Raw genomic sequence first — 72089 nt, 5'->3', positions numbered from 1 at the left:
CCCCTAAAATGCCAGGGCAGTATAGGAACCCCAAAAATGACCCCAGTTTAGAAAGAATACACCCAAAGGTATTCCGTTAGGAGTATGGCGAGTTCATAGAAGATTTTATTTTTTGTCACAAGTTAGCGGAAAATGACACTTTGTGAAAAAAAACAATTAAAATCAATTTCCGCTAACTTGTGACAAAAAAAAAAAAAATCTTCTATGAACTCACCATACTCCTAACGGAATACCTTGGGATGTCTTCTTTCTAAAATGGGGTCATTTGTGGGGTTCCTATACTGCCCTGGCATTTTAGTGGCCCTAAACCGTGAGGAGTAGTCTAGAATCCAAATGCCTCAAAATGACCTGTGAATAGGACGTTAGGCCCCTTAGCGCACCTAGGTTGCAAAAAAGTGTCACACATGTGGTATCGCTGTACTCAGAAGAAGTAGTATAATGTGTTTTGGTATGTATTTTTATACATACCCATGCTGGGTGGGAGAAATCTCTCTGTAAATGGACAATTGTGTGTAAAAAAAATCAAATAATTGTCATTTACAGAGATATTTCTCCCACCAAGCATCTGTATGTGTAAAAATACACCACAAAACACATTATACTACTTCTCCTGAGTACGGCGGTACCACATGTGTGGCACTTTTTTGCACCCTAAGTGCGCTAAGGGGCCCAAAGTCCAATGAGTACCTTTAGGATTTCACAGGTCATTTTGCGACATTTGGTTTCAAGACTACTCCTCACGGTTTAGGGCCCCTAAAATGCCAGGGCAGTATAGGAACCCCACAAATGACCCCATTTTAGAAAGAAGACACCCAAAGGTATTCCGTTAGGAGTATGGCGAGTTCATTGAAGATTTTATTTTTTGTCACAAGTTAGCGGAAAATGACACTTTGTGAAAAAAACAATTAAAATCAATTTCTGCTAACTTGTGACAAAAAAAAAAATCTTTTATGAACTCACCATACTCCTAACGGAATACCTTGGGGTGTCTTCTTTCTAAAATGGGGCCATTTGTGGGGTTCCTATACTGCCCTGGCATTTTAGGGGCCCTAAACCATGAGGAGTAGTCTTGAAACCAAATGTCGCAAAATGACCTGTGAAATCCTAAAGGTACTCATTGGACTTTGGGCCCCTTAGCACAGTTAGGGTGCAAAAAAATGCCACACATGTGGTATCTCCGTACTCAGAAGAAGTAGTATAATTAGGGATGAGCGTAATGACCTAATTACGAATTTCCGAAATTTCGCGAAATTACTACAATTACGATTTTAACAGTAATCGGAATTTCGTAATTTTCGCAAATTTTCGTAATTACGAAATTTAGTATTTTAAAGTTTGTATCCCTCTAGATGCCTAAAATGAATCGGCCAGCCTCCTCCTCCTCCTCCTCCTCCTCTCTCTCTCTCTCTCTCTCTCTCTCTCTCTCTCTCTCTCTCTCTCTCTCTCTCTCTCTCTCTCTCTCCAGAGATCTGTAGTATTTCAAAACCATACTCACATTCATGACATGTCCAGGGATCAAACCCAGGCCAACCACATGGAAGACAGCTATGCTCACCACCATACCACCAAACACACACTAAATAGACTGCTAACCTAAATCTTACTTGTAGACAGTCATATGAGACACATGCTGGGTGCAGGGCTTTGTGATTGGACCATGGACCATGCGATAGAGTGAGGTGCAAAAATGAAATCATGCCTAGCAGAGGATGGTTTCACAATGCTAAATGCTAGGCTGGCTGTGGTGCAATTGGTTAGTGCATCTGGCTGGTAACAGCAAGGTTACAGGTTCGATTCCATCCAGGCATGTCTTTTCCTTTTGCGTGCGCGCGCTGCGCCATTGAACCCCATGGGGTATTTTGCGTGCGTAAAACTTTACGCATGCAAAACTTTGTGCTCGGTGTTTGGACAACTGTTGAACTCAAAAGGAAAAGACATGCCTGGATGGAATCGAACCTGTAACCTTGCTGTTACCAGCCAGACACACTAACCAATTGCACCACAGCCAGGCTAGCTGTGACCTAACTCTACATGGCTATCTGGGGCTCTGTTGGCTCTGTTTGGACAACTGTTGAACGCAAAAGGAAAAGACATGCCTGGATGGAATTGAACCTGTAACCTTGCTGTTACCAGCCAGATGCACTAACCAATTGCACCACAGCCAGCCTAGCATTTAGCATTGTGAAACCATCCTCTGCTAGGCATGATTTCATTTTTGCACCTCACTCTATCGCATGGTCCATGGTCCAATCACAAAGCCCTGCACCCAGCATGTGTCTCATATGACTGTCTACAAGTAAGATTTAGGTTAGCAGTCTATTTAGTGTGTGTTTGGTGGTATGGTGGTGAGCATAGCTGTCTTCCATGTGGTTGGCCTGGGTTTGATCCCTGGACATGTCATGAATGTGAGTATGGTTTTGAAATACTACAGATCTCTGGAGAGAGAGGGAGAGAGAGAGAGAGAGAGAGAGAGAGAGAGAGAGAGGGAGAGAGAGGGAGAGAGGGAGGGAGGAGGAGGAGGAGGAGGGTTGGTTGGTTGGTTTTTCATTTTAGGCATCTAGAGGGATACAAACCCTTACAAACGTGAAAAAGTAAAATTTCGGTTGGACACACGAAATTCGTAATTATGGGAGTGAAATTTCGATTACGAAATTATAAATTACGATTTGAAAATTAATTACGAAATTACGAATTTGGGTCGTAATGTTAAATTTCGCATTCGTAATAAAAGCAGTTCGAAATTTCGAAAATTTCAGCTCATCTCTAAGTATAATGTGTTTTGGGGTGTATTTTTACACATACCCATGCTGAGTGGGAGAAATATCTCTGTAAATAGACAATTGTGTGTAAAAAAAAATCAAAAAATTGTCATTTACAGAGATATTTCTCCCACTCAGCATCGGTATGTGTAAAAATACACCCCAAAACACATTATAATACTTCTCCTGAGTACGGCAATACCACATGTGTGGCACTTTTTTGCAGCCTAACTGCGCTAAGGGGCCCAAAGTCCATTGAGCATATTTAGGCTTTACAGGGGTGCTTACAATTAGGCACCCCCCAAAATGCCAGGACAGTGAACACACCCCACAAATGACCCCATTTTGGAAAGTAGACACTTCAAGGTATTCAGAGAGGAGCATAGTGAGTCCGTGGCAGATTTCATTTTTTTTTGTCGCAAGTTAGAAGACTTGTGACAAAAAATAAAATCTTCTATGAACTCACCATGCCTCTCAGGGAATACTTTGGGATGTCTTCTTTCCAAAATGGGGTCATTTGGGGGGCATTTACACTATCCTGGAATTTTAGCACCTCATGAAACATGACAGGTGGGCAGAAAGGTCGGAAATGCTTCAAAATGGGAAAATTCACTTTTGGCACCATAGTTTGTAAACGCTATAACTTTTACCCAATCCAATAAATATACACTGAATGGTTTTTGTTGTTATCAAAGACATGTAGCACAATAACTTTCGCGCTCAAATGTATAGGAAATTTTACTTTATTTGAAAAATGTCAGCACAGAAAGTTAAAAAAGTCATTTTTTTGACAAAATTCATGTCTTTTTTGATAAATATAATAAAATCTAAAACTCGCAGCAGCAATCAAATAGCACCAAAAGAAAGCTGTATTAGTGACAAGAAAAGGAGGTAAAATTCATTTAGGTGGTAGGTTGTATGACCGAGCAATAAACCGTGAAAGCTGCAGTGGTCTGAATGGACAAAAAGGCTCTGGTCCTTAAGGGGCGAAAAGACTGTGGTCCTCAAGTGGTTAAATATGATCTGTTGACCACAACTCTTTGCTTTCTGTCATTTAACAAGTTCGTTACATGCATATACGCAGATTCTACCCTAGTCCTTACATCCTCAACTTCTGCACCAGACTGTAAGGAACAGTATCAAAGTCCTTTGCAAAGTCCAAATATATCATATCTACAGCATTCCCTATATCCTCATTAGCATTTACCACCTTATAAAAGCTTAGCATGTTAGTCAAACAAGACTGGTCCTTATTAAACCCATGTTAATGCTTAGAAATTAACCACTTCACCTCCAACAGTTTTTCCCCTTAAAAAACAGAGCAATTTTCACCTGTTACCGCTCCTTCCATTCATTCGCCACCAATTAGACTTTCTTTGGAGGGTACTTTTTCCTACGAATTATTTTATTCTAAAAGTGTTTTACCAGGAAAAAATTCATTATTTCTCAGTTTTCGGCCATTACAGTTTTAAAATAATACATGCAACCTTAATTAAAACTCATACATTTTATATCCCCATTTGTCCCGGAATTTTACAACATTTAAAATTTTTCCCTAGTACAATGAATGTCGACAATATTTTATTTGGAAATCAAAGCGCATTTTTTTCAGTTTTGCGTCCATCACTACTTACAAGCTCATAATTTATAAAGTAATAGTAATATACCTCCTTGACACGCATATTAAAGTTCAGTCCGTAAGGTAACTATTTATGTTTTGTTTTTTTATTGTACATGTTTTTAATTTTTTATTTTTTTCAAGAAAATGTGGTAACAGTGTGGAAGCTCAGGGTTTAATTTAAAATGTAAAAATAAGGTCTAAATAGGTCTTTTATTGAAAAAAAAGTAGATGTAATTTTACTATTTGGGAACAAAATTTCCTCACAGCTGACTTCCTTATGCATAGTATCACTACGCAAAGAGGAAGTCCCATTCATTGATCTAGCAGCTAACGATTGGCGGCGGTAATGAGCGCAGGCGGGGGGCGCGAGTCGGAACACACAACGGGGAAGAACATAGTAGCTACGCCCCTGCAAGCAGTTATGGCATTTTGCAGGGACATAGTTACTCATCTCGGGGGAGGGGAAGTGGTTAAAATATTCTCTGCTATGAAGTCTTGTATAGCATCTCTTAAGAAACCCTCAAATACATAACTGATGTAAATCTTACAGGTTTATAATTTCCCAGATCTGATTTATTTTCAGCCCATCTTAAAATATAGGAAAATGTGGGCTGTATGCAAGTCTATTATAAAGGGTTTATTGAAAACTGAACTTAAAGTGGTATGAAATTCGCCATATCTTCTTTGCCCTTAAAGATTCTTTACAGCATAAAACTTACTACTGAAAAAAAAGAAGAACGCACACAGAAAGTGTACACAAAAGACACATTCTCACTGGATATATTAGAATATATAAATACAGCAGCTATGCAGTAAATTGCAATGGCTGTTTTTAGAGCAGATAACCTGTACTTTGGGAACTTGTAATTTGTAAATGGATGATAATACTTGTGCACAAAAGCAAATATGATAACTGTATGGGTAATAAAAAGTAGGAAAACATGTTTTTATTGACTGTTATGTCAGAATTAATTCTGCTCTTATTCCTTTTACACCCAAGGATGTAAGCCATCTGGGCCAGGTGCCTTATCAGTTTTGATTTTGTTTAGTCTTGCCATCACTCCTTCCTGCTTTACATATTTAATATTAAGATTGGAAGTTTTGAACCCTTCTGCATCTTTAATATACAATAACGATGCTTACCTTATGAAGACAGAAGCAAAGCAAGCATTCAGTAGCTCTGCCCTACTTCGCTCATCCATCACTAAGTTTCCAATATCATCTTTTTCGAGTCCTATACAGTCCACCTTTCTTTTTTTAGAGTTGATATACGTTTCAAACTTCTTTGAATTTGGTTTGATATTCCTAGTGATTTGATGTACAGCTTTAATCTTTGCCAGCCTAATTTCTTTTCTCGAACTTTTATTGCACTCCTTATAATTGCTTAACCTCCTTGCCGGTCTAATTTCCCCGGCAAGGAGGCAGCGCAGCACTTTTTTTTTTTTTTTAAATCATGTAGCGAGCCCAGGGCAGCGGCAGCTCTGCAGCCACTCCGATCGCTTCCGGCGATCGGAGTAAGCAGGAAATCCCGTTCAGAACAGGATTTCCTGCTGGGCTTCCCCGGTCGCCATGGCGACGGGGCGGGATGACGTCACAGACCCTGATTGGCCAGGCTGCGCAGGGGTCTGGGGGGGGGGGCGGCTCGGCGCGGTGGATTGCGGCAGATCGGCGGCGAGTGACGGCGATCGGAAGTTACAAGCAGCTAGCAAAGTGCTAGCTGCTTGTAACAAAAAAAAAAAATTATGCAAATCGGCCCAGCGGGCCTGAGAAATCCTCCTGCGCAGGTTACCCCGAGCTGAGCTCGGGATAACCGGCAAGGAGGTTAATGCCGCATTGACCCCCCTCCTATTTTAAGGCCTTATAAGCATTCCTTTTAAACTTAATTTTATGTTTAAGTTTTCTATTCAATCATACAGACCCCTTTTTATTTCTAGAAGTTTAGTTTACGTATGGGATATATTTACTACAAAAATTATTAAGAATATTTTAAAAGTTTGACACTTTTGGTTCTACTATGTGCGGATTACGAAATAGGTACAACAGCATTGGCAATATGACCATTTTGAAGGCTGCTACTTTTTCCAAGTATGAGAATTCTAATTTGGAATTTCTGTTTTTATTTTAGATAGTCAAGGAGCATAGTTTTCTATATATAGCTGACTAGTAGGTGAGGTTTGTTTTATACCAAGGTATTTAATTGATCTTTTTAAAAATGAAAATTGGGCAACATTCTTAAGATTAAAAATTTGTTGTGCTGATAGGTCGATAAGGACAATGTATGACTTTGTTTCATTTAGTTTGTAATAGGTGATTTAGATAAAATCATGTCGTATGCAAAAAGTCCTACTTTGGGTTTGTGGTTGGCAATTTTGATCCCTGTAATTAGGTTATTTTCTCTTATTTTGATGGCTAGGAGTTGTAAAGGTGGCCATACATCAGGGGACCTGGCGGTTGATCGACCATCCAATTCGATTATTATAATCGAATTGGATGAAAGTTGGTGCCGCCAAGTGCATTGCCGACCAACAAAGCGACCAATTTCGGTACGGAAATTGGATAGCGCATGCTGCGAGTTGTCGGGCCAAAGTTGATTGATCAGGCGCGTGACGGGAACAACGTGATGACAAAACCATCTACCACCTCGCCGCTGTGCCCCCCCCCCCCATGCCTGCTGTGCCAAAGTGTATACATTACCTGTCCGTGGCCTCCACTTGTCCCCCGCTGCTCCGGGCGCATTCTCCTCTTCCGCATACACTCACACCGCACGTGGTTTCCTGGGAAGGGTGCACGTCACGTGTGTGACGTCACATGCGCGCCCTTACCAGGAAACCACGTGAGGCGTGCGTGTATGGCAGAAGAGGAGAATGCGGCCAGAGCAGTGGAGTACAAGCAGGGGCCGTAGACAGGTAATGTATACACTTTGGCATGGCGGGCATTGGGGGGGGTGCAGTGGCGAGGCAGTGCATAGGGCCGATTCTGGATCAATTGCAGCATGAAATTGAATTGGAATCGGCCTGTGGTGTATGGGCAGCTGACAGATCTCTCTCTTATCAGATTCGATAAGAAAGAGATTTGTCTCTTGGTCGAATCTGCCCATACATCGCTAGATGTATGACTACCTTAAGAGCATAATAAAGATGAGTGGAGAGAGGTTTCATTAGTTTTCGGAAAGGGAGCAGATTGGGTGCCTAATATGGATACTATGGCTACTGGGTGGGAGTATGGAGAGAGAATTGCTTGCAATAGAAATTAATAAAAATAGTAAATGTAATAGAAATCCTGTTATCTAAAATTTTGAAAGTGCTGGTTTTGAATATAGCCAGTAGACCCTGTTGGCCGTCTTCTGTGTGTCTAAAGAAAGGAAAAGAGGACTGACCTTCCTAATCCGGCTAGTTATAGCCTAGGTCCATATCTATTCGGAATAATAATTTAAAAATATTGGCGACACGCTTTTCTACTATTATCAATAGTATTATACAGCAGATGGAAATGGCAGCGCTTCCAAACAGACGCTGCACCTGAATTGACTACCTGCACAAGTATGCAGAGCTCAAATAACGGGCAGATTACACACCTTGCATTCAAAACAGGTACAGTAAAGGGGGGCGTTAGCTTCAGCATATGTTGTGCACAAATGATCCCTACTAGTAATAGTAATAGTATTATAGTACAATAGTATTATTTCCCCCAATCAGACAGGGTTTATTCCCTCAATAGAGGCGACAGATAACATCAGGCTGACTCTTGATATTCTCCAGGATGCAAAGCTTAAAGGGACTCAGAGCTGTAAAATTAAAAAGATTTTATACATACTTGGGGCTTCCTCCAGCCCCATCCGCTCCAATCGCTCCCACGCCGCCGTCCTCTGCTGCCCGCAGCTTCGGGAACCGGGCCAGCCACTGACATCAGTTGCGGCCAGCTACGCAGGAGAAGTGCACTCTTTGCGTATCTCTCCAGCAGCTGCTGGAAGTTGCGGGCAGCGTAAGATGGCGGTGTGGGAGCGATTGGAGCAAATGGGACTTGAGGAGGAAGCCCCAGGTATCTATAAAATCTTTTTAATGTTACAGCTCTGGTACACTTTAATGAGAATATCTTGTTATTTCTTAGCCTTGATATTAACAAGGCTGTCTCCTGAAGGTATTTGGAGTCTTGTACAAAATAGAGAAACAAAAGTTTGCTTTCCTAAAAGAGAAAGAATTTGCGATAATTCAGGTTGGAGTGAGCTTGAGATGTCTCCCAGAGCACCACTGCTGAATATATGCAAATTAACCATTGTACCCTTAGAAGCTAAACACACCTCCAGAACCGCTGGAATGCAATGATGTGTTAGCTTGTTAATTTGTACAGAGCCATAATAATCCAACATGCATACAGACTGTTTCGGATTGTTTGATCCTCATCAGTGCATGACATGGATTCATTTGGCTCTGTGGAGTAGGGGTTGTAAATCCGAGAGGCACAGACTAACCAGCAAGCTCATGGTAACCCAGAACTCATTGGAGTGTGTAAGGGACTACAATGGTCCTAAAAGCCCCCTTACTAAGATGTTAAAGAGGATCTGTAACCTCAAAAAATCCCCTGGGGGGTACTCACCTCGGGTGGGGGAAGCCTCCGGATCCTAATTAGGCTTCCCACGCCGTCCTCTGTCCCACGGGGGTCTCGCTGCAGCCCTCCGTGCAGCCGTGACGTAATATTTACCTTCCTGGCTCCTGCGCAGGCGCTCTGACGGCTGTCGGCTCCGAACTACACGGAAATACCCGATCGCCGTCGGGTCTGCTCTACTGCGCAGGCGCAAGTTTCCGGCGCCTGCGCAGTAGAGCGGACCCGACTGAGATTGGGTATTTCCGTGTAGTTTGGAACGGAAAGCAGCCACAGCGCCCCCGCTGGAGCCAGCAAAGGTAAATATTAAAATTACAGTCGGGCCTGTCGCCGGCTGTTCAAAGGGCTGCAGCGAGACCCCAGTGGGACAGAGGACGGCGTGGGAAGCCTCATTAGGATCCGGAGGCTTCCCCCACCCGAGGTAAGTACCCACCAGGGGATCTTTTTCATGTTACAGAGTCTCTTTAAGAAAAACAAAAGTTTGCTTTCCTAAAACAGAAAGAATTTGCGATAATTCAGATTGGAGTGAGCTTGAGATGTCTCCCAGAGCACCACTGCTGAATATATGCAAATTAACCATTGTACCCTTAGAAGCTAAACACACCTCCAGAACCGCTGGAATGCAATGATGTGTTAGCTTGTTAATTTGTACAGAGCCATAATAATCCAATATGCATACAGACTCATTGGAGTGTGTAAGGGGGCTTTTAGGACCATTGTAGTCCCTTACACACTCCAATGAGTTCTGGGTCACCATGAGCTTGCTAGTTAGTCTGTGCCTCTCGGATTAACAAGCCCTACTCCATAGAGCCAAATTAATCCATGCCATGCACTGATGAGGATCAAACAATCCGAAACAGTCTGTATGCATGTTGGATAATTATGGCTCTGTACAAATTAACAAGCTAACACATCATTGCATTCCAGCGGTTCTGGAGGTGTGTTTAGCTTCTAAGGGTACAATGGTTAATTTGCATATATTCAGCAGTGGTGCTCTGGGAGACATCTCAAGCTTTCTGTTTTAGGAAAGCAAACTTTTGTTTTTCTTAACATCTTAGTAAGGGTTTTTTTTTAGGACCATTGTAGTCCCTTACACACTCCAATGAGTTCTGGGTCACCATGAGCTAGCTGGTTAGTCTGTGCCTCACAATATAGAGAATGGGTCTTTTTTTTAAAAAAATGCATTTAAGGCTTTGTATGATGACCCGTTCACTTGCATTAAAATCCCTGGGTACAATTTGGATCAGAGTCGCTTGGGTAGGGGGACGAGACAGCGGTGTCTGCTTTCCCCGCTTTTATTTACCCTGGCCATGGAACCCCTTTTAATTTCCGTTTTCAGTTTATGCTGACGACACTTTATTATTTCTTTCCAAACCGGTGACCTCTCTGCGGAATCTATTTGTACTTCTGGACCAATTTCGTATAGTTTCTGGGCTTCAAGTAAATTCGGCGAAATCAAAAGCCATGCCTATAAATTTGCCACGACCATCTGTTAACCACTTGAGGACAGCAGTGTTAAACCCCCCTAGTGACCAGGACATTTTTTGCTAAAATGGCCACTGCAGCTTTACGGCCTAGCTGCAGGGCCGCACAACTTAGCACACAAGTGATCCACCCCTTTTCTCCCCACCAACAGAGCTCTCTGTTGGTGGAGTCTGATCGCTCCCCCAATGTTTATTTTTTTCTTTGTAAATATTTTTAATATTTATTTTTTAATAAAAATGTACTTTTACAACCCTCCCTCCCCTGGCCAGCCAATCACTGCGATCGGCTGTGATAGGCTTCAGCCTATCACTGCTGATCGCTTCTTTGTCCCCAGGGGGATAGCCATGTCACACGGCTATCCCCAGTACAGTGCTGATCCTTAGATCAGCTCTGTACATGTAAATCAGACGGCGGTTTTGCCATCTAACAGTCTGAGTGGCGATCGCCGCTGGGAGACTGAAGGCGGAGCTCCTCTCTGCCTTCCAAGCAGGGATGCGCGCGCAATCTCCTGCTAGCCTCATAGAAGGCCGTTCACGCCAATCGGCATGGATCGGTTGGCAAGCAGTTAAAGGGGCACTATGGCGAAAAATTGCAAACATAAAGAAATTGCAAACAAACAAATAAAAAGTATGTTTTTTCCAGAGTAAAATGAGCCATAAATTACTTTTCCCCTATGTTGCTGTCACTTACAGTAGGTAGTAGAATTTTGACAGAAGCGACGGGTTTTGGACTAGTCCATCTTTTCACAGGGGGATTCTCAAACACAGAACAAACACAGAACATTTATATCACGCTTTTCTCCTGGTGGACTCAAAGCGCCAGAGCTGCAGCCACTGGGACACGCTCTATAGGCAGTAGCAGTGTTAGGGAGACTTGCCCAAGGTCTCCTACTGAATAGGTGCTGGCTTACTGAACAGACAGAGCCGAGATTCGAACCCAGGTCTCCTGTGTCAGAGGCAGAGCCCTTAAAGCAGACCCAATCCAAACATTTGTTTTAATTCAAAATATTTAGTTGTACCACTCTGACACATACAAAGATAAATAAACACTCCTTCAAGCCTATGAGCATTTCAGTGCATGCTTTTCACCTTCTCTTTGCATAACTAGGGTTATACAGGTGGCAGCCATCAGCAATTCCTCCTTTGCCGGACACCACCTACTCCATCAGTTTGCCGGATTCTGTCCGGCAATATGAAAGGAAGGGAGGGGTTCCTCCAATAAATGTAAAATATTTTATATTTGTCATCATGCAGCTAAAAAAAAGGCTGCTATTTATTAATATAATATATATATATAATTGTTATTATTAATTTAGAAAATAGATATTATTTCTGAAATCTTGAATTTTTAATTTGGGTCCACTTAAACCAGTACACTATCCAGGCAGGGATTTATTTATTTTCAAAAGTACTTAGTGAATAGCAGTTGCTCTGTCGAACTGCCAAAAAACTGTGTAGCGAGCAGGGAAGGAAGCTGGCCTTCATTATTGTTTAAATTATTTTAGGGAATATCTTTAAAAAGAATAAAAGTCTTGCTGAGAATCCCCTATGAAGGATGGACTAGTCCAAAACCTGTCACTAATTTCAGATTTCTACTACCTATTGTAAGCGACAGCAACATAGGAGAAATATAATTTATGGCTCATTTTACTCTGGAAAAAACATACTTCTTATTTGTCTACGTTTGCACATATTTTAAATTTTACAATGCTTTGCCATAGTGCCCCTTTAAATTGTTGGAGGCCAACTTTGACTTCAAATGGTGTATGGAGAAAATGAAATATTTAGGATTTTATTTAACTCCCTCCATTGCGGATGTTTATAAGAAATGAAGAAACCGAGAGCCCAATATAGTGTAGTATGTTAAAAACAAATGACAAATATGAATAGTGAGATATGAATACTCACAAACATGGGTTACCACATAGGCAACCACTGTTCATGCAGGTGAGGAGATTAGACCTGTCCTCACTCAGGACTAAGAAGTCGCACTCTGTAGATCAGAAAGAAGGGGGTTTGTCCCCACTTTATTGCCTGATGAAGCGGGCTGTGCCTGTGAAACGCGTTGCATCTTTGGGGTACCTTAAATGTTTTATAGTAATTCAGACAGTTTTTCGTGTCTGCTTTCTGGAGGTAATTCCACCGCTGCCTCCTAGCAACTAAAAAAAAAAATGTATCAATTTTTATCCTGCTGGCGCCTCTGATCTCTTACTGCGGATGTTTATAAGGTAAGTTTTCCCCCATTAACCTCTACTATTACTAAATTATTTCCGGATTGGTCAAAATATAACATTTCTTGGCTGAGTAAGGTAGCGTGTAAAATGATCATCCTTACAAATATGTTTTTTTAGAGCCCTCCCTATTTTGGTACCAAAATTGTTTTTTGATAACTTGCATAAAGAAATGCGTAAATCCCTTTTGTCTGGAGGGAAATCCAGACTGAAGAGTATATTATTATTTAGACCTATGTCGAAAGGTGGGATAGGCTTACCGAACCTTTGGTTTTACTATTTAGCATCTTGATTTTCTCAGATTTTCTCTGGCTGGCACTCCTCTGGGGCTTCTTTACTCTGGAGGACATGTGAGTGTGATGCTGTGTTCCCTTATTAATCCCATGTGTTGTGGACTTTTCCACAAAAATTATTTTCCAAGTAATTTGTTTTAATAAAATTGTTGGATTTAGCTCTTTGGTTTTCTCAATGGCATAGGCTGATGTTAGATTTCCCCAATACGCTTATCATTTTTGGGCGATCCCAATTTTCCACCAGCTTTTCATAACAGGCGTAGCTTTGCCTGGTGGGAAAGGAATTCTCTTTATATATTCTTCTGGATGGCTGGTGTAACGATTGGTGTCAGCAAGCACCGCTATTCTGATTATTGGTGATCTGCAGTATCACCAATAATACAGATGCTATACCTGATTATATGGTGATCTGCAGAATCACCAATAATGCAAGTATAGCGTGACACGATACAATCGTACACAAAAGGGTGCTGAGTACAATAGAGTATATCTATAGGGCACAGAGATACAACCTCCAGCAAGCTGGAACAGCAGATAACAATAATAATATACAGTGTAAATTCAAGTCTGTGGAAATATCCACCACACCGTAATTCCTCAGAGGTGTGATTACCTCTGAATGGGAACCCTGTGTGTGAGAGCCTCCAAAGGACGGAGTGGAGGAGTCTTGGCCTCTAGCAGCAAGGGTTTGCTAGTGGCGGTCGTCTCAAAGAGGCAAGCCTCTGATAGAACTGTACAGTGGGAGACGTTCCACTGAAGGGAGAAAGGTCAGACAAAATGAGGTTCGGCAACAGATCAGGCGGCAGCAGTACAGAAACGTGAGACAAGAGAATAGTCGGAAACCAAGCCAATAGTCGATAACGGTACGGACTGGCGAAGTACAAAATCAGGAAGCAGAGGAGTAGTCAAGACAGGCACAGAATCATACACGATAAATCAAACAGTAATAATATGTGTATATATTGGCGATAAACCAATATATAACACAATATCAGAGACAAGGCTGACTAGGTCTGAGTGCTGACACAGGGTATCGCAAACACAGACGAAGTGTGACTGAAAAGCACTTCCTTATATACTGCCTGGGAGAGAAGTCTCCACCCCAGGCAGCAACCAATCAGAGCAGGCTAAAATGTCAGCTGACTTCCAGGTCAGCTGACACGCTTCCTAAGAGTATAAAGGCGTGTCTGTCGGGCGCGCCCACCCCCTAGAGGCAAGATGGCAGAGTCCTGGTGAGCAGCATGCTGGTGAGTTTGGAGCAGAGTGCTTGGACGGGTTTGCGCAGTGGATGCGGACGAATTTCCGCATCCCGCGTTGGAAAGTCCACTTGCCGGATTGGATGCGACCATATTTCCGCAATCCATCCGGCGTTGCGGATTTTTAGTTACAGCTGGCAAATGTATTACCATTAAGGTTTTTATATTTGATGGAGATGTAGCGGATTCTGAACGTTTTCATTATATTCAGATTAAACATTTTTTTCTTTCTGTTTATAAGTCTCCTCCCCCCACGACTCTACCTGTGTATGAAAATACCTGATATAACTTTCCGAGAGGAGTGGGCCTCATTTCTATTATATATCAACATTTGATTTTATTAAACACTAAGGAAAAAACATCCTACCTGACTGCCTGGGAGGGGGAGATTGGTAAGGACTTTGCAATGACCCAGTGGGACGTGTCTTGTGATGATGTTGCTAGAACTGCTATGGTTATGATATTTAAAGAGACGGCATTTAAGTTACTCTTCAGATGGTATTATACCCCAGTGCGGTTGAATAAAATGTTTCCATTCTCCTCCCACTATTGTTTTAGGGGTTGTGGTCAGGAGGGTTCACTTACACGTATATTTTGGACATGCACTTAGGGCTCTTTTCCATTATGGAATGCGATCGCGATCCCGATCGCAATCGCGTTTCAATTTCCACCATGCGATTGCGATTGAGCTACTATACTCATTATAGTCCAGCTAAATCGCATACAAAACGCGGCAGGACGACGATTGCGCTTTGACCAAAATCGCATCGCAATTGGATCGCACTAATGGAAATTGCTGCTGCAGTTTCCATTAGTTTAATGTACCTTGCGATTTGCGATCAGAAGCAAATCGCAAATCGCAGGCTAGTGGAAAAAGGCCCTAAGGCAGTTAAATTCTGGGATGAGGTTAAATTGCTTATTCACATGGTATCTAAATTGCATATACAATTGAATATTGAGCATGTCTTGCTGTGGTTTCCTAATCCTGACGTTCCTAGATGGTTTTGTTGCCTGTATCATTATATCTTGTTAGCTTCTAACTGGGTCATTGCATATCATTGGAAAAGGGTTGAGATCTCTTTCTCCCTGGTATCAAGTAGGAATAATCAGATTAGGTTGATGGATATGATTTTTTATGCTTCCTCTAACAATCTAGATAGATATAATCTTATATGGGGTGACTGGATTACGGTCATACAGGCAGTTTAGGTCCATGCTTTGTTATTTTTATGTTTCTTACATGAAAGGTCACTGTGTTTTATTTTTATTTTTTATGTGTCAACATATTACTAATATGTGTCTATTTTTTGTATGTTTGATTTTCTTACTCTGTTTTAATAAAACTGAATTGAAGCAGAAATGAAGAGAGAAGGCATTTGATAGACCTCCACATGGTGTATCAAACAGGGTGAGCGCTACTATAAAAGCAAAGCCGGTAGGGGCCCCCAAGGTGTCTCCCCCCAACTTAACTGTTGCTCCCTGGGTGCCCTGCAGAGTCTTTGGCAGAGAAACGTGTTACCTGTGCTGGTGGGCACACTCCTCTGTCAGTCTGTGGCTCTGTACACTCACACTCTGTGCAGACCTGTACTTGCTGGAGGTCCAGGCTTCACTGTATTCTTGTCTCCAGGCAGCCATCTTCCTGTCTCCCTTGCAGCTCTGTACTTGCCACTAGAGGTCAGCGGCAAGTATAGAGCTACAAGGGAGACAGGAAGATTGCTGCCTGGAGATGAGAAGGGAGTGAAGCCTGGACCTCTAGCAAGTACAAAGCTGCAAGGAAGATGGGAAGATGACTGCCAGGAATGAGGAGAAGTAACTATAGATACAAAAGCATACTTCATATGCAAATATTACATCACACACATACACAAGGGAGGCACTCTGCATCACATACATGGGTGAGGCTAGGGAGAGACAGTGAATGGTCAGCTTATTGCGGTTCACACATAATTGTGTTTTTTTTTTTAGGGTCCAGAGTTGGGGGGTTGGCTTATATCTGGGGTGGCTTATAGATGAGTATATATGGTAAGCATATATGACATGTCTGATCTGGAATTTCTAACTGCGTTGTGTTTGTATGCGTTGTATGTTCTCCCAGTGTCTATGGGTTTCCTCTGGGCACTCTTCTTTCCTCCCACATCCCAGAAACATGCAGACAAGTTAACAGGCTTCCCTCTAAATTGGCCCTAGATTATGATGGACGTATGACTATGGTAGGGATTTAATTGTGAGCTCCTCTGAGAGACAGTTAGTGACAGGAACGTCATTAGAGCAAGAGATTTGGGGCACTTCCTCGAATCTCCGCCCATGGTTGTCAGGGCACTGAGTGCCTATCCCAAGTGCGCCAAATGTTTTACGGGAGCAGTGTCGTAAAAGGGTGTGGAGGGAATGGCCGCCCTGTTCCAAAGTGTTGCAGAAACCTGCAAGGGGGGCAACTCCTGTCCTCCCTCACCTCGGGGCCCCCTCCTGTCATGTCATTTAACAAGTGTGGCGGAAGATACAGCTCCAGGCTCCAGCAGAGGCTAGAGCTCCAGGTCCATGCTAACTCCTCCTCAGCTTGCAATATTACTCACATTACTTTCTGATTCTGTGCGAGCGGCATTGCAGAGGAGGAGACAGCATGGACCTGGAGTTCTAGTATCTGCTGGAGCCCAGAGCCTGTAGCTGTATCTTCCGCCACGCTTGTTAAATGGCATGACAGAAGCAGGGCCCTGAGGTGAGGGAGAGAGGATAGGAGTCTGGCCCCCCTCCCAGCCTTCTGAAACACTTTGACCTGGACGGCAACTCTCTCTGCACCAGCTTTAGCTCTTCTACCCTTCTCACCAGGTAATTGATCCACCTACCCTGCCCACCAGGTAATTGATCCACTTGCCCTACCCACCAGGTATTTGATCCACCGGGTAAATGATTAGCCCACCCACCCTTCCCACTAGGTAATTGATTAGCCCACCCACCCTCCTCACCAGGTAATTGATTAGCCCACCCACCCTGCCCACCAGTCAATTGATTAGCCCACCCTCCTCACCAGTTAACTGATTAGCCTATCCTCCCCACCAGATAATTGATTAGCCTACCCACCTTGCCCACCAGGTAATTGATTAGCCCACCCACCCTCCCAACCAGGTAATTGATTAGAAACCAGGTAATTGATTAGCCCACCCACCCTCCCAACCAGGTAATTGATTAGCCCACCCACCCTCCCCACCAGGTAATTGATTAGCCCACCCACCCTCCCCACCAGGTAATTGATTAGCCCACCCACCCTCCCCACCAGGTAATTGATTAGCCCACCCACCATGCCTACTAGGTAATTTACCAGGTAATTGATTAACCCACCCTCTCTACCAGGTAATTGATTAGCTCACCAACACGTATTTGATTAGCCCACCCAAACTCCAAACCAGGCAATTGATTGGACCACCCACTATCCTCACCAGGCAATACCAGGCAATTTTTTTAGCCGACCCACCCTCCCACCAGGTAATTGTTTAGCCCACCCATCCTCCCCACCAGGCAATACCAGTTAATTGCTTAGCCCACCCTCCCTACCAGGCAATACCAGGTAATTGTTTAGCCCACCCTCCCTACCAGGCAATTGTTTAACCCACCCACCCTCCCCACCAGGCAATTGTTTAGCCCACAGGGTAATTGTTTAGCCTCCCCCACCAGGTCATTAATTAGCCCAACCTCCCCAGCAGGAATTATTTTAGCCCACCCTTCCCACCAGATAACTGATTATCCCACCCACCCTGCTCACCAGGCAATTGTTTTAGCCCATCCACCCTCCCCACCAGGCAATTATTTGGCCCAATTACCCTCCCCACCAGGTTATTGTTTAACCCACCCTCCCCACCAGGTAATTGATTAGCCCACCCACTCTTCCCATCAGATAATTGAGTAGTCCACCCACCCTCCCCACCAGGCAATTGTTTAGCCCACCCTTACCACCCGGTAATTGATTATCCCTCCCACCGTTCCCACCAGGTAATTGATTAGCCCACCCACCCTCCCCACCAGGCAATTGTTTAGCACATCCACCCTCCCCACCAGGTAATTGTTTAGCCCACCCACCCTCCCCACCAGGTAATTGTTTAACCCACTCACCCTCCCCACCAGTTGATTGTTTTACCCACCCATCCGCCCCACCAGGCAATGTTTAGCTCACCCACCCTCCCCACCAGATAATTGATTAGCCTACCCACCCTCCCCACCAGGCAATTGTTCAGCCCATCCACCCTCCCCACCAGGTAATTGTTTAGCACACCCACCCTCCCCACCAGGTAATTGTTTAACCCACTCACCCTTCCCACCAGTTAATTATTTAGCCCACCCTCCCCACCAGGGAATATCAGGGCCGGATTTGTACTTTTTACCGCCCAAGGCCACTGTCACCAGCCGCCCCCCTTCTGTATAGGTAGCCAGATGGCCCCTCCCCCTTTCCCTCTAGTGTAGGTAGCCTGATGACCCCTCCCCCTCAAGTATAGGTAGCTAGATGACTCCCTTAATCCCTCCCTTTCCCACTCCCACCTTTCAGTATAGGTAGCCAGCTCACCTACACAGCAGCCATCAGGGTCTCCACTCCACTTGTCTCCAGTGCAGAAGCTTCCTCTTCCCCTCCCCCTCCATCTCCATCAGCCACTACTGTACATCTGTCCCTCCAACCAGCATCTCTCACTTGTGACTTGCCGGCATGTTACCATCGAGTCAGACGGGAAGAGGAAGCTTCTATGTTGGAGACGAGCGGCGATGTGAGCAACTGGCGGCTGCTATTCCACATCCTCCGCTTGTAACTCTGTCAATGCTGCCCAAGTCCATAGCCACCGGCCACAACGCCAACGTGTAGAGAGAGCAGGGCGGCCACTGCACAGGCGGCTGACAGCAGAGTACCGCGATCAGGCACTTGCCTGATCTCCCTGCACTGCAGCATTTGCTAGCTTGCAAATGCTGCACCAGTTTAGCCTGCTGCTTTGGTGCCCTTGCTCCTGTGGTGCCCTACGCCATGGCCTAGGTGGCCTTGGCCTAAATCCGGCCCTGGGATTTATATATATCCTATGCAGGGGCGGTTGTAGTAACAATGGGGCCCCCGGGCAAAATTAATCCAGGGGCCCCTCAATAGACACCCCCAACCAAAAAGCCACAGTAGAGGCCCTTTGTTGCAGCCAAATTTACCCCCAGGGCCCCTAAGCCTGGCCAGGTGAGATGCTGCTCTGCTGAAGACTCTGCAGGGACCCACAGGTAACAACAATTAAGTTAGAGGGGGACACCTTGGGGGGCCCCTACAGGCTTTGGGGCCCTGGGGCAATTGCCCCCTTTCCCTCTATGGTAGCACCGGCCCTGATCCTAAGTCAGATCATCCACATACGGAAAATTAAATCTCCCCCCATCACATTACCACATTGGGCAAAGGCACTGCATGGAAAAGTGCCTCGTCTAGTTGTAATGTCTCTTCTGCTGGTACCTAAATGTGACCTGACCAACTTGTCTCTTAATGATGGAAGAGAGTGAGGGGTGGTGTATGTTTCCAGTAGGGGAGTGCTGTTTAAGTGATATTGTACTTTTGTGGCTGTCTCTAAATTAAATTTATACTTTATTGATGTATGCAGTTCATTCAATTTTTTTAGATATATGTCCACAGACACCCCTGAATGTCAATAGTGCTGTTAATGATTGTTTGTCTTTAACGGTGGGAGGTTATATTGACCCTTTATTAGCGGGTTGTCAATTGTGGATTTCACTTTTCCAACTGTTGATGTCAGACAGACCGGACCGTTGCACCGATTGAAAAGTAAGAGAACGAGTGCCCTCACGCATTGGTCAAAAATAGCACAGCATGAAGCAATTTGAATATGCAAGTATGGAAGCTAAAATGGTTTTCTACTGTTTTTCTACTGTATATGCAATGTGTGTTTAAAATCATGCACAAAAACATCTATGGAAGAGCACTGGCATCTTAAGGACCAGAGTCTTTTTTTACATTTTTCAAAGTGATCACTGTGATTGGCTTACAGTGATCACAAGGTCAAGGCTGTTGCATGGAGCTCAGCTGTCAGCGATTGAGGTGCACAGTAGAGCAATTGAGGCAGGACATTGAAATCTATGCCCTAGCAGAGATAAGAGTCTCCAAACGGGGCATAGATTTCAATACAGCACCTCCAGAATTGATAAAGGCCTTGTTCACATTATCAAATGGAGATGGCCATGCGATTGCACGCCATCTGCATTTGCATGCATTGTGTGGCTGATCCCATTCACTGTAGTGAATGGGACAGCCATAAGTTTGGGCAAAAAATGCGAGCAGCATGCGTTTGCAGACTGCACTGGTCCGCAACGCATGCAGTGTGAACATCAGTGCAGTCTATGCACTTCTGAGGGTGTGCGTATCTGCCTCCCACACGCATTGCTGAAATACGGACGGCAATGCGTGTAATGTGAACAAGGCCTAAGAGCTGCAGTCAGATCTCCCATTCTGTAAGTACCCTCACAGTGCAAGACTGGCAACCCCATGCTGTTTCTCCCTCTCTCTGTGCAAAGTTGCTGTGTAGGTAGGATAAGTAGAAATAATGGTTACTGTTTTTCCCGCCATATAAGACACACTTTTTCTCCCCAAGAAATGGGGAGAAAAAGTCCCTGAGTCTTGTATGGCAAAGGCAGGAAATCCCCAACTTACGACTTATCTGCAGCAGGCTTACCTCTCCGCCATGGATTGGAGATCACCTTCACAGCCGCGCAGCTTGCTTTAGTGGTTGTCATATGATGATCATGCAACCATCACATGCTGATCACTAGAGCAAGCCGCGCAGATGTGAAGAAGGTCTCCAATCCTCATGGGCATGGCAGAGAGGTAAGCCCATTGCAGATAAACACCCGGGGGGGTCACAAGGGGGAGGAAAATAAGGCACGAGGCGGGAGCAGGCACACTATACACTTGCGGGGGTCACAGGCAAACACATGGAGCAGGCATAGGGGAGTGAGCGGAGGCAAGCAGGGCGAGTTGGGCACACTATACACACTCGGAGGACACAGGCAGACACATGAAGCAGGCATGGGGGGGACACAGGCAGACACATGGAGCAGGCATGTGGGACACAGGTGGACACATGGGCTATGCATAGGGAACACAGAGGGCACATGGGGAGACATGAGGACAAATGGGGCAGACATGGGGGATACAGGAGGACACATGGGGGAGATATGGGAAAACAATGGGTCACTTAGGGCAGACATGGGGGACACAATGTTGGAGACATGGGGACACAGGAGGACATCATTTGAGGGAGAACATGGGCGCACCAGGTTTAGTATATATATATTTTCTTTCCCAGGTTTTTGCCCTCTAAACCTAGGTACATCTTATATTTCAGAGTGTCTTATACGGTGGAAAATATGGGTATATATTATTTTAATATATTGCCAGATCAAATTATGTTTTTTCATGCCTGAACTTCAGCTTTTACCTTGGGTAATGTGACATAATGCAATAGCTTTGTGAAATATTTATTTTTGAGTTATAAAGGCAGGTGATCTTTATTTTTTAGCTATGATCTAATGTTATATGTATTGCTCCTCAGGTTTATGTGCATACTTCAGGGAATCCCAAAACACAAAGTATCAGATTCCTGGAGACAAACTATGTTTGTGTTTCTTTGACTATGCTTTCACACTGTGTACATCATGCCAAGTTTACTGTCACTATGAAATGATAGCACTGAAAAGCCATGACCTGTTAACTCAATCAGTAGCTGTTAATCACCATTTATGGACTGCTAGACTAAAGAGTTTTAATCATGCAAGAGATCTGGGGATTCTGTAGTAATGGAAGCACAGAATATCGATGTAATTTGTAAATTAGACATTACAGTGTTAAGGACACCACTCCAACAGAGGTAGACAGTTAAGCTTTTGTAACTGTTATTAAATGATAATAATGCAGGTGCTTTATGACCTGTAAACATTGAGTAATGTTTCACAATACAGAACATAACCCATTCTTTGCCTGATGCTATAGTGACAATAGTGGTATTTGACCTTTTCATGAAAATCACTTCAGCACACAGTTGCTTCAGAGGGATTTGGGGAAAGGTTAAAATATATCCGCTTTGTTATTCAAAGCATCTCTCATTACTTTCCTATAAAGCTTGTGGTGGCTTGAAGGCAAGAAACATGGTGACCGATGATGTCATGGCTGAACCGTGAAAATCACAATCAGTTTTGTACACTGATTGTCGATCACACTACAATCTGAGATTATATGTGTAGGGGCCGAGCATCTGGAGTCCCTTTAAAGGTCTATTCTCAAATGACAATGCGAGTTTCTATTGCCTGGGACAAAAAACATTTGGTGGAGCCAGTGGCATAGCAATTAGTGTTGATCGAACACCCAGATATTCGGGCTCAGGTCGGCTCGGCCGAACATGGTCCGGATGTTCGGGATATTCGGCCGAACACCGAGCCTAATTGAAGTCAATGGGGACCCGAGCATGCCTGCTTTGCAGGCCTGAGAAAACTTGCAAAATGAGGGAAACTTCTGCAAAATGGGTTGGAAATAGTGGGGGGCATTTACACATAGATCTTAGTCTCAGAATAAAAGCAGGGACTCATGTTTGCAGAGCAGTGCGCCAATTATACTTGACTGCCAATAAAACAAATAAAACTCCCAAAAAAAGGCATACGTGTATGGGGAAAAACTGCACGCTTAAGGCCAATGCAGTTTATTGCCATGCATTTATACATTTTATACAAATGAGATCCTGAAAAGCTGTCCTAGTACCAAGGGACCGGCAATGCTAACCCAGCACACATGATGGAAGAGGAGGTACAGGAGAACAAGGCCATGCTTTGTGACACAACCCAGGCCTTGCATTAGGACAAAATGCAGCCTTAAAGCAATTTATTTTGTCGCCATGCATTGATAAATATAATAGAAATGAGATATTCCTGAAAAGCAGTCCTACCAATGGGACCGGCAACGCTAACCCAGCACACAGGATGGAAGAGGAGGTACAGGAGAGCAAGGCCACGCTTTGTGACACAACCCAGGCCTTGCATGAGGACAAAATGCAGGCTTAAAGCAATGCATTTTGTCGCCATGCATTGATAAATATAATAGAAATGAGATATTCCTGAAAAGCAGTCTTTCCAATGGGACTGGTAACGCTAACCCAGCACACAGGATGGAAGAGGAGGTACAGGAGAGCAAGGCCATGCTTTCTGACACAACCCAGGCCTTGCATGAGGACAAAATGCAGGCTTAAAGAGAACCCGAGGCGGGGTTCTGACAATTAAATCCACATACAGAGGCTGGGTCTGCCTATACAGTCCAGCCTCTATTGCTATCCAGATCCTCCCTAAGCGCCCCCTGCGCTCTGTGATCACCCATAAAAGTGTTTACCTGTGTATTGTCAGTCTCAGTGCTCCCCCGCCTCCTGCATAGCTCCGGTCCCCGCCCGCGTCCCTTCCCTCTAATCAGCAGGGAGGGAAGGGACGCGGGCGGGGACCGGAGCTATGCAGGAGGCGGGGGGAGCGCCTAGACTGACAATACAGAGGTAAACACAGCCCACTGTGACACGCTGCATTTTGGCAGCTCGGCTGTGATTTATGAGAGATAGCAGAGCGCAGGGGGGGCTTAGGGGGATCTGTATAGCAACAGAGGCTGGACAGTATAGGCAGACCCAGCCTCTGTATGCGGATTTCATTGTCAATACCCCACCTCGTGTTCTCTTTAAAGCAATGCATTTTGTCGCCATGCATTGATAAATATAATAGAAATTAGATAATCCTGAAAAGCAGTCCTACCAATGGGACCGGAAACGTTAACCCAGCACACAGGATGGAAGAGGAGGTACAGGAGAACAAGGCCACGCTTTGTGACACAACCCAGGCCTTGCATGAGGACTAGATGCATGCTTAAAGTGTACCCGAGGTAAGAGTGACATGGAGGCTGCCATATTTATTTCCTTTTAAGCAACACCAGTTGCCTGGTTGTCCCGCAGATCCTCTGCCTCTAATACGTTCAGGCATAGACCCCGAACAAGCATGCAACAGATCAGGTGTTTCTGACAATAATGTCTGACCTGGCAAGATTACCTGCATACTTATTTCTGGTTTAATTCACACACCACTGCATCCAAATAGATCATTATGGCTGCCAGGTAACTGGTATAGTTTAAAAGGAAATAAATATGGCAACCCCCATCTCATTCTCACCTCAGGTTCACTTTAAACCAGCATTTTGCGGCCATGCATTGATAATTATTATACAAAGGAGATATTCCTGAAAAGCAGTCCTATTCCTATCTGGGACTGGCAACGCTAACCCAGCACAGTTGTTCATGGTGCTTGGTCGGGGGGTGTTGCGGAGTCGGTTCCAATCCACGATTTATTCATTTTTATTTGAGTCAGATGGTCTGCATTTGCTGTGGAGAGGCGGATACGCCTATCTGTAAAGATGTCTCCAGCAGCACTGAAACAACGTTTGGACATAACGCTGGCGGCAGGGCAAGCCATCACCTCTATTGCGTTCAGTGCCAGTTCGTGCCAGGTGTCTAGCTTAGAGACCCAATAATGAAAGGGGACTGATGGATCATTAAACACGGCTACTCCATCTGACATGTAGTCCTTGACCATCCTCTGCAGGCGAGCGGTGTTGGAGCTGGAACTGAGCGAATGCTGTTCTGTGAGCTGCTGCCTGGGTGTCAGAAAACTTTGCCACACCTTGGACACTGCCGATACCATTCTCTTGCGGGCACTAGTTGCAGCTTGTGTTGTTCTTTGCTCCCCTCCTAGTCCTGGGTTAGCGGAAGTCAGTCTGTTGGCGTGGTTGAAGGAGGATGCAAAACTCCTCACCAATTTCTCCACAAGGGCCTTCTGGTACTCTTGCATTTTTACCTGTATGACACATTCTTTAATCAATGTTGGAAAATTTTCTTTGTACTGTGGATCCCGAAGGGTATAAACCCAGTACTCCACGTCTGCCAGAATTCGGACAATGCGCGGGTCACGTTCAATGCAGCCTAACATGAACTGTTCCATGTTTGCCAGAGTCCCAAAAGGTTGCTCGTCATCATCATGTTCTGTGCTTGCTTGGGATGCACCATCACCAGCATCATGCCCACCTTCTTCCTCGTCTTCTCCTGCACATTCCCGCTGAATTGTGGAAGTCAAACGTGCACGGCCATGTCCCTCAGCAGTGGAGGCATCCATGTCCTGCTTCAACTCCAGCTGTTCCTCATCCTCTTCATCATACAAGGGACCAGCAGTTCCTGAGGCAGATTGCCTGATGTGAATGCTGTGCGGTGTCCTCTCTGAATTCCGCCTCTTCCATCCTGATTGTGTCTTCCTTGATCTTCAGCATTGATTTCTTCAGTAAACACAGCAGTGGTACTGTAATGCTGACCAATCAGTTATCACCACTCACAGGCAACATGGATTGCTCAAAATTTTGGAGGACTTCCCAGAGGTCCAACATGGTGGCCCATTTTGAACAACAAAAGTTTGGCAGCTGACTGCCTCGGTACTGCTCCATCAGGTACTGGACTACTGCACTCTTCTGCTTGCAAAGGCGTGCTAACATGTGCAGCGTGTGGGGACATCACACATCAAGCGATGGTTGGGTAGACTGAATCACTGCTGCAACTAGGTGAGTGCTGCCGAAGCGGTAGTGGATTTGCGAAAATGCTTTGCCACTCGTCGCACCTTCTGCAGAAGATCCGCCACGTCTGGGTATGTCCTCAGGAACCGCTGAACCACTAGGTTCAGAACGTGGGCCAGGCAAGGGATGTGTCTCAGCTTTGCCAACTGTAATGCGCTAATAAGATTTCTCCCATTATCACACACAACCAGGCCTGGTTCCAGGTCCAGCGGTGCCAGCCACAACTGCATCTGTTCCAGTATTCCCTTCCAAATTTTAGCACCTGTGTGCTGCTTATCTCCAAGGCAGATCAGCTTTAATAAGGCCTGCTGACGCATGGCAACAGCTGTGCTGCACCGCTTCCACGCACCTATTGCTGAGTTAGTGCTGCCGGATGAGGCAGAGTTTAGAGAGGCGGTGGAGGAGAAGGAGCCAGAGAGGTAGGTGCTGTCATCAACTCATTGGCACGCAGGTCTGGCTATTTGAGGTGTTGGCAAAACCTGTGCCATAGCGGGTGAGGTGTCGCTCCCAGGCTCCACAAGGTTTACCCAGTGCGCCGTAAGGAAGATGTACCGACCCTGGCCAAATGCACTCTTCCACGTGTCAATGGTGAAGTGAACCTTGCAGGCAACTGCATTTTGCAGGCTTTGAGTGATGTTTGTGACCATGTGTTCCTGTAATGCTGGCACGGCACAACGCGCAAAGTAGTGGCGGCTGGGAACCACGTAACGTGGTATGGCCATCGACATCATAGATTTGAAGCTCTCGGTCTCCACCCACTCTATATGGCAGCATTTCGCAGGCCAGGAATTTGGCAATGCTGGCTGTTAGTGCCATGTCCCGGAGGTCGTTTGCTGACAATTTTCTCCTGCACTCCAACATCTCCGGGACAGACAACTGAGCAGTAGGCTCGCACACTGAAGGGCAGTTATTTGTTGTCGTCGATGACTGGGAACAGTCAAGAGCACTACTGCTGCGACTGACATCGGGTACTGATAGTTGGTTAACACATAATGGCTGGTCTGCTAAGGAGAGTCTGGTGTCCAAAACGGTGGCAGTGTTGCTGGGGGCTGGGAGCGAGCCGGTACCCTGGCCTTGTGTGTCTGCCCACAGATTGCGATGTTTGGCTTCCATCTGCCGGTGCATGCTGGTGGTGGGGAGGTTGTTGACATTTTTACCCCTGCTCATTGTGGTCCTGCACACCCTGCAAACCACCTTGGTTACATCCTCCCTGCTGTCTTCAAAAAAAGACTAGACTTTTGAAGACCTACTACTTTGCTCGGGAGTTTGGTGCATGCCTCTTTTGCGTCTCACTTATGCGCTTGTTGTGGTCGATATTCCCTGAATACTTTGTGGCACAACGCAAACTCTTGCAGTAGTGGGTTATTCAGATTACTCATCTGTAGTGCTATCCCGAGGGCGATGGCCTGCTTCCCATGTTGGGTCTGTGAACTCATCGTCCGTAACCTCTTCTTCCATCTCATGTGTGTGCACTGGACTAGAGCTCCTCAGAACAACCTCTGCGCACCTCAATCACATCTCTTCCTCATCTTGATAGACCTCCTGCGATTCAAATTCCTGCACACATTGCGAGATTTGGGTGTCTTCGTCCTTGCTATGCCTTTTAGTAATTGGTGCATTTTCAGCATCCACTGCTTGTGAATCCAGGCACAACATTTGTGGTTGTTACATTGACCTTTCACAGATGCAAGGTTGCACATCTGGGGGGGAGAATAGCTCCTGCGAATATCCCATTGTGTCGTGGAACAATTGGTCGGACTCGATATGTGGCCTTTGTGTGCATGGTGTAGCTGCCGGTTGTGTCACGTTTGTGTCCACTGGCTCCTTGTAACTGGCAGAGGACCTCGTGCTTGACAAGGATGGGCTGGTCCTTAACCCGCTGCTGCATGCTTGAGAGGTCAACCAATTAAGTACCTGGTCCCGTTCTTGTGGGTTATTGAGGGTTGTCTTTTTCCCATACAAGATGGGCAGCATTGAGTGGGTTTTCTTCTTTGATAAGCAAACATGGTCTCTACGTGAACCGTCAGGGGAAACACCACTTTCCCTGCCCCTCCCTCTTTCACTGGATTTCTTCATAGTAGTCGTTACTTGTCACAAAGAAAAATGTAATAAACTTTTTTTTTTTATGGGCACAAGTTTTCACAGCTAGCCCTGAAAGTACAGCTTTTTTATACAACACTAAGCAACAGTAAAATTCAATAAACTGTGTTTTTTTATGGGCACAACTGTTCCCAGCTGGCACTGAAAGTACTGTTTTTTTTCAACAATAAGCAACGGTAAAATTCAATAAACTGCGTTTTTTTTATGGGCACAACTGTTCCCAGCTGGCACTGAAAGTACTGTTTTTTTAAACAATAAGCAACAGTAAAATTCAATAAAGTGTGTTTTTTAATGGGCACAACTGTTGCCAGTTGGCACTGAAAGTACTGTTTTTTTTTCCAACAATAAGCAACAGTAAAATTCAATAAACTGTGTTTTTTTATGGGCACAACTGTTCCCAGCTGGCACTGAAAGTACTGTTTTTTTTCAACAATAAGCAACAGTAAAATTCAATAAACTGTGTTTTTTATAGGCACAACTGTTGCCAGCTGGCACTGAAAGTACTGTTTTTTTTTAAACAATAAGCAACAGTAAAATTTAATAAACTGTGTTTTTTATGGGCACAACTGTTGCCAGCTGGCACAGAAAGTACTGTTTTTTTCAACAATAAACAACAGTAAAATTCAATAAACTGTGTTTTTATGGGCACAACTGTTCCCAGCTGGCACTGAAAGTACTGGTTTTTTTTTCAACAATAAGCAACAGTACAATTCAATAAACTGTGTTTTTTATGGGCACAACTGTTCCCAGCTGGCACTGAAAGTACTGTTTTTTTTCAACAACAAGCAACAGTAAAATTCAATAAACTGTGTTTTTTATAGACACAACTGTTCCCAGCTGGCACTGAAAGTACTGTGTTTTTTCCAATAATAAGCAACAGTAAAATTCAATAACTGTGTTTTTTTATGGGCACAACTGTTCCCAGCTGGCACTGAAAGTACTGTTTTTTTTAAAAATAAGCAACAGTAAAATTCAATAAACTGTGTTTTTTTTATGGGCACAACTGTTCCCAGCTGGCACTGAAAGTACTGTTTTTTTTAAACAATAAGCAACAGTAAAATTTAATAAACTGTGTTTTTTTATGGGCACAACTGTTGCCAGCTGGCACTGAAAGTACTGTTTTTTTTCAACAATAAGCAACAGTAAAATTCAAGAAACTGTGTTTTTTATGGGCACAACTGTTCCCAGCTGGCACTGAAAGTACTGTTTTTTTTTCAACAATAAGCAACAGTAAAATTCAATAAACTGTGTTTTTTATGGGCACAACTGTTCCCAGCTGGCATTGAAAGTACTGTTTTTTTAAAACAATAAGCAACAGTAAGATTCAATAAACTGTGTTTTTTATGGGCACAACTGTTGCCAGCTGGCACTGAAAGTACTGTTTTTTTTCAACAATAAGCAACAGTAAGATTCAATAAACTGTGTTTTTATGGGCACAACTGTTCCCAGCTGGCACTGAAAGTACTGTTTTTTTTTTAAACAATAAGCAACAGTAAAATTCAATAAATGGTGTTTTTTTGGGCCCAACTGTTTCCATCTGGCACTGAAAATACTGTTTTTTTTAAACAATAAGCAACAGTAAAATTTAATAAACTGTGTTTTTTTATGGGCACAACTGTTGCCAGCTGGCACTGAAAGTACTGTTTTTTTTCAACAATAAGCAACAGTAAAATTCAAGAAACTGTGTTTTTTATGGGCACAACTGTTCCCAGCTGGCACTGAAAGTACTGTTTTTTTTTCAACAATAAGCAACAGTAAAATTCAATAAACTGTGTTTTTTATGGGCACAACTGTTCCCAGCTGGCATTGAAAGTACTGTTTTTTTAAAACAATAAGCAACAGTAAGATTCAATAAACTGTGTTTTTTATGGGCACAACTGTTGCCAGCTGGCACTGAAAGTACTGTTTTTTTTCAACAATAAGCAACAGTAAGATTCAATAAACTGTGTTTTTATGGGCACAACTGTTCCCAGCTGGCACTGAAAGTACTGTTTTTTTTTAAACAATAAGCAACAGTAAAATTCAATAAATGGTGTTTTTTTGGGCCCAACTGTTTCCATCTGGCACTGAAAATACTGTTTTTTTTAAACAATAAGCAACAGTAAAATTCAATAAACTGTGTTTTTTATGGGCACAACTGTTCCCAGCTGGCACTGAAAGTACTGTTTTTTTTAAACAATAAGCAACAGTAAAATTCAATAAATTGTGTTTTTTTATGGGCACAACTATTCCCAGCTGGCACTGAAAGTACTGTTTTTTTCAACAATAAGCAACAGTAAAATTCAATAAACTGTGTGTTTTATGGGCCCAGCTGTTCCCAGCTGGCACTGAAAGTACTGTTTTTTTCAACTATAAGCAACAGTAGAATTCAATAAACTGTGTGTTTTTTATGGGCACAACTGTTCCCAGCTGGCACTGAAAGTCCTGTTTTTTTTTTTTCAACAAAAAGCAACAGTAAAATTCAATAAACTGTGTTTTTTATGGGCACAACTGTTCCCAGCTGGCACTGAAAGTACTGTTCTTTTCAACAATAAGCAACAGTAAAATTCAATAAACTGTGTTTTTTTATGGGCACAACTGTTCTCAGCTGGCACTGAAAGTGCTGTGTTTTTTTCACCTATAAGCAACAGTAAAATTCAATAAACTGTGTTTTTTTATGGGCACAACTGTTCCCAGCTGGCACTGAAAGTACTGTTTTTTTCAACAATAAGCAACAGTAAAATTCAATAAACTGTGTGTTTTATGGGCCCAGCTGTTCCCAGCTGGCACTGAAAGTACTGTTTTTTTCAACTATAAGCAACAGTAGAATTCAATAAACTGTGTTTTTTATGGGCACAACTGTTCCCAGCTGGCACTGAAAGTCCTGTTTTTTTTTTTTCAACAAAAAGCAACAGTAAAATTCAATAAACTGTGTTTTTTATGGGCACAACTGTTCCCAGCTGGCACTGAAAGTACTGTTTTTTTCAACAATAAGCAACAGTAAAATTCAATAAACTGTGTTTTTTATGGGCACAACTGTTCTCAGCTGGCACTGAAAGTGCTGTGTTTTTTTCACCTATAAGCAACAGTAAAATTCAATAAACTGTGTTTTTTTATGGGCACAACTGTTCCCAGCTGGCACTGAAAGTACTGTTTTTTTTTCAACAATAAGCAACAGTAAAATTCAATAAACTGTGTTTTTTTATGGGCACAACTGTTACCAAACTGTTACCCACTGAAACTGGGACCAAATATGATGGGCACTGTGGCTGCTGGCAGTGCCTGCTGGCAGTGGTGAGGCAGGTGCCCTGCGGCTGGCCTGGCCACAAAAACAATGGGCACAGTGGCTGCTGGCAGTGCCTGATGGCAGTGGGCTGGCAGTGCCTGCTGGCAGTGGTGAGGCAGGGGCACTGTGGCTGCTGCCAATGCCTGGCAGTGGTGAGGCAGGGGCTCTGTAACTGCTGCTGGCAGTGGGTGAGGCTGGGGCTCTGTGGTTGCTGCTGGCAGTGGTGAGGCTGGGGCACTGTGGCTGCTGCTGGCAGTGGTGGTGAGGCTGGGGCACTGTGGCTGGCCTGGCTGGCAGTGCTGGCACCTAACCGCTAGCTCTGTCTCCTACCTACCCCAAGCTAAACCCCCATGCGAATGGCAGAGCCTGCGCGCATTTGGGTATTTATATACCTGAACCACGTGACCCGCTTGGCCAATCACAGCTAGGGCTAGGCTGTGTGACCATAGCTGTGGAAAAAGCATCGTCGCCGCTTATTGGCTGCCTGCAAAGGCGTCAATAAGCGAGGGGTGGAGACCGAACAGCGTGGCCGAGCACCATGCGGTGCTCGGCTGTGCTCCACCCGGACCCGAATACGCCAATGTTCGGGGAATAATGAACAGTGCCGAGCACTGTTCGATCAACACTAATGGCAATAGGGGATGCAGGGCACTTGGGCCACAGGGGCACCAGAGCCCTTGGATCACAAGAGCCCACTAGGGGCCCTCCTTAATTCAACTTATTAGCTTTTTCATTGCTGCTATGCTGGTAAAGAACACATCTATAGTGCATTGCATAGTGGTAATCTTTAACAAACTTACCTTACCTTACTCTAGATAAGCTTCTCTGACACTGAAGTTGTCTTTGTTAGGTTTTGGAGCTCCATATTAACAGAGTGCTTGGGGCCCCATGTAAAACTTTCTCTGGGGCCCTAAGCTCCTTAGTTATGCCACTGGGTGGAGCTGCTGTTACAGAGCCTAAAACTCAGGGGGAGGTTAGGAAAAATAAACAATTCTCGGAGCCATACCATATTAAATATAATGATACTTTCTTATTTTGGCTTTTTTAAGAGATGGTGTACTTTTGAAGTTTTGATGTATATGGAAACAATATAGCTGAATTGCTAGCACCCTGACAAATGTTGGCATAGCTTTTTCAGGGGGCTAACATAAGCAGAAAACCCATTAATAAACTTCTCTGTAATAGAATGTCATAAAATATCCATGCTTAGGGCCTGAGCTCTCTAACGCAGTTGTGTGCAGTTATGTCCGCTTTTCAGCAAAACATCAAAGTTACAGATACTGAATAGAGATGGGCCGAACGGTTCGCCGGCGAACGGTTCCAGGCGAACTTTGGTGGTTCGCGTTCGCCTGCACCAGGCGAACTTTTGTGGAAGTTCGATTCGCCCCATAATGCACTATGAGGGTCAACTTTGACCCTCTGCATCACAGTCAGAAGGCACATTGTAGTCATTCAAGCTACACTAAGCCCTGGAGCCCCACCCCCCCTTATATAAGGCAGCCTCCGGTGGCCATTACAGTCACTCGTCTGCCTGCTATTAGACAGACTAGGGCGAGCTGCTGCAGATTGTTCTCCTAGGGACAGATTAGTTAGGTTCTTGGCTGCCTAGCTTGCTTCTGGCTGATTATTATTGCTTTTATAGCACTCCTCAACAGCTCTTTTCAGAGCTAATCCTGTACTTTTTTTTTCTGTGTGTCAAACTGACACTTTTGTTGCATGCACAGCCTTGCTAATTGATAGTGTGTGTGCCACTGCCAGCAGCCCAGCACATTCAGTGACTATCTGTGTGTGTGACAGGGAGCTGCACATTGTACTACCCAGTACTGTATATACCCAGTACCTGTTGTGTTTACTTAACCCACCTCATCACTGCATATACCTAGCTTTGTGTTGAGTGAACCCAGCTCACTGCATCTAACTACCTGTTGTGTTGAGTGAACCCAGCTCACTGCATCTAACTACCTGTTGTGTTGAGTGAACCCAGCTCACTGCATCTAACTACCTGTTGTGTTGAGTGAACCCAGCTCACTGCATCTAACTACCTGTTGTGTTGAGTGAACCCAGCTCACTGCATCTAACTACCTGTTGTGTTCAGTGAACCCAGCTCACTGCATCTAACTACCTTTGCTGTTCAGTGAACCCACCTCACTGCATATAACTACCTGTTGTGTTGAGTGAACCCAGCTCACTGCATCTAACTACCTTTATTGTTCAGTGAACCCAGCTCACTGCATCTAACTACAAGTTATGTTGAGTGAACCCAGCTCACTGCATTTAACTACCTGTTGTGTTCAGTGAACCCAGCTCACTGCATCTAACTACCTTTACTGTTCAGTGAACCCACCTCACTGCATATAACTACCTGTTGTGTTGAGTGAACCCAGCTCACTGCATCTAACTACCTTTATTGTTCAGTGAACCCAGCTCACTGCATCTAACTACCTGTTGTGTTGAGTTAACCCAGCTCACTGCATCTAACTACCTGTTGTGTTGAGTGAACCCAGCTCACTGCATCTAACTACCTGTTGTGCTCAGTGAACCCACCTCACTGCATCTAACTACCTGTTGTGTTCAGTGAACCCACCTCACTGCATCTAACTACCTTTACTGTTCAGTGAACCCACCTCACTGCACCTAACTACCTGTTGTGTTGAGTGAACCTACCTCACTGCATATAACTACCTGTTGTGTTGAGTGAACACAGCTCACTGCATATACCTAGCATCCCCCCGAGATGGACAAAATGGACAAACCAGGTAGAGAAAGAGATAGAGGCTGACCCAGAGGAAGGCCACCAGGCACCGGCAGGTCTGTGCGAGGTGGTGTTGCTGTGATTTCGTGCGGAGCTGGCCCAAAATACAGTGCTCAGAAGAAGGCACGTGCCATCACTTCCCAAAATTGTGCGGCAGTGCTTGAGTATTTAACACAGAACACCTCATCTCCCGCAGCCACCAGCGCTACAACAAGCACCACATCCACTGCATTTGACACTTCACAGGAGTTATCTGGTGGTGGTAAAATCACTGATTCACAGCCACTACTGCAACAACAAGAAGAAGACGCAGGTACACCACCTCATACGTCTGAGTTAGGTGGCGATAGTATGGATGTAACGCAGAGCCGGGACAAGGTCCATCAGCACTTAAGGCTGAGACAGCAAAGTGCGCCCCCCATCCCTCCCACCCCAGCCATCACACACTGATTGCTATTAGACTAAGAGGTGCCCCAGAGCTAGTGGTGCTCAGCAGAGCTCGAATATTCGAGTAGCTCGAATATTCGAGCTCTTTTTCAGCTATTCGAGCTCGGTATTCGAGCTCCGAATAGCTGTAGCTATTCGAATGGGCTATTCGAGAACACTCGAATAGCCCATTCACTATTCGAGCTATTCGAGCAAACCGGCGCTATTCGAGCTCGGTACCGAGCTCGAATAGCGTCATAGCCCAGATTGATGTGCTTAGAGCCAATCAGAGGGCTCCCAGGCCCTCTGACGGCAGCCAATCACAGAGGGGGACCCTGGCCAGCCCCTACCCTATAAATAGCGGCCGCCATGTTCGGGTTTTCCATGCTTGCCTGAGACTTGTACAGAGAGAGATCTGCTCCTTTGTGCTTTGGCTTAGCAAGTGCTCTATTGTGTTCATTTACCTAGCGTTTTTGCTCACCTACACCTGCCATATACACCTGTATTGTTGTTATTTAGATAGACATTGTATTTTAGTTAGTAGCTTGTGTGTTACATTAGAGACAGGCAGCTGCTGCAAGCTTACAGGTTTAGGCCTCAGGGGGGCCTTGCCTCTGTGGGCAGCTGTCCTCTGTTTATTTCTCTCATCATCTATACCAGTATTTCTGCTGTCCTTTACTAATAGTATTGTAGTTATACTGTACTAGGAGTAGGACACTCACTGACTGTCACTGTTTATAGGCTACTAGCTAGCTCCTGCGTGTGTGCACTCACTCACTGTCTGTGTGTACACACACTCTATTTCCTTCTGATTACTGATTGATTATTGTTAGTTGTACTTACTTACTACTTACTCTTACTGTACCCGTAGGGACACTCACTGTCACTGTTCATATAGGCTACTAGCTCCTGCGTGTGCGCACTCACTGTCTGAGTGTACACACACAACACACACTCTATTTCCTTCTGATCGCTGATTGATTATTGTAATTAGTTAGTTCTACTTACTGTTACTACTTACTCTTACTGTACTAGGAGTCTAGGACACTCAGTCACTGTGTTCATAGGCTACTAGCTCCTGCGTGCGTGCACTCACTGTCTGAGTGTACACACACCCACACTCCATTTCCTTCTGATCGCTGATTGATTATTGTTATTAGTTAGTTCTACTTACTGTTACTACTTACTTACTCTTACTGTACTAGGAGTCTAGGACACTCAGTCACTGTGTCCATAGGCTACTAGCTCCTGCGTGCGTGCACTCACTGTCTGAGTGTACACACACCACCCACACTCCATTTCCTTCTGATCGCTGATTGATTATTGTTATTAGTTAGTTCTACTACTTACTGTTACTACTTACTGTACTAGGAGTCTAGGACACTCAGTCACTGTGTCCATAGGCTACTAGCTCCTGCGTGCGTGCACTCACTGTCTGAGTGTACACACACCACCCACACTCCATTTCCTTCTGATCGCTGATTGATTATTGTTATTAGTTAGTTCTACTACTTACTGTTACTACTTACTTACTCTTACTGTACTAGGAGTCTAGGACACCCAGTCACTGTGTCCATAGGCTACTAGCTCCTGCGTGCGTGCACTCACTGTCTGAGTGTACACACACCACCCACACTCCATTTCCTTCTGATCGCTGATTGATTATTGTTATTAGTTAGTTCTACTTACTGTTACTACTTACTTACTCTTACTGTACTAGGAGTCTAGGACACTCAGTCACTGTGTCCATAGGCTACTAGCTCCTGCGTGCGTGCACTCACTGTCTGAGTGTACACACACCACCCACACTCCATTTCCTTCTGATCGCTGATTGATTATTGTTATTAGTTAGTTCTACTACTTACTGTTACTACTTACTGTACTAGGAGTCTAGGACACTCAGTCACTGTGTCCATAGGCTACTAGCTCCTGCGTGCGTGCACTCACTGTCTGAGTGTACACACACCACCCACACTCCATTTCCTTCTGATCGCTGATTGATTATTGTTATTAGTTAGTTCTACTACTTACTGTTACTACTTACTTACTCTTACTGTACTAGGAGTCTAGGACACCCAGTCACTGTGTCCATAGGCTACTAGCTCCTGCGTGCGTGCACTCACTGTCTGAGTGTACACACACCACCCACACTCCATTTCCTTCTGATCGCTGATTGATTATTGTTATTAGTTAGTTCTACTTACTGTTACTACTTACTTACTCTTACTGTACTAGGAGTCTAGGACACTCAGTCACTGTGTCCATAGGCTACTAGCTCCTGCGTGCGTGCACTCACTGTCTGAGTGTACACACACCACCCACACTCCATTTCCTTCTGATCGCTGATTGATTATTGTTATTAGTTAGTTCTACTACTTACTGTTACTACTTACTGTACTAGGAGTCTAGGACACTCAGTCACTGTGTCCATAGGCTACTAGCTCCTGCGTGCGTGCACTCACTGTCTGAGTGTACACACACCACCCACACTCCATTTCCTTCTGATCGCTGATTGATTATTGTTATTAGTTAGTTCTACTACTTACTGTTACTACTTACTTACTCTTACTGTACTAGGAGTCTAGGACACCCAGTCACTGTGTCCATAGGCTACTAGCTCCTGCGTGCGTGCACTCACTGTCTGAGTGTACACACACCACCCACACTCCATTTCCTTCTGATCGCTGATTGATTATTGTTATTAGTTAGTTCTACTTACTGTTACTACTTACTTACTCTTACTGTACTAGGAGTCTAGGACACTCAGTCACTGTGTCCATAGGCTACTAGCTCCTGCGTGCGTGCACTCACTGTCTGAGTGTACACACACCACCCACACTCCATTTCCTTCTGATCGCTGATTGATTATTGTTATTAGTTAGTTCTACTACTTACTGTTACTACTTACTGTACTAGGAGTCTAGGACACTCAGTCACTGTGTCCATAGGCTACTAGCTCCTGCGTGCGTGCACTCACTGTCTGAGTGTACACACACCACCCACACTCCATTTCCTTCTGATCGCTGATTGATTATTGTTATTAGTTAGTTCTACTACTTACTGTTACTACTTACTGTACTAGGAGTCTAGGACACTCAGTCACTGTGTCCATAGGCTACTAGCTCCTGCGTGCGTGCACTCACTGTCTGAGTGTACACACACCACCCACACTCCATTTCCTTCTGATCGCTGATTGATTATTGTTATTAGTTAGTTCTACTACTTACTGTTACTACTTACTTACTCTTACTGTACTAGGAGTCTAGGACACCCAGTCACTGTGTCCATAGGCTACTAGCTCCTGCGTGCGTGCACTCACTGTCTGAGTGTACACACACCACCCACACTCCATTTCCTTCTGATCGCTGATTGATTATTGTTATTAGTTAGTTCTACTTACTGTTACTACTTACTTACTCTTACTGTACTAGGAGTCTAGGACACTCAGTCACTGTGTCCATAGGCTACTAGCTCCTGCGTGCGTGCACTCACTGTCTGAGTGTACACACACCACCCACACTCCATTTCCTTCTGATCGCTGATTGATTATTGTTATTAGTTAGTTCTACTACTTACTGTTACTACTTACTGTACTAGGAGTCTAGGACACTCAGTCACTGTGTCCATAGGCTACTAGCTCCTGCGTGCGTGCACTCACTGTCTGAGTGTACACACACCACCCACACTCCATTTCCTTCTGATCGCTGATTGATTATTGTTATTAGTTAGTTCTACTACTTACTGTTACTACTTACTTACTCTTACTGTACTAGGAGTCTAGGACACCCAGTCACTGTGTCCATAGGCTACTAGCTCCTGCGTGCGTGCACTCACTGTCTGAGTGTACACACACCACCCACACTCCATTTCCTTCTGATCGCTGATTGATTATTGTTATTAGTTAGTTCTACTTACTGTTACTACTTACTTACTCTTACTGTACTAGGAGTCTAGGACACTCAGTCACTGTGTCCATAGGCTACTAGCTCCTGCGTGCGTGCACTCACTGTCTGAGTGTACACACACCACCCACACTCCATTTCCTTCTGATCGCTGATTGATTATTGTTATTAGTTAGTTCTACTACTTACTGTTACTACTTACTGTACTAGGAGTCTAGGACACTCAGTCACTGTGTCCATAGGCTACTAGCTCCTGCGTGCGTGCACTCACTGTCTGAGTGTACACACACCACCCACACTCCATTTCCTTCTGATCGCTGATTGATTATTGTTATTAGTTAGTTCTACTACTTACTGTTACTACTTACTGTACTAGGAGTCTAGGACACTCAGTCACTGTGTCCATAGGCTACTAGCTCCTGCGTGCGTGCACTCACTGTCTGAGTGTACACACACCACCCACACTCCATTTCCTTCTGATCGCTGATTGATTATTGTTATTAGTTAGTTCTACTACTTACTGTTACTACTTACTTACTCTTACTGTACTAGGAGTCTAGGACACCCAGTCACTGTGTCCATAGGCTACTAGCTCCTGCGTGCGTGCACTCACTGTCTGAGTGTACACACACCACCCACACTCCATTTCCTTCTGATCGCTGATTGATTATTGTTATTAGTTAGTTCTACTTACTGTTACTACTTACTTACTCTTACTGTACTAGGAGTCTAGGACACTCAGTCACTGTGTCCATAGGCTACTAGCTCCTGCGTGCGTGCACTCACTGTCTGAGTGTACACACACACCACCCACACTCCATTTCCTTCTGATCGCTGATTGATTATTGTTATTAGTTAGTTCTACTTACTGTTACTACTTACTTACTCTTACCGTACTAGGAGTCTAGGACACTCAGTCACTGTGTCCATAGGCTACTAGCTCCTGCGTGCGTGCACTCACTGTCTGAGTGTACACACACTAAATTTACTTGTGATTACTACTACTGATTATTGTAACTGCTAGTTGTACTTCCTGACTGTTAATACTTACTTACTGTACTAGGGGACACTCACTCAGTCACCTCACCAACCAACCCACTCCATTAAAGTACCCCACTTTTCACCCGCCCTTTTACAAAACTTTTGTCTATACGCCCAAAACATTGAAGATGTCTGGAAGTGGCAGCCAGCGCGGTTTGGGCAAGGGGAAGGGCAGCAAGGGAATCAGGAAGAGAGGGAGCAGCATTGTGGCAAGCCGCGGCCGCGGGCGCGCCACCATGCACAGTTCCGCAGCAGCAGCAGCAGCGTCAGTGGCTAACATTCCTCCCATAGCCACTGGCCGTGGACGCCTTGGGCGCCGCCCAGGAGGAGCATCTGCAACTCACGCTGCAGAGACACAGCAGCAGCAGCGTGTAGCACCTGCTCCCATTTTCCTCCAGCCGGGTCGGAAACGTCCCATTGAGGAAAAGGATGCAGACACTGTGGTGCAACTCATGACGGAGGATGAGCAGCCCGCCATCAGCTCTGCATCCGAGGCCTCCACCCTCACCACCACCACCCCTGTTCGCAGCAGCCGCCCAGCAGGGCCTGGGGAGGAGGCCAGTTCACCGTCAGTCGCCGACCTGTCACTCAGCACTCTTTTGACCCCAGGCATGATGAGTCAATTGAATGCTGTTGTTGGCGATTTGGAGGAGGAGATGCTGATGGGCACTTTGGGGGAGGAGGGATTGGACAGCAAGACTGTGGCGACAGTCAAGCGTCCCATCCATGCATCAGCAGAGGAGTTTGGGGGGTCATCATCAGAGCAGGACATGTTTCAGGAGGGGCATGATGATGATGACCCGGTGACAGACAGAGACTGGGTGCCAACACATCCAGAGGATGTCGTCCTCAGCAGCTCTGAGGAGGAGGAGGAGGATGCGGTTGTGGGCCTTGCAAGGAGGCGCATCATTGCAAGCATTGGCAGCGTCCCACAGCCTGCTGGTGTCTCAGGCTCAGCAGCAGCAGCAGCAGCATCAGCCAGTACCACCACCAGCCGCACCCAAGACCCCCCCCCCCCCCCCAACCACCACAGGGAAACAGGCAGCAGCGCTTCCATGCCGTAGGGGGATGTTTTTGTCACCAATCTGGCGGTTTTTCACCATGCCCACAGTGTACAGCAAGTACGCCACTTGCAACCACTGTCAGCGGAAGTTGAGCAGAGGTGCAGACCCCTTGAAGTTCAGCACCAGCTCGCTGATCAACCACCTTTCTGCGAAACACTTCCACCAGCATGAGGAGTTCCAGAGGCTGAAGGCATCTGGTGCTGGCAGTGGCACCAATCCCATCACTGCACAGCCTTCAGCAGCAGCAGCAGCAACAGCAGCCACCCGCCCTCCTGCTCCTCCAGCAGCACCAGCAGGAGTGCGGAAACGCCCTGCTCCTCCCCCCTCTGCAACTCCTGCCGCCGACACTGAGGCCTGTTCTGGCAGCCAGTCCTCAGTGGCCTCCTCTGCTCCGTCTGCTGATTCCCGTGCCAGCAAAAAGGCACGCCAGAGCCTTTTGAGCGAGTCCTTCCAGGGGGTGGTTAGGGCTCTGCCTCCCAGCAGCCGTCGCGTGCGGCAGCTGAACGGCTTGCTGGCACGGGCCATGTGCTCCCAACTCCTGCCGTACACGCTCGTGCAGGAGGGGAGCGACATGCGGGCGCTGCTTGCTTGTGCAGCCCCAGACTGGCAGCTCCCCAGCAGACACTTCTTCGCCCGCAAGGCCATTCCTGCACTGCACCGCTTTGTGATGGCCAATGTGGAGCGAGGGCTGGAGCACGCGGTTGGTGAAAGGGTCCACGTCACCATGGACTCCTGGAGCAGCCGCTTCGGGACAGGCCGCTACCTGTCCTTCACTGTCCACTGGGTCAGCTTGGTGGAAGGGGGTGAGGATGGGAGAGCAGCAGCGGGCACAGCAGCAGCAGCAACACAGTGGGTGGTGCCACCCCGCAGGGTCAGGGGAACTGCAGCGGGTTCCTCCGATCCTCTGCCATCCTCCGCCACACCTGGCCAAACCCCCCGCCTCAGCAGCAGTGTGAAGGCCCGCCACTGCCAAGCGCTGCTGCACTTGGTCAGCCTTGGCAAGACCAAGCTGACGGCAGCCCACGTGTTGGCCAAACTCCAGGAGCAGGAGCGGATTTGGCTGACCCCCAGAGGCCTCAGAGTCGGAGAGGTGGTGTCCGACAATGGGGCCAATCTGGTTGCTGCCATAGACAGGGGAAACCTGACCCACATCCCCTGTCTTGCCCACGTGCTGAACCTGGTGGTGCAGAAGTTCCTGCGCACCTACCAGGGGATGGACGAGCTGCTGGAAACGGCAAGGAACGTTGTGCGTCACTTCCGGCGCTCGGCTGCAGCCTGTGCGAGCCTGGAAGACGTGCAAAAGGAGCTGGATCTGCCACGCCATCGGCTGATCATTGACGTTCCGACTCGCTGGAACTCCACCCTGGCGATGTTGGAGCGTCTGGTTGAACAGAAGCACGCTGTCAACCACTACCTTGCCCTGGCCACTGTTTCCGCAGCTCAGAGAAGGGACAAGACCAGCAACATCCCGTCCATCGTCCCCGATGATGACTGGAGGCACATGCAGCAGGTGTGCTTAGTGCTGGCTCCCTTCCTGCAGGCCACAAACATGGTGAGCAGGGACCATGCTATGGTCTGCGAGTGGGTGCCCCTGGTTTCTCTGCTGAACAGGGCACTCGATGCTTTGCTGGCACAGGGAGCGGCAGCCTTGGACCAGCAGGAGCGGCAAGCAGCTGCACAGTCCACCTCTGAGGGGGAGGAGGAGGAGGACTTGGTGGAGGTCCCTGACCTGGCTGCTGATGAGGGGGATCAGCGCAGTGCAGCTGAGTTGGTGCGGGGGTGGAGAGAGGATGAGGCAGCAGAGGAGGAGGATGAGGAGGACAGCACTGACGTCGATGTGCCAGCAGACGTGGCCCGCCTCTTCCCAATGGCAGCGCACATGCTGACGTGCCTGCGCAGGGACCCCAGGGTGATCCAGATGAAGCAGAGGGAGGACATCTGGATCAGCATGATGTTGGACCCACGCCTCAAGGGGAAGTTGAGCCAGTTCCTGCCGCCTGCAGGAGGAGACCCAGCGCAACAAATAAGGAGCTTGCAGCAGGCCCTTGTTGAGCGCTTGGAGGAAGCCTTCCCCCAGCCTTCCACCCCCACTGTCCAGCAGCCAGCACAGAGGCAGCAGCAGGTGCCTGCATCCAGCAGCAGCAAGCGCCCCACAGACCTGCTGTCTCTCAGCCACGAGCTCTACAGGACTGTAGAGGCTCCGGCAGCAGTGACTAGAGAGGAGATGCATGCAGCAGCATCCTCCTCCGGTCACAGCCAGCGCCTGACCCGCATGGTGGCTGACTACATGGGGTCCTACAGCGGGCTTGACAGCGATGCCCCTGTTGATCCCATGGAGTATTGGGTCAAGCGCATGGAGATCTGGAGCGAGCTGGCGCAGTACGCCCTGGAAGTGCTGTCCTGCCCCCCTTCCAGCGTGCTGTCCGAGCGCTGCTTCAGTGCAGCTGGTGGCGTGGTCACCGAGAAACGCTCACGTCTGTCTCACAAGTCTGTGGACAGACTGACGTTTCTCAAGATGAACCAGGCGTGGGTGGAAGGCGAGTTCCTGGCCCCTGTTGTCGGCGAGAGGGGGACATGAACTGGCTGCCGGAACTTAGTACCATCGTTAATGTGCCTTACCACCCTTTACCACCTCCTGGCTCCTGCTCACTAAGCCAGCCTGGTTCACTTTGACTATTACGTCGCCTGCAGCCACACATTTCACACCTACAGTGGGCTGCTGCTGTGTACTGCCCTTCTGCTGTCTGTCTGTGTTTCCCACTGCCAGGGTACACAGAATTACCTTCTGCTGCCACTCTGCCACCAGCTATTACGTCAAAACAATAGCTATATTGGTTGTAAAACCAAAACCAAAAAAAACCAATAAAAAAAAAAAAAGGTTTAATTTTTCTGAGGTGCCCGGGTTGAAAACTGTGTTGTCCCAGTTGTGTATTGGACACAATGTGGGCTGCACGACCGCTGTCTGGGACCTCCTGTTGTGTTTATTTACAGCCCTGGTATCACCGCTAGGTACCAGGGCTATTATGTCACGCTGCCTACCTGCTGCCACACTCACACTGCTCCTCCATTCCTCCTGCTGCTGCTGTCTGTCTGTGTTTCCCACTGCCAGGGTACACAGAATTACCGTCTGCTGCCACTCTGCCACCAGCTATTACGTCACAACAATAGCTGCTCACACTGCTCCTCCATTCCTCCTGCTGCTGCTGTCTGTCTGTGTTTCCCACTGCCAGGGTACACAGAATTACCTTCTGCTGCCACTCTGCCACCAGCTATTACGTCAAAACAATAGCTATATTGGTTGTAAAACCAAAACCAAAAAAAACCAATAAAAAAAAAAAAAGGTTTAATTTTTCTGAGGTGCCCGGGTTGAAAACTGTGTTGTCCCAGTTGTGTATTGGACACAATGTGGGCTGCACGACCGCTGTCTGGGACCTCCTGTTGTGTTTATTTACAGCCCTGGTATCACCGCTAGGTACCAGGGCTATTATGTCACGCTGCCTACCTGCTGCCACACTCACACTGCTCCTCCATTCCTCCTGCTGCTGCTGTCTGTCTGTGTTTCCCACTGCCAGGGTACACAGAATTACCGTCTGCTGCCACTCTGCCACCAGCTATTACGTCACAACAATAGCTGCTCACACTGCTCCTCCATTCCTCCTGCTGCTGCTGTCTGTCTGTGTTTCCCACTGCCAGGGTACACAGAATTACCTTCTGCTGCCACTCTGCCACCAGCTATTACGTCAAAACAATAGCTATATTGGTTGTAAAACCAAAACCAAAAAAAACCAATAAAAAAAAAAAAAGGTTTAATTTTTCTGAGGTGCCCGGGTTGAAAACTGTGTTGTCCCAGTTGTGTATTGGACACAATGTGGGCTGCACGACCGCTGTCTGGGACCTCCTGTTGTGTTTATTTACAGCCCTGGTATCACCGCTAGGTACCAGGGCTATTATGTCACGCTGCCTACCTGCTGCCACACTCACACTGCTCCTCCATTCCTCCTGCTGCTGCTGTCTGTCTGTGTTTCCCACTGCCAGGGTACACAGAATTACCGTCTGCTGCCACTCTGCCACCAGCTATTACGTCACAACAATAGCTGCTCACACTGCTCCTCCATTCCTCCTGCTGCTGCTGTCTGTCTGTGTTTCCCACTGCCAGGGTACACAGAATTACCTTCTGCTGCCACTCTGCCACCAGCTATTACGTCAAAACAATAGCTATATTGGTTGTAAAACCAAAACCAAAAAAAACCAATAAAAAAAAAAAAAGGTTTAATTTTTCTGAGGTGCCCGGGTTGAAAACTGTGTTGTCCCAGTTGTGTATTGGACACAATGTGGGCTGCACGACCGCTGTCTGGGACCTCCTGTTGTGTTTATTTACAGCCCTGGTATCACCGCTAGGTACCAGGGCTATTATGTCACGCTGCCTACCTGCTGCCACACTCACACTGCTCCTCCATTCCTCCTGCTGCTGCTGTCTGTCTGTGTTTCCCACTGCCAGGGTACACAGAATTACCGTCTGCTGCCACTCTGCCACCAGCTATTACGTCACAACAATAGCTGCTCACACTGCTCCTCCATTCCTCCTGCTGCTGCTGTCTGTCTGTGTTTCCCACTGCCAGGGTACACAGAATTACCTTCTGCTGCCACTCTGCCACCAGCTATTACGTCAAAACAATAGCTATATTGGTTGTAAAACCAAAACCAAAAAAAACCAATAAAAAAAAAAAAAGGTTTAATTTTTCTGAGGTGCCCGGGTTGAAAACTGTGTTGTCCCAGTTGTGTATTGGACACAATGTGGGCTGCACGACCGCTGTCTGGGACCTCCTGTTGTGTTTATTTACAGCCCTGGTATCACCGCTAGGTACCAGGGCTATTATGTCACGCTGCCTACCTGCTGCCACACTCACACTGCTCCTCCATTCCTCCTGCTGCTGCTGTCTGTCTGTGTTTCCCACTGCCAGGGTACACAGAATTACCGTCTGCTGCCACTCTGCCACCAGCTATTACGTCACAACAATAGCTGCTCACACTGCTCCTCCATTCCTCCTGCTGCTGCTGTCTGTCTGTGTTTCCCACTGCCAGGGTACACAGAATTACCTTCTGCTGCCACTCTGCCACCAGCTATTACGTCAAAACAATAGCTATATTGGTTGTAAAACCAAAACCAAAAAAAACCAATAAAAAAAAAAAAAGGTTTAATTTTTCTGAGGTGCCCGGGTTGAAAACTGTGTTGTCCCAGTTGTGTATTGGACACAATGTGGGCTGCACGACCGCTGTCTGGGACCTCCTGTTGTGTTTATTTACAGCCCTGGTATCACCGCTAGGTACCAGGGCTATTATGTCACGCTGCCTACCTGCTGCCACACTCACACTGCTCCTCCATTCCTCCTGCTGCTGCTGTCTGTCTGTGTTTCCCACTGCCAGGGTACACAGAATTACCGTCTGCTGCCACTCTGCCACCAGCTATTACGTCACAACAATAGCTGCTCACACTGCTCCTCCATTCCTCCTGCTGCTGCTGTCTGTCTGTGTTTCCCACTGCCAGGGTACACAGAATTACCTTCTGCTGCCACTCTGCCACCAGCTATTACGTCAAAACAATAGCTATATTGGTTGTAAAACCAAAACCAAAAAAAACCAATAAAAAAAAAAAAAGGTTTAATTTTTCTGAGGTGCCCGGGTTGAAAACTGTGTTGTCCCAGTTGTGTATTGGACACAATGTGGGCTGCACGACCGCTGTCTGGGACCTCCTGTTGTGTTTATTTACAGCCCTGGTATCACCGCTAGGTACCAGGGCTATTATGTCACGGCGAGCTGCCTGCCTCATTGACTGCCTGCTGCCACACACTCATCCTCCTCCTCCTGCTGCTGAATTTACCTCCTGCTGTCTTTGTGTTTCCACTGCCAGGGAGCACATACAATGGCGCTTCCAACATGCGTGCGCCCACCAGCTATTTGTTACGCTCAAAAATAGCTGCATTTCTTTAAAAAAAAATTTGAAAAGAGAAATACGTGAAGAAGAAGAAGAAGACGATATTGAAAAAGAAGGAGAAGGAGAAGATGAAGAAGAAGATGAAGAAGAAGATGAAGAAGAAGAAGATGAAGATGAAGAAGATGAAGATGAAGAAGAAGAAGAAGATGAAGAAGAAGAAGATGAAGAAGAAGATGAAGAAGATGAAGATGAAGAAGAAGAAGAAGATGATGAAGAAGATGAAGAAGAAGAAGAAGAAGATGAAGAAGAAGAAGATGAAGAAGAAGAAGATGAAGAAGAAGATGAAGAAGATGAAGAAGAAGATGAAGAAGATGAAGATGAAGAAGAAGAAGAAGATGATGAAGAAGATGAAGAAGAAGAAGAAGAAGATGAAGAAGATGAAGAAGAAGAAGAAGAAGATGAAGAAGAAGAAGAAGAAGATGAAGAAGATGAAGAAGATGAAGAAGATGAAGAAGAAGATGAAGATGAAGAAGATGAAGATGAAGAAGATGAAGATGAAGAAGATGAAGAAGATGAAGAAGAAGAAGAAGATGAAGAAGAAGAAGAAGAAGATGAAGAAGAAGATGAAGAAGATGAAGATGAAGAAGAAGAAGAAGATGATGAAGAAGAAGAAGAAGAAGAAGAAGAAGATCTAGAAGAAGATTAAGAAAGATAAAGAAGAAGAAGAACAAGTATATACAGTAACACTACACTACTGAACCAAATTAAGGACACAACTTCTCTTTCCACATTTTTTTTTAAAGGAACATCCCCACATAATCACTTGCTGTTGTTACTTGGAAAAAAAGATGTTTCTTGCATCATTCACCCTCAAAACAAGTGTTGGAAGCTATTTTGGGCCAATTCGAATAGTCAGCTCGAATAGTGAGCTCGAATACCGACTCGAATAGTGAGCTCGAAGTCCGAGGTCGAATCGAATAGTAAAAAATATTCGACTCGAATATTCGACTGACCTCGAATAATTTACTATTCGAATTCGACCAAATTCGAATTTTTAAAAGGGGTATTTGAGCACCACTACCCAGAGCCCCCAACCTCCCCAACACCTTAATCTCTAGTTATCTGGCTTGCAGTCACTGTCATGTATCCCCTTTTCTTATTTCTTTCTGCTTCAAACACAATTGGGAATGACAGCTGAATGAGTTGTGCACCCCCTCCCACACTGCGCCCTGAGGCTGGAGCCTCTCCAGCCTCTGCCTCGGCCAGGCCCTGTAACGTGTGAGGAGGGGGGTGATGAACCACCTGAAGTTGGTGCAGTTGAGGAGGTGTCTGAGGAAAGCGAAGCTGGGCAGAAGGATTATGATGACGATTATACGGATGCCACGTATGCTCCCAGTAGAGGAGATGACCAGGGGGACAGTTCAGAGGGGGAGTCAGAGAGGAGTAGGAGGAGACGACTCCATGATAGAAGCAGAGGGAGCTCGTCCTCAGAAACAGCTGGGGGCAGTGTCCGGCGCCATGTATCATCAGCTATGGACAGCCAGCCAACATGCCCTTCAACGTCAGCTGCTGATGCCACCGTAGCGCCATCATCCCAGGGGGGCTCAGCGGTTTGGAAATTTTTTAACATGTGTGTCTCAGATCGGAGCAAAGCCATCTGTTCTCTCTGCCAGCAAAAATTAAGCCGTGGAAAGGCCAAATCTCACGTAGGGACAAGTGCCTTACGAAGGCACCAGGAGAAAAGGCACAAACAGCTATGGCAAGAACACCTGAGGAAAAGCAGCATCCCTCAAAAGACAAGCCACCCTCCTTCTCCTCTTTCTCCTTCAGGTGCATCGTCTTCATCCGCTTTCTCCCTTGCACCTTCACAGCCACCCTCCTCCACACCGCCTCTTCCCTTAAGCGGTTCCTTCTCCTCTGCCCACAGCAGTACCCACCTGTCCGTAAAGGAAGTATTTGAGCGTAAGAAGCAAAGCAAATGTCTGCCAGTCACCCTCTTGCCCGGCGTCTGACAGCTGGCGTGGCGAAACTATTAGCTCTCCAGCAATTACCATACAAGCTGGTGGAGTCAGAGGCTTTCCGTATGTAACACCATAAAATGTGCTGTTATTGTTATGTTATATACTGCTGCCTTTGGAGGGCATAGTTCCTTTAAGACTGCAGAGAATTCTGGAAGAGAGGCTGGAGTGAGCAGAGGCTGCTGGGAGCTGAGGTGTGGCAGGTGTGCCTAGAGCCTGGGAGTGAGGTCTGGAGTGACTGGGACTGGATCTTCAGGCCTAAATCCATCAGACTGGCTTCCATTTGTTTTCTGAGTGTGAAGAAGGGATCCTTTGAGTGACACAGATTGCTGCACCCTGAGCTGAATCTTGGAGAAAGGATACAGCTGCCGGACCAGAACTGTGTGAACCTGTGAGGTTGGTGGAGTCTGGATTGTACAAGCCGTGTGGACTTCAGAAGGAATCATTTTAGCTGGATTACAAAGTTTGTGAATCTCAGTCTCCTCAAAACTTCTGCCTGGGAGTTCTGCACCTGCTGAGTGACCATTATCAGGGGCTGGCCCTGAACCTCATGGTAGGAACTATCTTTGCAGTGATAGAGGGGCATTAACCTGGCTGAGAGGTTTGGGAGTCATACCACTCCTCTTACAACAAACTGTGGACAGTGTATGTCAGGACTGTTTGCCATAGCCTGCCATTCTGAACTATAGCCTGGTTAACCTGTCCCCTCTCACATCACTGGCATCTATGCTGCTATTGCTGAGTGCATCGGGAGTCTACTTGCTGCTGCACCTTCTTCACAAGGCGCCCAACTGTGCACATAACATTCCTTAAAGGGGTACCCCGAGTGCAGAACTGCATTATAGCCCACTGGCCAGTCGGGAGTTAAATAAGGTTGTGCTACTGATGGCACTTTCTTAAGTTTGTTTCTTTGCTATGGTTGTGCGTCTTTCGCCAGTGTAGTGTGCACTTCTTTAAAGTGACACTGGAGGGGCGCAAGAGGTTACTACCGTGTGTTGATTGCAGTTTATTAAGCTTGTCCCTTTGCTGCGGTGCGTTCTGCGCCAGTCTAGTGTACACTTGTTTAGAGTGACACTGGAGGGGCGCAGGAGGTGGCTACTTTGGACATACACTTTTGATGCACTTTGAATGTGTACGGTATATTACTTTTATTGTTTTGATCTTGCTGAGTTAACAAGTGTTTGATTAGTGCTATATTTTCTATTGCTTACGTCACACCATTAGATCACGTTGGTCTGTGGGGAATAAATATATTGCATTGATACTGGTGTCTGCATGATTCTGGGAGGCAGGGTGCCACTGGAGGCGGTATCCACTAAGAGGCCCCGTTACATTCATTAGCGATCCAGTCTGTCTCGCTACATTTGGCGCCCAACGTGGGGCTCTCTTTGGCTCTGCCCAGTGATGTCTACGCCCTTTTTCCCTTGAAATCAGACACAGTATGGATTCAAGAGCTGCAGGAAGATGGTGTGAGAACCACCAAGCTGCCGTGGGACACTGTTTAGTCCTAGAGTTGCCAGGGCCTGACTGGACTGATGCACAGATCAGGAAAGTGGCTGAAAGACTACCAATATCTGGTCGAGGGTTCCTGTTAGATAGTACAACAGACCCAAGTGGACCAACTCAATTTGCCCTGCTGGAGTGGAAGACCCATGTCCCCCATGACAAGATGCCTACGACCCTCAGAACTCCAGGTGGTCAGTTAGTTCAAGTGACCATTCCAAAAGGTGCAGCAGAAGTGGAAGCTGAAGTTATGGGGCCATTATCTGAGCCTGCCATTGATCAAGAGAAGAACTGTATTGGGCCAGAAGTCCTTGAAGCATTAGGAAACCTACTGACAAAGTGTCGATCTCCTGACTATTCGCTAGCAAGCTGGGGGTACAGAAAGTTACGGTTGTTCTCTGGTAAAGTACCCACTCCCCCTGGTGAAGAAGATTTTGAGGCATGGATGGATCAAGCCACTCAGGTACTAGAAGAATGGGATGTTCCTGAAATAAGCAAGAAGCAGAGGATTATAGAAAGCTTGAAAGGTCCAGCAGCTGACACTGTCCGAAATTTGAAGATGAGCCAATCTGATTGCACTGCACAGGATTATCTTAATGCATTGTATAGTGTGTTTGGGAAGATTGATAGGCCCACTGATTTACTGTACCAATTTGAACACACCTACCAGAGGGTAAGAGAAAAGCTGTCAAGTTATGTAAGGCGACTAGACCGCCTCCTGCATCAGTTAGTGTTAAGTAAAGGAATAGACCCAAAGCAGGTGGATCAGGCCCGAATCCGTAAAATCCAAGAGGGATCACAAGCTCTTGACCCAGTGGTGTTCAAGTTAAACTTGGGGGATCAAGTGGAGGTGCCAAGCTATCCTCAACTGATTAAGAAAATTCGAGAAGAGGAAGCATTACAAGATCTAAAGTCTGGGTATACTAGTGCAAGGCCCGTGAAGATTTCTCAAGTCCGTACAGTGGAGGCAGAACCAGTGTCTCAGAGCAACTTTCCAGAGGATGCATCATTAACCAGTCTGTGGAAGGTGTTGACCCAAGTAGTACAGACACAATGCGAAATGCAGAACACACAGTTGCAAGTCCTGCAGGCTCTGACATCACAGAAGACAGGAAGGTCCTCTTCTGATGTGTCCAAGTACCAGACAGAAGCAATAATCCCGTCAAGGGGAGGAACACAAAAAAAGACTGGTTATCGTGGTGGTGAGTTGGGTCATATCCAGCAGGAGTGTAGCTGGCAATCAGATTTCAACAGCAGGAAGAGGAAGACCAATCAGCTTGTGGAAAACCACTTTAGTAACAAAATCTCCAAAGACTTTTCCAGTAAGAAAGTGACTGAGCAAAAAGAGTCATTGGGAGCTGCACCCACATCAGCCTTTACACGTACCCAATGCCAACAAATGAGGAAAAGAGATAAGAGGCCGAAAGCTTTGGCCAAATCTGCTTCTGAAGCAGGAGCCACCACATTCCCTAAAGATCTTTTGGGACCATCACCAGTGGTGCCAGTACAGATAGAAGGTGTATTTACTCATGCATTACTGGACACAGGCGCACAAGTGACATTGTTGTATAGAGATTTTTATGAGAAGCATTTAGCTCATTGTCCTTTACAGGCACTGGATAAGCTGGAGATCTGGGGAATCAGTGAGAAACAGCTACCATATGATGGATATGTGAACCTTCAGATTCAGCTGGGATATAAAGTGGCAGGAACTCAAGAAGTCCTGGATACACTAGCAGTAGTCTGCCCCGACCGCCAGGGTCCTCACGGTACTCAGTGATCCTTGGAACTAATACTCACCTGATTAGACGAGTATTGGAGCCCATCATGGACCGTTATGGGCAGCCACCTAGTCCATTGCACCCGTTGCTTCAAGCCACATGGGAACAACTGTTGGTGGAGCGAGAGGCCCCAACCCATGGGGTTGGAAGTGTGTGGTTATCTCAGCGAGAAGACTTTCAGTTGATGCCTGGACAAGTGGTATGCCTGAAAGCTGAAGTGAGAACGACATGGAAGGAGTCAGTCCCGTTGCTGTTAATCGAAGGGGAGGAAGGATCTGGATTGCCGCTAGGGGTGGAAATTATCCCTGAGACTATCCCCGCAGAGGATTTGCAACGCAAGAATGGCAGAGTGCTTGTAGGAATCAGAAACACCTTACCACAACCAGTCATGTTAAGACCGCGGGCAAAACTGGGAACGGTGTTTGTAGCAAGCCGAGTGACGACCCCTTTTCAAGTGGGGGGAGAGTCAGAGGAGCTGGAGAAGAAATTGGAGATCTCAGTTTCTCAAAACTCCCTTTTGCCTTCAGAGTGGAGACAACGATTGCTCAACATTCTGCGAGGACAAAGTGAAATCTTTGCACAACATGAATATGACGTCGAATGTGCAAAAAGTACACAGCACCGTATTCACCTTCAAGATGACCAGCCATTCCGGGAAAGGTCAAGGTGGCTAGCCCTTGGAGATATTGAAGATTTACGGAAACAGCTGGAAGAACTCAAAAGAACTGGAATCATTAGAGAGTCTCGAAGTCCCTATGCTTCACCAATTGTAGTGGTGCGGAAGAAGAATGGTACTATTCGAATGTGTGTAGACTATAGAACTTTGAATCGACGTACTATTCCAGATCAGTATACCACACCACGAGTGGAAGATGTATTGCAATGCTTGGCTGGAGCTAAGTGGTTTAGTGTGCTGGATCTTAAAAGTGGATATCATCAGATTCCAATGCATCCTGAAGACAAGGAGCGAACTGCCTTCATTTGTCCTTTAGGATTCTTCGAATTCAATAGGATGCCCCCGGGACTCATGGGTGCTCCAGCCACCTTTCAGAGGTTAATGGAAAATACAGTGGGAGATATGAACCTGCTGGAGGTGCTTGTGTATTTGGATGATGTCATTGTGTTTGGAAGAGACCTGGAAGAGCATGAGACTCGGCTAATCAAGGTGCTGGATCGGTTGAAGAATGAAGGGTTAAAGTTGTCGCTGGAAAAGTGCCAATTCTGCCTTCCATCTGTAACTTACCTGGGACATGTAGTGTCGGCTGATGGCGTGGCAACGGATCCTTCAAAGGTTGAAGCACTAACAACTTGGCCAAAACCTAAAACAGTTTCTGAGCTCCGTTCATACTTGGGTTTCTGTTCTTACTATCGAAGGTTTGTCAAAGGCTTTGCATAGATCGCAAGACCCCTCAATGATTTGCTCCAAGTGAAAGAAAAGGGGCAGGCTCCAGGGTCTAAACAAGATCATAAGAATAACGTTCTGCAACGTGCAGGAAAAGAGTCTGTCATTGAGCAATGGACAGAGGAGTGTGACTCTGCCTTTGAGAAGCTTAAAAGTTGTCTAACCAGCACACCTGTTTTAGCTTATGCAGACCCTCAAAAGCCGTATGTCTTACACATTGATGCCAGCAGAGATGGACTAGGGGGTGGTTTGTACCAGGAACAGGAGAGTAGACTGAAGCCGATAGCCTTTGTGAGCAGGAGTCTGTCACCACCAGAGCGGAATTACCCAGCACACAAGCTTGAGTTCCTGGCACTGAAGTGGAATGTGGTAGACAAGCTTCATGAGTATCTATATGGAGCCGAGTTTGAAGTACAGACTGATAACAACCCTCTCACTTATGTGTTGACCACAGCTAAATTAGATGCTACAGGACATCGATGGTTGGCGGCCCTTGCTAATTACAGATTCAGTCTCAAGTACCGTCCAGGCATGGCCAATCAGGATGCAGATGGGCTTTCTAGAAGACCTCATGATGTGTTGCAGCCTGAAGATGAGTGGCTAGAGGTTCCAGCCCCAGGTGTGAGAGCCATGTGCCAAGGTTTACAATGCGAGATTCGGACGATCTGTGCTGCTGAAAAGCTAGGACTATCACATGAAGCAATTCCTCAGAGGTACTGCAATATGGTGACATTGAAAAGCACTTCATTACCTGCACTGAGTTTGTCAGATCTGCGTCACGATCAAGCTGAAGATACACTGTTCCGGGGTGTCAAAAAGGCTCTACATGAGAATAACCAAAACCACCTAAAAGATATCAACCATCCACTGGTTGGATTATTGCTTAGAGAGTGGAGTCATTTGAAAATGAAGAATGGTTTGGTGTACCGGTTAGCACCAGCTGCTGAGAACACAGAGAAATGGCAGTTACTGCTACCTGAAAAATACAGGGACATGGTCTGTTCCTCCCTTCATGATGATCATGGGCATTTGGGTGTTGATCGCACCCTGAAGTTGTTGCAGGATCGCTTTTACTGGCCGGGTATGAGACAGGATGTGGAGAATTACTGCCGGTCTTGCTCCAGGTGCTTACAACGGAAGACACAGCCAGTGCGAGCTGCACCATTGGGACATCCACAAAGCCAAGGACCAATGGACTTAGTGTGCATTGATTTCTTATGTATCAAGCCTGATGAGGGTGGGTTTGCCAATGTCTTGGTGGTCACCGACCATTATACCAGGTATGCCCAGGCATTCCCTACTAGGGACCAGAAGGCTATGACAGTAGCAAAGGTACTGGTGGAGAGATACTTCGTACATTATGGCCTCCCGCAAAGCATTCACTCAGATCAGGGTCGAGATTTTGAAAGCAAGTTGATACGTGAGTTGCTGAGTTTGTTGGGTGTAAAGAAGACCAGAACTACACCTTATCATCCTCAGGGAGATCCACAACCAGAGAGATTCAACAGAACATTGTTAAATATGTTGGGGACCTTACCCAGTGAGAAGAAGGCTCAATGGAGCAAACATATTGCTGCTGTTGTCCATGCCTACAATAGTACTGAGAATGATGCCACTGGATTTTCTCCATACTTTCTGATGTTTGGGCGGGAGGCCCGGTTGCCAATTGACACTGTTTTTGGGACTTCTTGTGATGATACAACAACAGTCTCTTACAAGGGGTATGTGGAGCGTCTCCAAAAGAGCCTGAAGACTGCTTATGAAAAAGCTCAAGAGGCTGCAGAAAGGTGGGGACAGCAGAATAAGGCCAGGTACGACCAAAGAATCCGGATTCATGATTTAAAGCCAGGTGATCGTGTGTTGTTAAGAAATCTGGGGATCCCTGGGAAACACAAGCTTGCTGATCGCTGGAGTTCGCAGGTGTATGAGGTGTGTTCTCAACTGCCAGGTATTCCAGTATATCGGATTCGGCCAGAAGGACAAAGTGGGCCTGTGAAGTCATGGCACCGCAATAACCTGTTACCACTGGGACAAGCAGTGAGAATGCCTGATCCTGTGGCAGCTGAGCATGATCAAGGTCATCAGTTGAGGAGGTCACAGCGGTTAGCCACACAGAAGGGGAGCATGGCAGCATCACCTGAGTGTGACCACAACACTGAAGAAGATGATGAAGAGTGGGGATGGGACGCACCCCCAGAAGGAAGATTTGTTTGGGGTCCTCTTGAGAATGGCCAAGATTTAAGGCCTGAAGATGTGAGTGTGCCACAGACTAGTCCAGATGTAGTGGAGAAAGATGCTGAGGAGAGCCAACTCAGAGTAGAAGCGCCCGAGTTTGTCCCATCGAGTAGTCAGGAACAAAATGCTTCAGGCAATCTAGAAGTCCTGATGACTGAAAGTGATACAGATGGTACTCTTCTTTCAGACAAAGTTGAGGAAGAATTGCTACCAGTAGATATTTTGAAGGATAAAGAACCAGAAACTCATACCATAATAGAACAAGAAGTTCAGGAAGAAAATGTCCAAGAAAGTCCATTGGAGAGAAGGGAGCCTCGACAAGTTAGAGCTCCTAAAATATTAACTTATGACTCTTTGGGGAACTGCAGTGAAGAGAGAGTATGTGCTTCACACCGAGAGATCAACGCCCATGTTCCCAAAACCATGAACTCAGGTCTTTCAGGTGGCACCCTGTATCCCTGTGGAGCCAAAGTACCTAGTGCTAGTTGGTGGGTTCCATTTAGTTATGGTCAGTATATCCAGACCATTTAGGTATGTCTATGTCTGTGAATTAAAGAATAGTTGTGTAACTTTCCGTACTTGGGAGGACCCAAGCTTTTCAAGTGCGGGGAGAATGTAACACCATATAATGTGCTGTTATTGTTATGTTATATACTGCTGCCTTTGGAGGGCATAGTTCCTTTAAGACTGCAGAGAATTCTGGAAGAGAGGCTGGAGTGAGCAGAGGCTGCTGGGAGCTGAGGTGTGGCTGGTGTGCCTAGAGCCTGGGAGTGAGGTCTGGAGTGACTGGGACTGGATCTTCAGGCCTAAATCCATCAGACTGGCTTCCATTTGTTTTCTGAGTGTGAAGAAGGGATCCTGTGAGTGACACAGATTGCTGCACCCTGAGCTGAATCTTGGAGAAAGGATACAGCTGCCGGACCAGAACTGTGTGAACCTGTGAGGTTGGTGGAGTCTGGATTGTACAAGCCGTGTGGACTTCAGAAGGAACCATTTTAGCTGGATTACAAAGTTTGTGAATCTCAGTCTCCTCAAAACTTCTGCCTGGGAGTTCTGCACCTGCTGAGTGACCATTATCAGGGACTGGCCCTGCACCTCATGGTAGGAACTATCTTTGCAGTGATAGAGGGGCATTAACCTGGCTGAGAGGTTTGGGAGTCATACCACTCCTCTTACAACAAACTGTGGACAGTGTATGTCAGGACTGTTTGCCATAGCCTGCCATTCTGAACTATAGCCTGGTTAACCTGTCCCCTCTCACATCACTGGCATCTATGCTGCTATTGCTGAGTGCATCGGGAGTCTACTTGCTGCTGCACCTTCTTCACAAGGCGCCCAACTGTGCACATAACATTCCTTAAAGGGGTACCCCGAGTGCAGAACTGCATTATAGCCCACTGGCCAGTCGGGCGTTAAATAAGGTTGTGCTACTGATGGCACTTTCTTAAAGAGAATCTGTATTGTTAAAATCGCTCAAAAGTAAACATACCAGTGCGTTAGGGGACATCTCCTATTACCCTCTGTCACAATTTCGCCGCTCCTCGCCGCATTAAAAGTGGTTAAAAACAGTTTTAAAATGTTTGTTTGTAAACAAACAAAATGGCCACCAAAACAGGAAGTAGGTTGATGTACAGTATGTCCACACATAGAAAAATACATCCATACACAAGCAGGCTGTATACAGCATTCCTTTTGAATCTCAAGAGATCATTTGTGTGTTTCTTTCCCCCATACACTGAAGTTTCAGGCTGCTCTTTTCTTCCTGCAAACAGCTTTGCCCTTGTTTGTAATTCCTCAGTATGTAAAAGCACAGCCAGCTCAGAGGACAATTTATCCAGCTTGTAAAAGATAAGAGAGAAGAGAGAAGCTGCTCTAATCTAAATAACACACAGGCAGTGTGCAGAGAGGGGCCTGGAATGATGAGTTCATAGCAGAACCACAACACTGAAGAACTTGGCAGCCTTCCAGACACAGGCCGACAAGTCTGACAGGGGAAAGATACATTGATTTATTACAGAGACAGTGATAGTATTAAGTGCTGCAGTTAGCCAGAACACATTAGAAAAGCTTTTGGAAATTGTAGGAAGATAAAAAACAGGATGCAATTTTTGTTACGGAGTCTCTTTAAGTTTGTTTCTTTGCTATGGTTGTGCGTCTTTCGCCAGTGTAGTGTGCACTTCTTTAAAGTGACACTGGAGGGGCGCAAGAGGTTACTACCGTGTGTTGATTGCAGTTTATTAAGCTTGTCCCTTTGCTGCGGTGCGTTCTGCGCCAGTCTAGTGTACACTTGTTTAGAGTGACACTGGAGGGGCGCAGGAGGTGGCTACTTTGGACATACACTTTTGATGCACTTTGAATGTGTACGGTATATTACTTTTATTGTTATGATCTTGCTGAGTTAACAAGTGTTTGATTAGTGCTATATTTTCTATTGCTTACGTCACACCATTAGATCACGTTGGTCTGTGGGGAATAAATATATTGCATTGATACTGGTGTCTGCATGATTCTGGGAGGCAGGGTGCCACTGGAGGCGGTATCCACTAAGAGGCCCCGTTACATTCATTAGCGATCCAGTCTGTCTCGCTACACGTAAATTTGTGTCCATTGGGACACCGCAGTGGAAGATACCAGGCCGCACTTATTTTTCACGAAAGGCCATACCCAAACTGTACCGTGCAGTTGAGAGGCAAGTGGTGTCATCTATTGCGAAGAGCGTTGGGTCAAGGGTCCACCTGACCACAGATGTCTGGTCTGCCAAGCACGGGCAGGGCCGCTACATTACGTACACAGCCCATTGGGTCAACCTGGTGACCGATGGCAGCAAGCAGGGAGTATGTGGCTTAGCAGCGGACCGACTTGTCACACCTCCACGGCTTGCAGGCAGGCCTCCAGCCACCTCCTCTCCGCCTGCTACATCCTCTTCGCTGTCGTCATCCACCTCCTCCTCCTTGGCTGGTGCCGCAATCTCCTCTCCAGCTACACAGCCCCCGCACCCCAGGGCCTATGCTGCATGCCAGGTACGACGGTGTCACGCAGTGTTAGACATGTCTTGCCTCAAAGCGGAGAGTCACACTGGAGCAGCTCTCCTGGCTGCTCTTAACAAACAGGTGGAGCAATGGCTGACCCCACACAAGCTTGAGATCGGCAACGTGGTGTGTGACAATGGCAGCAATCTCATTTCCGCGTTGAATTTGGGAAAGCTGACACATGTACCCTGCATGGCACATGTGCTGAATCTGGTCGTGCAAAGATTTGTGTCCAAGTACCCAGGCTTAGAGGACGTCCTGAAGCAGGCCAGGAAGTTGTGTGGGCATTTCAGGCGGTCTTACATGGCCATGGACATTTGCGGACATTCAGCGTAGAAACAACTTGCCGGTGAGACGCCTGATTTGCGTTAGCCCGACTCGCTGGAATTCCACCCTGCTGATGTTCTCTCGCCTGCTAGACCAGGAGAAAGCTGTCACCCAGTACCTGTATCATTACAGTACAAGGACACAATCTGGTAAGATGGGGATGTTGTGGCCCAACAACTGGACACTGATGCAAAATGCATGCAGGGTCATGGAGCCCTTTGAGGAGGTGACCAAACTGGTGAGTCCCGCTGAGGGCACCATCAGCGACTTGATTACCTACGCTTACTTCCTGGAGCGTGCCGTGCATAGAGTGGTGGATACAGCTGTGGAGGAGCGTGAACGAGAACAGTTACGGCAGCAGGAGTCGTGGGAGCGTTTTACATCTGAACCAGATGTTTCCACAACACCTGCGGCAGCACAGGGGGGGAGGAGAAAGAGGAAGAAGAGGAGTCATGTGGGGAAGGAGAGGAGTCAGACTCTGATGATGATGATGAGGAAGGTGTTTCTGTGGAGGAGGAAGAGGCGGCGGAAGAAGAACAACCGCGGCAGCCGTCACAGGGGGCTTCTGCTGCTCCACGTTCCCGTGGTATTGTTCATGGCTGGGGGGAGGAAGAGGAGTTGCGTTCCGTCACTGAGGAAGAGCAAGAGTAGATGAAGAGTACGTCTGCATCCAGCTTTGTGCAGATGGCCTCTTTCATGTTGTCCAGCCTGTTGAGGGACCCCCGTATCAAAAAACTCAAGGCGAATGACTTGTACTGGGTGGCCACGCTACTAGACCCTTGGTACAGGCAGTGGCGGACCTGTTACCAACTCAACATAAGGCAGAAAGGATGCAGCACTTGCAGAACAAGCTGTCGATGATGCTTTACAATGCGTTTAAGGGTGATGTGGCTGCACAACGCAATCAAGGTACCACTGGCAGTAATCCTCCTCCTCTCAAGTCCACGCAGGCAAGGACAAGACGCTCCAGCGATCTCAGGGTGATGTCAGACATGCGGACATTCTTTAGTCCAACTCCTCCCCATAGTCCTTCCGGATCCACCCTCCACCAACGCCTTTACCGGCAGGTAGCCGACTACCTGGCCTTGAGTGTGGATGTAGACACTGCGAGCAGCGACGATGAACCCTTGGACCACTGGTTGTGCAGGCTTGACCTGTGGCCAGAGCTGTCCCAATTTGCCATACAACTTCTCTCTGGCCCTGCCGCAAGCGTCCTGTCTGAAAGGACCTTCAGTACAGCTGGAGGCATTGTCACTGAGAAGAGAAGTCGCCTAAGTCACGACAGTGTTCAGTACCTGACCTTTATCAAAATGAATGAGGCATGGATCACGGAGGGCTACTGCACGACCGAAGACTAAGTCAGTCCCCACACACAGCATCTCTGCCTGCAGGCCACTTGCCTTTTCCGCCACCACCAACAGGGTCCAGGACTCTAGGCGGATTCCTGAATTTTTAAGGCCGCTGCTAGCAACGTCCACTACACTAATTTTTCTGGTGCGTGTACATGCCTGCCTAATTTTTCTGGCTGCACTGTGGGCTGCTGCAACAAAAAAACAAAAGGCATGTACATGTGCTCATCCCCCTTCGTGATCATTACCTTGCCGGGGTGAAGGGGCTTGCATATCACAATGAAGCAATGACCGCCGGCTATTTGAGTGTCTCGGGTGGGGGTGGCACACCAAAGATAATAAGGTTGTTACTTCATTGTGGTCAGACCAAATTTGATCAGCTGGACAGTCACTGTTCTGTCATTCAGCTACATCAGCCAGGCGACCATATGGGCTGTAAAGCCACCGTCAACTGCACTCTCGTCATGGTGCGCACCGGTCCAGGATGGCCGTCACTACACAAACGGCTGTTTGCAGTCACTGCATACCTTTCACTGCATCTGTGACTGCACATTGTATTATACCTGGCAGTCAGTGCATAACTTGCTCTTGAATGGATGGCCCTCCATAACTGATTCCCGTTAAAGGATTTAAAGTTGATTCATTACAATTAGGGCCTCAAAAGTCCTCCTGAGTCCTGTATTGTTATTTTTGGTCACTACCTCGGGGCGGGCATACCTGCTGCTCTCCTTGCCTGGATGTGTGGTGGTAGCCGTTTCTTAGGCTCCAACTCCGGACCGGAATCACACCAGGAAGGGTTCCCCCGCCATTACCCATGGTCAGTGGTCACAATGGCAGACTTGACTTCCATAACAGATTCTCGCCGGAGACCAACCTGGTGAATCGCAGTGAAGGCACCATCAGACTTGCCCTCCATAACTGATTCCCATTAAAGGATTTAAAGTCAACTCATTCCAAAAACAGCAGGGCCTCTTGAGTCCCGTATTGTTATTTTTGGTCACTACCTCGGGGCGGGCATGCCTGCTGCCCTTCTTGCCTGGATGCGTGGTGGTAGCCGTTTCTTAGGCTCCAAGTCCGGAACGCAATAGAAGCGGGTTTCCCGGCCATTACCCGTGGTCAGTGGTCAGTAGTCACCATGGTACTGAGACTATAGTACCATCAAACGGTTTCACACAATTGAAAAAAATGGTAAACTTGCCCTCCATAAAACATTCCTGTCAAATGCTTTCGACTTGGTGTGTCTTCCGCTGGGTCAAGGGTCCACCTGACCTCAGATGCCTGGTCTGCAAAGCACGGTCAGGGCAGGTACAGCATGGGTCTCAGCAGGCTCCCACTTCGGGCCATTACCCGTGGTGACAATGGCAGACTTGCCCTCCATAACTGATTCCCGTTAACAGTTTTAAAGTCAACTCATTTTAAAAACAGCAGGGCCTCCCGAGTCCCATATTGTTATTTTTGGTCACTACATCGGGGCGGGCATGCCTGCTTCCCTTCTTGCCTGGATGTGTGGTGGTAGCCGTTTCTTAGGCTCCAAATCCGGAACGCAATAGAAACCGGATTCCCCGGCCATTACCCATGGTCAGTGGTCACTAGTCACCATGGTACTGAGACTATAGTACCATCAAACGGTTTCACACAATTGAAAAAAATGGCAAACTTGCCCTCCATAAAACATCCCTGGCAAATGCTTTCGACTTGGTTTGTCTTCCGCTGGGTCAAGGGTCCACCTGACCACAGATGCCTGGTCTGCAAAGCACGGTCAGGGCAGGTACAGCATGGGCTTCAGCAGGCTCCCACTTCGGGCCATTACCCGTGGTGACAATGGCAGACTTGCCCTCCATAACTGATTCCTGTTAAAGGATTTAGTGTCAACTCATTCCAAAAACAGCAGGGCCTCCCGAGTCCTGTATTGTTATTTTTGCTCACTACCTCGGGGTGGGCATGCCTGCTGCCCTCCTTGCAATAGATGTGTGGTGGTAGCCTACCATTTGTTAGGCTCCAACTCCGGACTGGAATCACACCAGGAAGGGTTCCCCCGCCATTACCCTTGGTCACAATGGCAGACTTGCCCTCCATAATAGATTCTCGTTGCAGGTACTGAACAGCAAGTAGAAAATGTAATGTAAAAAAATAGATGTAAGCTTTAACAATGGTAGAGAAAGAACCATCGAAAGTTGATAAAGCAGACAGACATTACCTAACCAGACATCACTGAGTGAGGAAGAGCAATCCTCGCCATGGTGCACAGTAGTCCAGCACGGCTGTCACTACACAAACAGCTGTTTGAGGTGTGTTACACAGTGAGTGTGGTGTGTCAGTGTGAAGCAGTACACTAATTACACTACCTGATTGATGTATATACATGCAAGATGTTTTAAAGAGAACCCGAGGTGGGTTTGAAGAATATTATCTGCATACAGAGGCTGGATCTGCCTATAGAGCCCAGCCTCTGTTGCTATCCCAAACCCCCCTAAGGTCCCCCTGCACTCTGCAATCCCTCATAAATCACAGCCACACTGCTGACAAACAGCTTGTCAGAGCTGGCTGTGTTTATCTCTATAGTGTCAGTCTGCTGCTCTCCCCACCTCCTGCAGAACTCCAGTCCCCGCCTGCATCCCTTCCCTCCCTGCTGATTGGAGGGAAGGGACGGGGGCAGGGACCGGAGATATGCAGGAGGCGGGGGAGCAGCTGAGACTGACACTACAGATGTAAACACAGCCTCACAGCACAGCTGTGATTTATGAGGGATTGCAGAGTGCAGGGGGACCTTAGTGGGGTTTGGGATAGCAACAGAGGCTGGGCTGTATAGGCAGATCCAGCCTCTGTATGCAGATAACATTCTTTAAACACACCTCGGGTTCTCTTTAAAGCACTTTAGGCCTGCAATTTAGCATGCAATGTGATTTCTGCCTTTAAAACGCTGCTTTGCATCAAATCCAGATTTTTCCCCGGGACTTTTGGCGTGTATCCCACTCCGCCATGCCCCCCTCCAGGTGTTAGACCCCTTCAAAAATCTTTTCCATCACTTTTGTGGCCAGCATAAGTGTTTCTAGTTTTCAAAGTTCGCCTCCTCATTGAAGTCTATAGCGGTTCGCAAACTTTTCCGCGAACCAAACCTTCCGCGGAGGTTTGCGAACTGAAAATCGGAGGTTTGCGACATCTCTAATACTGAAAAGCAGACACAACTGCGTACAAATGCATTAGTGGGCTCAGGTACCAAAAAATTTATCATGGATCATGGATATACCATTTTTGTATGCTGTTGATGAATGCAGCCCAAAATATGGACAGGTCATACATTTATTATTAATTCCCCCTCCCAAAAGCAGGCAACACCCTGTAAACTATCACGGGGCAGATCCTGAGCTCCGCCCTCAAATCAGGGTCGTATACAGTGGCGTAGCTAAGAAGCTGTGGGCCCCAGCGCAAGTTTTACATGGCGCCCACCCAGGCACTCTGCACATAACAAATGATACGGCGCACCAAAACCAATCAAGGACAACCACATTGTCAAAGGTGCAAGGAGGGGATGGGGAACAGTTTATTATTGATTATTACCATTCAAAGTATCTACAGAAGTGATTACTACCAGCTCAGGACCAATAAAGAGCTAATACTGTGTTTAACCACCTCGCTGACCGCCTTAAGCCGGTGGGCGGCGGCAAGGGCTGGGCCCAAACGACCGCAATACGCCCATCGGCAGTGGCAGCGGCGGGCGTGGTTATGCAGCGATCGCGTCATTCATGACGCGATCAGCCGCCGGCGACTGGCTCTGCCCCCCCCCCCCCCTGCGCTGTAACCCGCCGGCCGTTCGGAAGCGCCGGTGGGTTACTAGCACCCAGATCGCCGCACGGAAAGTGTATAATAGGCTTTGTAATGTATACAAAGCCTATTATACAGGCTGCCTCCTGCCCTGGTGGTCCCAGTGTCCGAGGGACCACCAGGGCAGGCTGCAGCCACCCTAGTCTGCACCAAAGCGCACTGATTTCTCCCCCCCCCTGCCCCCTGATCGCCCACAGCACCCCTCAGACCCCCCCCCCCTCTGCCCACCTCCCAGACCCATGTTTACACCCAATCACCCCCTAATCACCCATCAATTACTCCCTGTCACTATCTGTCAACGCTATTTTTTTTTAACCCTAAACTGCCCCCTGCTCCCTCCTGATCACCCCCCACCCCTCAGATTTTCCCCAGGCCCCCCCCTGTGTACTGTATACCTCTATCCCCCCTGTAATAACCCACTGATCACCTGTCAATCACCTGTCAATCACCCATCAATCACCCCCTGTCACTGCCACCCATCAATCAGCCCCTAACCTGCCCCTTGCGGGCAATCTGATCACCCACCCACACCAATAGATCGCCCGCAGATCCGACATCAGATCACCTCCCAAGTGCAGTGTTTACATCTGTTCTCTACCCTAAACACCCACTAATTACCCATCAATCACCCCCTATCACCACCTGTCACTGTAACCCATCAGATCAGACCCAAATCTGCCCCTTGCGGGCACCCAATCACCCGCCTACACGCTCAGATTGCCCTCAGATCCCCCCCCCCCTTATCAATTCGCCAGTGCAATATTTACAACCGTTCTTCCCTGTAATAACCCACTGATCACCTGTCAATCACCTGTCAATCACCCATCAATCACCCCCTGTCACTGCCACCCATCAATCACCCCCTGTCACTGCCACCCATCAATCAGCCCCTAACCTGCCCCTTGCGGGCAATCTGATCACCCACCCACACCAATAGATCGCCCGCAGGTCCGACGTCAGATCACCTCCCAAGTGAAGTGTTTACATCTGTTCTCTACCCTAAACACCTACTAATTACCCATCAATCACCCCCTATCACCACCTGTCACTGTTACCCATCAGATCAGACCCTAATCTGCCCCTTGCGGGCACCCAATCACCCGCCTACATGCTCAGATTGCCCTCAGACCCCCCCCTTATCATTTCGCCAGTGCAATATTCTGTTCTTCCCTGTAATAACCCACTGATCACCTGTCAATCACCCATCAATCACCCTCTGTCACTGCCACCCATCAATCACCCCCTGTTACTGCCACCCATCAATCTGCCCCTAACCTGCCCCTTGTGGGCAATCTGATCACCCACCCACACCAATAGATCGCCCGCAGATCCGACGTCAGATCACCTCCCAAGTGCAGTGTTTACATCAGTTCTCTACCACTAATTACCCATCAATCACCCATCAATCACCCCCTATCACCACCTGTCACTGTTACCCATCAGATTAGACCCTAATCTGCCCCTAGGGCACCCAATCACCCGCCCACACCCTCAGAACGCCCTCAGACCCCAGCCCTGATCACCTCGCCAGTGCATTGCTTGCATCTATTTCCCCCCTCTAATCACACCTTGAGACACCCATCAATCACGGGCGGTACCACATGTGTGGCACTTTTTTGCACCCTAAGTGCACTAAGGGGCCCAAAGTCCAATGAGTACCTTTAGGATTTCACAGGTCATTTTGCGACATTTGGTTTCAAGATGACTACTCACGGTTTAGGGCCCTTAAAATGCCAGGGCAGTATAGGAACCCCACAAATGACCCCATTTTAGAAAGAAGACACCCCGAGGTATTCCGTTAGGAGTATGGTGAGTTCATAGAAGATTTTATTTTTTGTCACAAGTTAGCGGAAAATGACACTTTGTGAAAAGTAAATTAAAATCAATTTCCGCTAACTTGTGACAAAAAAAAAATCTTCTATGAACTCACCATACTCCTAACGGAATACTTTGGGGTGTCTTCTTTCTAAAATGGGGTCATTTGTGGGGTTCCTATATTGCCCTGGCATTTTAGGGGCCCTAAACCGTGAGGAGTAGTCTTGAAACCAAATGTCGCAAAATGACCCGTGAAATCCTAAAGGTACCTATTGGACTTTGGGCCCCTTAGCGCAGTTACGGTGCAAAAAAAGTGCCACACATGTGGTATCGCCGTACTCAGGAGAAGTAGTAGAATGTGTTTTAGGGTGTATTTTTACACATACCCATGCTGAGTGGGAGAAATATCTCTGTAAATGGACAATTGTGTGTAAAAAAAAATAAAAAAATTGTCATTTACGGAGATATTTCTCCCACTCAGCATGGGTATGTGTAAAAATACACCCCAAAACACATTATACTACTTCTCCTGAGTACGTCAATACCACGTGTGGCACTTTTTTGCAGCCTAACTGCGCTAAGGGGCCCAAAGTCCAATGAGCATCTTTAGGCTTTACAGCTGTGCTTACAATTAGGCACCCCCCAAAATGCCAGGACAGTGAACACACCCCACAAATGACCCCATTTTGGAAAGTAGACACTTCAAGGTATTCAGAGGGGAGCATAGCGAGTCCGTGGCAGATTTCATTTTTTTTTGTCGCAAGTTAGAAGAAATGGAAACTTTTTTTTTTTGGTCACAAAGTGTCATTTTCCATTTTTTTAACTTGTGACAAAAAATAAAATCTTCTATGAACTCACCATACCTCTCACTGAATACTTTGGGATGTCTTCTTTCCAAAATGGGGTCATTTGGGGGGTATCTATACTATCCTGGAATTTTAGCCCCTCATGAAACATGACAGGTGCTCAGAAAAGTCAGAGATGCTTCCAAATGGGAAAATTCACTTTTTGCACCATAGTTTGTAAATGCTATAACTTTTACCCAATCCAATAAATATACACTGAATGGGTTTTTTTTTAATCAAAAACATGTTTGTCCACATTTTTCGTGCTGCATGTATACAGAAATTTTACTTTATTTGAAAAATGTCAGCACAGAAAGTAAAAAAAAATCATTTTTTTGACAAAATTCATGTCTTTTTTGATGAATTTAATAAAAAGTAAAACTCGCAGCAGCAATCAAATAGCACCAAAAGAAAGCTGTATTAGTGACAAGAAAAGGAGGTAAAATTCATTTAGGTGGTAGGTTGTATGACCGAGCAGTAAACCGTGAAGGCTGCAGTGGTCTGAATGGAAAAAAAGGCTCTGGTGCTTAAGGGGCGAAAAGACTGTGGTCCTCAAGTGGTTAAGGGTGGGCCCCCCAAGGGCCCCGATGCGTTCACAACCTCTGCACCCTCTATTGCTACGCCACTGGTCGTATAAAAGCACAAGGCTGAAATCTAATCAGATTTCTCAGAACTGTCATTGAAGGGGTCTGGAGCCAGCAAGAGAACTCCTAAAACTGGTTTACATTTTGTAAGGATTTTTAACTACATAATGACCGCATCACGCCAGTGGGCGTGATTACGGCGGCAGCCCCCAGGACTGCCTAACGCCAATTGGCGTCAAGTCATGGGGCTGGGTTTTGCAGGAGATCGTGCGCGCTGATGCACACGCATCTCCACTTGGAAGGCGGAGCTCTGCTTTGCCTTCAGTCTCCCAGCAGCGATCGCCATCTATTTAGTTAGTACAGCGCTGTGATCTACAGTGTCACACGGTTGTCCCCTGGAGGACACAGGAGCGATCGGCAGTGATAGGCTGAAACCTATCACAGCTGATAGCTGTGATAGGCAGATGGTGAAAGCGGGAAAAAAGGGCGCAGGTCGCTAGTGGACAAAAAGGGCACCCCCATTCACTCTCATAATAAATAACGTTTAATGGGCGCCGAGCAGGAAAAAAGGGCGCAGGACATAAATAACGTTTACAAACGGCGCCAGGAGATTTTTAATGATTTATAAGTGTGCTTGTGGTGATTTACGTTTATAAAATGCACCCGTGCCGAATAACGTTTATAAAAATACTAAACATATTTATCTTATTTAACTAATTAAAACATTATTTAAAGTTTTATCCCTTACTGTTTATAAAACATTATTATTCACAAAATAAAGCGATCAGTACGTAACGTAAATTGCAAAATATTTTTTGCATCCACAATTAGTAAAACATTATTATCCACATAATAAAGGGGGGTCTTAGGTTTAGGCACCACCAGGGGGGTCTTAGGTTTAGGCACCAACAGGGGGGTCTTAGGTTTAGGCACCAACAGGGGGGTCTTAGGTTTAGGCACCAACAGGGGGGTCTTAGGTTTAGGCACCAACAGGGGGGTCTAGGGGTTAGGGGTAGGTACAGGGAGGATTACTTAGGCACCAACAGGGGGGGGGGGGGTCTTAGGTTTAGGCACCAACAGGGGGGTCTTAGGTTTAGGCACCAACAGGGGGGTCTTAGGTTTAGGCACCAACAGGGGGGTCTTAGGTTTAGGCACCAACAGGGGGGTCTTAGGTTTAGGCACCACCAGGGGGTCTTAGGTTTAGGCACCAACAGGGGGGTCTAGGGGTTAGGGATAGGTACAGGGAGGGTTCTGTGTAAGAGTAGGCTTAGGTATAGTTTTAGTAATAATTACTAATGTTTTACAACACTTATTACGAACGTAGTTATATTTATATCATCGTTATAAAGAATATTTTCAGATTTTATTATAAGAACAAACCGTAAATGAAGGTTATTCACAATAATATAGAATTATAACAATTAAACATATATTATTGTTTTTTTAATAAACCTAATTATAAGTTTAACTTTAGAAACAGGGAAGATTAACGTTTTCACAATTTCCGATTTCATAAACATTATTTAATGATTTATAATTTTGTTAAACATTATTTGTAAACGAAATATAGCACACTATTTTTATAAACCCTATTAATGATGAATTATTATTTAGAATTTACACCCCGTGCCCTTTTTGTCCGGGCGCCCTTTTTGTACGTACGCGGGGGGATCACTTGTGTGCTGAGTTGTGTGGCCCCGCAGCAAGGCCTTAAAGCTGCAGTGGCTATTTTTGTGTAAAATGGCCTGGTCTTTAGGGGGAGTAAAGCCTGTGGTCCTGAAGTGGCTAAACAAAGGAACTCTTTCACTAAGGACTTTATATTTGCACAAATAACTCAGACATCTCCAATCTATTAAGTATTCATTTTCTTCATTTATAGTTTTTATTCACAAAAATGTATCTGTAGATATTAATAAAATATTGCATAATTTAATAAAACAAAATGTAATTTTCGGCTATTTACCTGGTTTGAGTACCGCAGAACGAATACTTGCCTCACTGAGATACGCTACCCAAAGTATTGTATTGTTTCAGCAAGAACTGTTAACTGTTAACCCTTTCTTCTTAGCTCAGATTAGACAGCGGGTTCCTGTTTCAACCCCAAAAAAGAGGTGGTGGCAGCCTTTTGTCATAAAATTGTGTCTAGTAAAGTTTTGTTTTCTTCAGGTGTTTACTCCTGGCCTTTCTATATGCCCAACTCCAGCTGCTTCCGCACATCGATTGCATACCTGAGATTGGATATTCTGTAGGCTGAAGCAGATTGGGAGGCACTAAGTGGTCAGGTCAGTAGGAGGCATGTGACAAATTATGCCAACCATCCTAAATTTACAGACAGCCCAATAAAAAGTGGCGTAACATGGTTGCACATACCCACCCAGCACTCTGATGTGTGATGTGGATGGGCGGGGCTTGTGCAGTACAACACTGACAGCAGCGATTGGTCCATGTGACTAATGTCATCATGGACCATGTGACCGACACTCGAGGAAGCACCAATAGAGAGGCGCACAGGTTGCTTTGGTGGCATGATCCTATTGGCTGGCGCTTCGCCGGCATAGGTGTTGCCAAGCAACAGACCCTCTGGACTCTCTATGGATTATTATTGGATGACAGAGCCATCATCAGCGCACTGGCCGTGCCCACTTTTCGGAGCGATGTCTGCTGCAGATGTCACTGTCCTGCAATAGACTACATTGACAAGTAAGCTGACTGATTATTCCATCAATGATTTTGAATTGTTTGACATGAATGACAGTCCGCCTGGTTAGGGGCGGTACTGCAGTGCCAGTTAGAGTATTGCACCAATTGTATCTTTATTTTATAAATAGGGGGTTTGTTCACACTGGTGGTTGTATATGTTGTCTGCTTATGCCTTGATAAAGGGGACCTGATTGGGCCCGAAACGATCGTCGGCTGAGACGATTTGGTGTGTATTATATGTGTGCATTGGAGCAATAAAAGCACATTGTTCCTTGAAGACTGTGTGTGGATCCCTCTTTTGAAGCGTGCATGAAAAAGGGCGCTGTGAAAAAAGGGGCCGACTTATTAACGAATTTGGTGCCAGGTATTAACAAAATTTGCTAACGAGAACCATCGTTGTCAAGCTTTATTAACGATAATTACTGTTGCAAAAACAAACGAGAAATAACTACGAATAAATATTAACATTAAATGTCTTTATGTTTTTCGTCAGTACTGCTTAACCCAACCCTACCCTCACACAAAACCCTCCCCTGGTGGTGCCTAAAACGAACCACTCCCCTAGTGGCGCCTAACCCTAACCACCCCCCGGTGGTGCCTAACCCTAACCACCCCCCCGGTGGTGCCTAACCCCCCCGGTGGTGCCTAGCCCTAACCACCCCCCTGGTGGTGCCTAACCTTAATCACCCCCCCTGGTGTTGCCTAAAACTAACCGCTGCTTACTTGGTGCCTAACCCTAACCACTCTCCCTGGTGGTGCCTAACCCTAACCACTCCCTCTGCAGAAACACCCTTTTACATATATTAACCACTTGCCGACCGCCTTAAGCCGGCGGCAAGGTCTGGGCCCAAACGACCGCAATACGCCCATCGGCGGTGGCGGCGGCGGGCGTGGTTATGCGGCTCTGCTGCTTGAGTCAGAGAGAGGTGGGGGTGGAGCCAATATGCAAATTACATGATGACGTCATCTAGGGCGGGGTCGGGCGGAGCTGTTATGCAAATTATGTGATGACGTCATCCAGCAACTTCTAGTGACTTCTAGGACAGCCAATAGCTACTTTCCTTACTGAGGAGTTGGCAACACTGATAAGAGCTCCTCACCCTTAACAAATCATTTGTAAAAAGTAAGTTGGACTTTCCTGAATTGTTGTAATTTTTTAGGAAAAATTATGAAATGGTTAGGATTCTGCAGCCAAGGTGGTGACCACCTTGAAAAAAAAGTTGTTCTTTTTAGTCAGCGTATTCTCATCAATCACTGTGAAGTCAGTCAGAAGAAATTTATTTCACAGGAGCCTGTCCTTGCACCTTTGACTTCATCCACCATAAACCCCCTACAAAACTGCACCACAAGTGTGCTGGCTGTCCCAGCTGTAACTTCTCTCTTACTTCCCAAGCTTGTCCCCTGTCTCTACCCGCCACCCACCTCCTTCACCACGGCTGTCATCTAGGTCAGCATCATTAGATGACCTTGATGTAACGCATTTCTTGTTAAGGATGTGATCCACTGCCAATAAAACACAATCAGCAACAGATGGAAGGTGCACATGCTTTTCTTTTTGTACTACAACATCTCATTTCCACTCTCAGAGCCCGTCATGATGCTTAGTGGCTGACATCGCGGCGACCACAGTACTCCGCCACCAGCGGTCCGACATGTGCTGCCAGACGTAAGCAGGTGACGCTAGGAGAGATCGTTAGGCAGAGAGCCCCAAGCTGAGACTGGCACCTGTTGGCTCTGCCCACCTGAAACTGAGGGAAGATATCAAATGGACTAGCTACGCTGCATAGCATCTGCGGGAGGCCTCCCTTTATAATTCACTCTTTATTTCTCTGAAGGTCCCTGTTTGTGAGCCATCTTAAGGATCCGTGAGTATATATTAGAAAAGTGTAAAATCTTTGTCTGAGAATACCCATGAGGTCTGGAATTGCTGATGCTTTGATGTGCTGTGCAAGAAACCTAATATGAGACCTGGCTTGTACATTGCATCTTGCTTTTTTGCCTTTTTTTCTCTCTGGATCCATTTTGGGGAGGTCAGCTAATATGATGTGTTCTATGGAGGACATGGACTTTATATAGGGATCCCCAATACCTCGCTTATGTGTGTGCAGTAGTGTTGGGCGAACATCTGGATGTTCGGGTTCGGGGTGGTTCGGCCGAACATGCCCCTGATGTTCGGCATGTTCGAGCCGAACCCCGAACCCAACCCGAACATGTCCCTTTGGGGCCCCTATAGGGTCCCAGCATAAAGGGAGAGCATGCCCCAAGCGCGGGGGGGGGGGTCAGAAATGCCCCCCTCCCCGCTAAGCTCTC

This window comes from Hyperolius riggenbachi, chromosome 9 (assembly GCF_040937935.1).
Source record: "Hyperolius riggenbachi isolate aHypRig1 chromosome 9, aHypRig1.pri, whole genome shotgun sequence".
NCBI lineage: Eukaryota > Metazoa > Chordata > Amphibia > Anura > Hyperoliidae > Hyperolius > Hyperolius riggenbachi.
The sequence above is the reverse complement of the archived record's forward strand: the minus strand, read 5'-3'. Positions refer to the sequence as shown.